This window comes from Benincasa hispida, chromosome 9 (genome assembly GCF_027475165.1).
Source record: "Benincasa hispida cultivar pf3 chromosome 9, pf3_genome.v1.1, whole genome shotgun sequence".
Lineage (NCBI taxonomy): Eukaryota > Viridiplantae > Streptophyta > Magnoliopsida > Cucurbitales > Cucurbitaceae > Benincasa > Benincasa hispida.
The window spans coordinates 14,456,777-14,528,865 of NC_143486.1; the positions used below are offsets into that span (position 1 = coordinate 14,456,777).

General features: G+C 32.7%; 3 protein-coding genes and 1 pseudogene across 6 annotated transcripts; 2 read left to right on the top strand and 2 right to left on the bottom strand.

The window, feature by feature from the left end:
* Positions 1-6,121: 6,121 nt before the first annotated feature.
* LOC150033651 (uncharacterized) lies at positions 6,122-7,136 on the bottom strand (annotated as a pseudogene).
* A 16,868-nt stretch (positions 7,137-24,004) lies between these two features.
* PAO1 (polyamine oxidase 1) lies at positions 24,005-30,876 on the top strand. Its single transcript, XM_039041904.2, has 10 exons — positions 24,005-24,476; positions 24,605-24,854; positions 25,126-25,251; positions 25,381-25,442; positions 25,533-25,687; positions 27,087-27,230; positions 27,982-28,131; positions 29,187-29,441; positions 30,092-30,173; positions 30,285-30,876. Exons 1-10 carry the CDS (start codon positions 24,425-24,427, stop codon positions 30,494-30,496), a joined length of 1,488 nt encoding a protein of 495 aa, XP_038897832.1. The 5' UTR covers positions 24,005-24,424; the 3' UTR covers positions 30,497-30,876.
* Positions 30,877-31,767: 891 nt separating this feature from the next.
* Positions 31,768-37,168, top strand: LOC120085737 (putative glycosyltransferase STELLO2). The gene is made up of 3 exons (XM_090317517.1): positions 31,768-33,866; positions 36,243-36,369; positions 36,457-37,168. Exons 1-3 carry the CDS (start codon positions 32,194-32,196, stop codon positions 36,925-36,927), a joined length of 2,271 nt encoding a protein of 756 aa, XP_090173643.1. The 5' UTR covers positions 31,768-32,193; the 3' UTR covers positions 36,928-37,168.
* On the bottom strand, positions 36,163-49,287 carry CYL1 (alpha-N-acetylglucosaminidase family / NAGLU family). Of its 4 annotated transcripts, none has more exons than XR_016531945.1 (21): positions 48,925-49,287; positions 48,584-48,657; positions 48,046-48,257; positions 47,491-47,612; positions 46,867-46,952; positions 46,166-46,260; positions 45,958-46,039; positions 45,628-45,734; positions 44,792-44,822; positions 43,585-43,702; positions 42,215-42,265; positions 41,413-41,522; positions 41,202-41,304; positions 40,847-40,945; positions 39,941-40,051; positions 39,296-39,456; positions 38,826-39,063; positions 37,691-37,769; positions 37,339-37,603; positions 36,629-36,918; positions 36,163-36,544 (listed from the first exon to the last, which is right to left on the bottom strand). XR_016531945.1 is itself a non-coding variant. In XM_039041907.2 (19 exons), exons 1-19 carry the CDS (start codon positions 49,129-49,131, stop codon positions 37,368-37,370), a joined length of 2,322 nt encoding a protein of 773 aa, XP_038897835.1. In that variant the 5' UTR covers positions 49,132-49,287; the 3' UTR covers positions 37,179-37,367. The 4 variants fall into 4 exon arrangements, 2 of the variants coding, with proteins under 2 accessions (XP_038897835.1, XP_038897833.1); XR_016531944.1 differs by having other exon boundaries at positions 37,691-37,802; XM_039041907.2 differs by lacking the exons at positions 36,163-36,544; positions 36,629-36,918 and having other exon boundaries at positions 37,179-37,603.
* Positions 49,288-72,089: the final 22,802 nt, after the last annotated feature.

Genomic DNA, 72,089 nt, shown 5'->3' on the forward strand with positions numbered 1-72,089 from the left:
ATAATAGACCCTGGATTACCTAATCTGTCATGCCAAATTGTAAATATGTTTGGATTCATGAACTTTAGGTTCATTATTACATATGTTTTAATTACTCGTATATGAGTATAACATAATCCAGAAGATAAAGCAGACAACTCTCCAGTATACGTTTTTCATATGAGACAATAGATATGATATAAAGATAGTCCATATTATTCTTTCTATCAGTCTCAATATGGTAACCATTGCAACGTATATCTTTAAGAGTAAGTAGATTTCTTTTTTTATTGACTAGAGAACAATGCAATGTCAATTTTAAATCTTGTTCCTCTAGACAAAATAATATTTGCTTTTTCAAATCCTTCAATTAGGTTTGCAGAACCTGATATTGTATTGACTTTTGCTTCCAGCATTATCAATTTGAAAAAAATATTTTTTGCTTGTAAGTATTGTATGTGTAGTTGCACTGTCTGCCATACATATATCTTCTTTGCTTATTTTTTAGTAACCGAACATATGAAAATAATACAAGTTTCTTCATTAAAAGAAAATAATTACAATAAGAAAAACAACATTTAGAATATACAAAGGTTAACATCTACTAAGAGAAAAAAAAATATGGAGATGAAAAAAAATAATATTAAGTCTAGATATTTTCAACTATGTCAATCTTTCATTCAGGAGATTAAAAGAAGTCTGCCACATCCAAATTTGTCATATGGGATAGGTCAAATATACCATCATCTTGGTATGCAAAATTTGCTTCCACATTTTTTCCTTTTTTTTCCCTTCAGGGATGCTTGATAGAGATCAACTAAGTGTTTTGACGTACGACAGGTACGTGACCAATGCCCAATCATTCCACATCGGAAGCATTTATTTCAACACTTTTTAAACTCTTATCTTGTGGAGCTTTTCCTTTTTTATCATCATTTTTGTGTGGTTCTTTTGAAATTTGAATGATTAAAATGACCACCACGACAATAATTATTATTTATTCTTCTACATTCTTCTACCATGGTCACGACCTCGACCACGACTATGATTATTATTAAAATTCACAACATTTACTTCAGAGAATGTTGTCGTATCTGTTGGTCGAGATTCATGATTTTTCATTAGTAACTCGTTATTTTGTTTGGTCACGAAAAGACATGAAATTAGTTTAGAATATTGTTTAAAACCTTTTTCTCAATATTACTGCTGTAGGAGCATATTCGAGACATGAAATATAGAAAATGTCTTCTCTAACATATCAACATCAGTAATTTTCTCTCCGCATAACAACAGTTTTGAGTAAATAATGCGGAGTTGTAATCACTTACTGATTTGAAATCTTATAGCCTTAAGTGTATCCACTCATAACGAGCTTTAGAAAGAATAATTGTTTTCTGATGATCACATTTTTATGGCATCCAGTTATATTTTGGCATCAAGTACTAATGACAAATAATTATTATCATTACTATCAAATGCTACAATTCTAATTTTATAATATTTTTCATAGTAACATTGTTACAAAATATTATATTTATATCAAAAATTTAATATATATAAAAAATGTAAAACAACATTTAATTTATTAATTATAACGAAGAGAGAGAAAAATAAACATACTTTTAGGACCTACCCTTAGCGGAAAAAATGATAGGAGCTCGTGTTGATAACGTGTTGTAAACTTTAGGAGCATAACATGAACACGGGTACCAATAAAATACAATATTAAAATTTAATATAATAATAAAATAAAATAAACCTAATATATAAATATATGAAATAAATAAATAACAAAAGTAAATAAAATAAATAAATAACATAATTTTATAGAAATATTAACGAAAAAAATATATTTAAATTAATAAATACATAATAATGTTTTTTTAAAAAAAACAACAACCATTTAACATGTTTATTAGTTATATTATATTAAATTATTAACATTAATATCTTTTGTTATTATTTTAGGTTTCATTAATTTTTTTACGATATAACAAAAATATCAATGTCAAGCCTATAAAATTTGTAAAATATTTATAAAATTATCAATGTCATGATAGAAATTTAATACCATAGTTACACACACCTAAAACTATTTTTAAAAGAACGCTACAACATAGGAGACTTTATATTAGGTAGGTAGTAATATGGATTTGAATCTTTGTCACTAAAGTTATTTGACTCTTTGTTTGAATCTTTGTCACTAAAGTTCTTTGACTCTTTGTTTGAATTTCTGATTATATATATAATTTTGTGTGTCGTGATTAGTATTTTTATGATAACATATATTTTTAGTTCAATAGAAGGGAAAGAATTCGAACTACAAATCTCTTGATCATTAATACATATTATATGTCAGTCGAGTTATGCTCATTTTGACATATTAAATTATAATCTTAATTTGTATAATAATTTAATTCACATGCTAGTTTCTAATGTTTTAAAGATTTTTTTTTTTCAAATTTAAGTTGGCTAAACCTAGAAGCATAATGTGGAGCAATTTACTTTAATTGTAGTAAACGAACTTTACTATGTGACATTCTATTATAATGATGTGAAATCTTTTGTGTTGTTTTTCATTCTTTTTAATAATTGTTTTTTAAATTAAAAAAAATGAGCCATTGACATTTTGGTTAAGGAATATACAATCATTTAACTTATGAGTTATGCTTATTTCTTAAAAATAAATTATCGATTTATTTAATTAATTACTAATATAAATATTGACTCAGATAATTGCTGTAAATATTGTTGGATTGGTATAAGTATTGTGTCTTTTTTTTTTTTTTTTGAAAAGCATTATTGTGAATTTTAAATCAAAGAAGGCAAATATTTAATTATTAAAATTGATGCCAGATTTGTCAAAGGTCATTTAATAACTTAATTAGATAAGAACCTCGAATTTAATATAAGATCTCTGTATTAAGATTTGGTTTAAAGGATATTTTCACATTGGGAGATTTTTTTTTAATTTTAACTATTTAGCAAAACTAAATAAATAAAATAAAATGATTTGCTTTTTCAATTTAATAAATGTATGGTTTGAGAATCGACTTTTTTTCATCCTCCAATAAAAATAATGAATTTATCTATAATTATGATTTGTTCAATATTTTGTGTTGTTTTTCATTCTTTTTAATAATTGTTTTTGAAATTTAAAAAAATGAGCCATTGCCCACTATTACAAAAATTGGATTACGTGATGTTTTTCTAATGTCAAATGAATGGTATACTTGACGCTTGTAAAAACGTTGAGTATTTGACTATTAAGAATAATGTGATAACTTGATTATGAAAAAATATCCAGAGAAATATTTCTTGATATAATTTTCGTATAAAAAAAGATAATACACTTGACGTGTATTGATTTTTGACATTTATTGCGTATCATATGTGATCACTCTTATTTTTTATTTGTCAAATGTATTTTTATCTTGACACGAAATAATGAAAAAGTAATCTAACTCTGTACACATTTCCAAGGTAATCTATGATTTTTTTTTCAAATTAAACATTCGAATAAATAAACAGTTGCACATATTTTAGGTTTACATATCAACCCAATATATCCAACACAACTTAATAATTTCATTCTTCTATTACCTTTTATGTATATGAACGATTCCCAAATTTACAAGACAAATCCACAATAGTATATACTCTATCGACCCACCCCAATATATGATAATTCCAAAATTACAAGACCAATCCATATGTGTTATATATTCCAAAAATCACAAGACTAAAATTATATCCCCACCACACATTTCTTAGAAGTATATAACCTATAATGACTATGAATAAAACATTTACACAAAAAAGTTTTAGGCATTCCCATGTAGCCACATACACAAAATTTATAGGATGCAGATATAGCGACCCAAATATTCAACCCATTCCATGTGTACTTCATCCAATTCAAGTTGTGAGTACGAGCTCCTCGTATCAATTTATAAAACATAAAAAGTCAAATGTATATTATTTACACTATTTACAATGTTATAATATATATAAGTAGTTTAAAGACATATCGCATCTGTGATAATATTCTTCTCTTTAGTCACAATTTCTCACATATATCTCATAACATGATACCCACATTCGACAGTTCCCATTTATAAACGACACTACAATACAAAACCAATAATTAATATATATCATACAAATACACTAAATATACATCATTCTATTAATTTTTTTAATACTCTTATACTTGGCTTTACTGTTTTCTAGAATGTGGTTTTTTTAGTCTTTTGCAAATTCTTTTGAGACTGAAAAATCGTCATTGCCCTACATTTGCCAAAGAATATAGTATAATATTTAAAATGATATAATCTTTACAAAAAAAAAAAAAAAAAAAAAAAAAAAGAAGCAAAGTTGGCTTACATATTTGTTATGTATTTGATATCTTCTCGCGAACTTGTTCTCAATGAGTCAAGATAGTACACCACGTCATCATACGTATTAAGAACAATTAATGAGCAATGATCACTTAATAAAATACACAACTAATTAGTATGGAACATGAAGGTAGCTCATTATATTAATATGTTCTTGGGCTAAAAGCACTTAATATTTTTTACTCCATCATAGATCAAATATGCAAAATTTTCGACCTAATTTTCTCATATTCCATTTGGTATACAAGTACAATGATCCCAACACAATTCCACATTGGAAAAAAATAAGAAAAAAAGAAGTGTGCTTTCAAGTTTGCTGAGTATAAGGAGCAATAACTAATTATACTTACCCGGTGCAATAACTAATTAATCGTGTTTGGAAGCCATTAATCTACTATAAAAGTTCCAAACTCTAATTTCTCGAGTATTTTGGCATGCGGATATAAGAGATGGATCTACAAAAATGTACTACAACCCTTTATTTGAATCAACAATGAACGAGTTTAGGTACCTACAATAATAGATTGAACACATTAACTATGCTAATTAATAAAGTGATAATATATCATAAACAAATAACATTTTATTATGCGATATAAGCCACCATTGATAAAGTCTTCACTTTTTGCATGCTATAAAATTCGATCATATCTTCTCGCAGAACATAACTCTTTGGGTCAAAACTAAAGAGCTCAACGGGTAGTTGGAAGGAAATACTAGTCCCATCAACCATTACCTTTTCAGCGTACCTAAGAATAGACTTCAAGGATATTGATAAACTGGATGGTGCACTAGTAACTTCATTCTTTTTCGGCATCGTCCTTGAAACTTTTTCCTAACACAATTAAGATAGAACATGAGTAAAATGTTCATTCCTAAATAAGATAGAAGAACATGGGACTTACAATTCACATTTAAGATCGGTGGTACACTAATAGCGATCATTTCCTTCTCCTTTCCCGCATTCTCTAAAACTTTCTCTTAAAACTACCAAGTTATAATTTTATAAGTAATTAATAGTAAATTTACTTCATAATACAATTCACCTTCATGATCGGTTGTACACTAATAGTTTCCTTCTCCTTTACCATCTTCGTTGAAACTTTCTCCTAAAACAACCAAGTAATAATTTCATATGTACTTAATAGTAACTATACTTCATAAATAATATTGAACATGCATGCATGGGACTAGTACATAGTTATACTACATATAAATAATATTGAACAACCAAGTTATAATTTCACCTTCTTCCCTTCCCCATGTGTGGTTGATGCACTAATAACTTCCTTCTCCTATGATATAAATATAATGATACAAACAAGTTAAAATTATCATAACTAATAATTGTAACCTTAATGCATAAATTAAATAAGATAGAACATGAGACTAACTGTGACCCCAATATTTGAATTTTGCTTCTTTCGGATTTTATTCTTGGAGCAACTACCATGCTCAAATCTTGGCATGTTTTGAATTTGATCTTCCCATACTTTAATGCGCTTACGAAGTGCTTCATTTTTATCAACAATTTTTTTTTTTTTTTGTCTGTATCCTCTCTTTTCACTGTATGGAAGTAAACAGTATGGGGAATCCTCACAATCAGAGAGCTACCCAAGGCTTGAGTCAAAACATCATTAGGTGAATCATTTTTTTTAGAAAGTGGATCTCCATTCTTTATGATCTCATCCTAAATGGAAATGATATATATTCAATAACACATATAAAATATTATAATCATTTCATGCAAATGTAACATTGGTAATCTTACTATTCGATTCTTGTTGGACATCCCCATTGTCATATTCTCCTTTTTTGTTTGTCCGAGCTTTTTTCCACATATTAGCTTGTCCAAAATCACATTTGCTGGATAAAGATAATTTTTTCTGCATAATAAACATATTGTTAAATATAAGAATATTTGTAAAATAGTTAAATTTAAGAATATTCTTACCACTTCCTCGACAAGATTCACATAACCTCTTCTGGACATCTGATGATTATACTTGTTCTTCTTTCTTTGTGCTGCTTGTTGATTTTTCACTTTCTATATAAATTTAATAGTTCAAAATAAAAATGACAAGAAAGTGACAAATATTGATGTTCTTAATGAAAAGTTTAATACCTCGAACTCCGGAGATAATCTTGATTCGATAAACTCTTGCCAAAGATGTGTTTCAATTATGTGAGAGTACATCAAAGGTGGGTGTAACAAAAGTCAGGATTCATCCTTAAAAGGGATAATATATTGTGTCGTTAACCAAGACTTGAATTGACGAAATGTAACGCCTGTAGTTTTGTGAATAACCTTCTTACTTCTACCGTCAATTATAAAAGCACCCTAAACATTTAAAAAACTTGATTATTACTTTCCAAGTAAAATATTAATATAATACATCAACAAAGGAAAATATACATTACAATATTAAAAAGATTTTCTTTTATGTCAATTGGTACACATTTTCAAGATGTATATGTAATTGGGATATGATGATGCATAACAGATCCAATGAAAGATTTTAACTTATATCTATTGTCTCCAATTGGTACTCCATTATCATTATATTCAACCAACTTTTTCTCCCTTACACTCCTAATTTTTGTTACCTCATGCATAACAGTCAGTCCTCGCGTTCACCTTTTCTTTTTGTTTAGTATTTCATCTTGCTTCAGTTCCATATTTTCATTGACATTATCCAAAATTTCTTTGACATCATCCAAACCAAGTTTCAAGTCCTCATCACTTGCTAGTTCCATGGGGTAAGAATTATCCTGAAAAATAGAATAAAGTTTAGTTAGATGTCAGATACAACAAAATTATAAAAATTAGTAAGTGAAAACCCACCCATACATTTACTTTTTAGGAATCCATGTGCCTTCACAATCAACTCGTACATATGTTGAAATGTTCTCATCAAAATCAATTCTAGATTCAATATTTAACATAGCTTTAGGCATTCCTTGACAATGTAGAGCAGTATCTCCAAGTTCATCATCATTGTATTGATCCTCAAAATCTCTTTGTGGTGGAGTAAGAACAATAGACCATCGACCATCACTTGGATCATCAACATAAAACACTTGTCTTGCTTAGGATGCTAGTATGAAAGAATCATTCTTGTGGCCTATTCTATAGTCAACTAATACAACACCAAGCTCATCAGTTTTAAGGTCACCACTGTTCTCAACCCAATCACATTTAAAAATGGCAATCTTAAAATGTATTATAATTTAGTTCCCAAATCTCTTGTATCACCCCATAAAAGGACATGTCTCCAATTATAGGATTTTTATCTTTTTTTAGCTGGATACTTAGCACTGTTTTTGCAATTAAACTAATCCCATTATTGTGTACACTTTTATTTTTGTCATATGATATTGTGTGATAGTGACATCCATTAATAACATAGCTATTATATTAGTCACAATTGGATGGGGACCATGGGCAATCCACCTCAAGTTATCTAATACCTACAGATCTCCCATTTCAAGTTCATTTCCAACCCGAGAGCCAAAAGGTTACATAATTAAAATATAAGTGACAAAAGATTATATTAAATAATATATTTAATGTTTTACCTTTTCTTGCAACCAAGATATGAAATTCCAATTATGTTCATCTTGAATCCGTTTCTGGTTTTTTGATCTACTTGAGAGTTGTAATTCCAATGTGATCATATGTTTCTTTATGAAGAAACAGAAAAATGTTCAAATATAATTATTTTCAAATTCATGTATTTAAAGAAATAAATGAATCCAAGTCACAATAACTTACTCTATATATGGTTGCACATCAATTATATTCTCCAAGACATATCGATGAGCTTGGAGAATACCACTTGACAATGGTCTACCAATTTCTGAATTGTCTGAATTGTCTCTTATCTTTTGACACCCAAGTGTAATAGGTTCTACTCCACATAAAAAATCCAAACAAAATTCAACTGCTTCTTCTAATATATAACTTTCATCAATACAACCTTCTGGACGATGCCTATTCCTTACAGAGTTTTTAATCACTTTCATGAATCTTTCAAAGGGATACATCCATCACAAATATATAGGCCCACAAAGTTTGACTTCTATAACAATGTGTAATATGAAATGCACCATTTTTGTGAAGAATGAGGGAGAAGATATTTCTCTAATAAACATAATATAATCACAATGTCTTCTTGCAGCTTCTCTAATTGTATAACATCTAGGGGTTTGTTTCATATAGAATTGAAAAAAATACATAGACGAGTTATAGCATATCGAACATGTTTTGATAGTACAGATCTGATGACAATGGAGAGCAATTGTTCTAAGAGCACATGACAATCATGAGATTTTAGACCATTGAGTTTTAAATCTTAAATCTTTCATTGACACAAGATTTCTAACATTGGAAGAATACCCTTCAGGAATCTTCATTTCTAATAATGTATTCAAAACACAACGTTTTTCTTTTCTAGTAAGAGTATAACAAGCAGGGTGGAGGAAGATTTATCCCCATTAATAGGTGTAAGCTCTAGTCAATTTTTTAAATCAGCTAAATCACGCCTATCTTTCAATCCGTTTTTTGATTTCTAGAATATCAAGAAGTGTACCTATGATATTTATGCAAACATTTTTCTCGATATGCATCACATCTAAGCAATGTCTAACATGGAGATGTTTCCAATAAAGGAGTTCGAAAAAAGCAGACATCCTATTCCAATTACCTTTAGTACTTTCTTTTGTGTTTTTTCTTTTGTTCTTTTTTTTTTTATTCCTCTTTGAAAATCAAGATCTTTAGTTTTTTTTTTTCAAATACAACCTCCCCAGAAAAAGATTCTGGAATACTTCCAAGTTCTCTCTAACCATCAAATGATTTCTTTTGATGTCAAAAATGATGATTTTGTGCTAGAAATTTTTTATGGCCAAGGTATGCCATTTTTTCCCCATAGTTCAATCTTAATGAAGTTGTGTTATCTCCACAAATTAAACATGCCTTATAACTTTTGACACTACATCCACTAAGGTTTCCATATGCTAGAAAAACATTGATCGTCCACAATAGAATTGTTCTTAAGTTGAATAGTTCATCTTGATAAGCATCATAACATTCCACACCACTTTCCCATAAAAGTTTTAAATCATCAATTGATGCCTCTAAGTATATCCCAATGACATCCCCTGGTTGTTTTAAACTTGAAATCAATATTGATAACATCATAAACTTTCTTTTCATACACAAACATGGGGGAAGATTATAAATGACCATCATAACTGACAACAACTATACTTAGAGTTCATATCACTATGTGGATTTATTCCATCAGCTGACAATGCTAAACGAAGATTCCTAGGTTTAGAACTAAAGTCTGGCCACATGGTGCCAACTAACTTCCAAGCTGGGGAGTCTGCAAGGTGACATAATTTATCATCCATTTTTCTCGCATTTTCATGCCAGGTCTGGTTTTTAGCACATTCAACACTTCTAAACATCCGTTGAAAACGTGGTATGGGTGGAAAAATACCACATTATTTTGGCAGAGATTTTCTTCTTCTTATTTGTGTCTTTACAATATTTCCACCTTGACTCACCGCATTCAAGATACACAATTTCATTGACATATTCCTTTCGATACAAACAACAATCATTAGGGCACACATGAATCTTTTCATATTTCATTCCTAGTGCATCTAATGTTTTCTTTACTTCATACATTTAGGTAGGGAGGTCATTAGTATAAGGTAAGATATTCTTTAATGCTTTTAGTAGTTTTGAGAAACTAATGTCACTCCATCCATGTCTAACTTTTAAGTTATATACAACTTCACTAATGTAGACAACTTGGTAAACTTTTTTGCATCCTTCATACAATGGCTTCTCAGCATCATTAAGCAACTTCTTGAATCCATTGGGATCTTTTGAATATTGTTCATGAGTAATTTCAACCATTTCTTTTATATTTCCAACATCATTCTCTTCATACCTACACTCAGGGGATTTTCCATGCAAGGATGAACTATGAAGTTCCTCCCCATGCCAAAATCAATTCGTATAATTTTCATCAATGTCATTAAATTATAAATGATCTTTAATATCATTGCTATTATGTCTTTGACAATTTTTACATTTTAAACAAGGACAACGTATAATAGTATTATTTATATTGGAAAATCCAAATTTGATGAAGTTTTCCACATCCAACTCAAACTCTTTAGATAATCTATTCTTTGTCATCCATGATTTATACGTACTTATAATAAGCTAATCTTGGAACTACAAATTTTTTTTTTTTGACAATATTCCAAATTAGGTAACTCATACAACTTATAAAAATTGTATGGAATTGATATTTATAGAGAACTTAAGAACTTGAACTCTAAAAAACTTCAAATCTGTGCTAATGTTGTAATGAATAGATGGTTTACTAAATTCAAAATCTTAAAAATTAAATGGTGTAAAGAGCAACTACAACCACTTTTTTATCATGCTAAAATAGAGACTGATGATTTGAAATGAGATCAAATGCTTTCAAATTCTAAATGTGCCCATTATCAACCAAAAAGTATTCACAATAATAAGAACAAAAAAAAGGAATTGTGTGTTCTTTAACCTAGATTAGAAAATAAAACCTTAATAATTTTGCACAAAATAAGAAAAAAGTATAGTCAATATTAGGAATGAAAGACAACTTTCTTCAAGTACTGTAAAGAAAACTAAATGTTGATTGCAAAAAATCAACCATGGAAGATGATTAGTATCAAATAACAAATTCTGATCCCCCACAAATAAAAGAAATAAAATAAAATAAGAGGCAAAAGGGAACAATATGTTCCAATTAATCAAAGAACGATAATAATTACAAAAATGAATAGACAAACTTGGAGTGAGAACACCAAACAAGGAAGCATCGTAAGTAAAAAGACTTGAACTAGTTTTAAGGCATGGAATACCAAAGAAGTCTAAACAAAAACCATTACCTGAATAAGCATGAACGCCAGAAATACAAGTTTCTTTTCATTCTCTCAAAAGAGAATAGATTATGGGAACATAAAAATGAACTACCAATATGGAAGAGAGATCGAAACAAGGCACATGCAAATAAGTTGTAGATACAACCAAAACAAAATAAGGCACGCATAATGCTAGAGAGAGATCATACCACACGGAGGAGAAAAGCGGAGGTGAGAAGGATGAGAGAAGAAGAAAAGGCAGTGTTGAGCGGTGGAGCGAAGAAGAGCGGTGGAGCGAAAACAAGTGACGACGAGCAAAGACGAGTGGGCTAGGGTTTGAAAAGATCAGATAGAGATGTGTTTACTTGACATGAAAAACGTGTCAAGTAAGAGCTTCTTATACTTGACACAAAAACGTGTCAAGTAAAACCTTATATTATTTGACACAAAAACCGTGTAAGTAATGGTTCATGTAAAAATATCCGAAACATTTCGTCAATTTTTTAACCCTTTTACTTGACATTTTCTTTTTTGAAAGGTCGTTATTTTACTTTGTTTCCAAAGAAATGTCAAATTATTAAGAACTACAAATGTCAAGTAATGTAGATTTTGTAGTAGTGGACATTTTGGTTAAGGAATATATAATAACTTATGAGTTATGCTTATTTTTCTAAAATAGATTATCGATTTATCTAGTAATTACTAATTTAAATATTGACTCATATAAATGCTGTAAATATTGTTGAATTGTTTTAAGTATTGTGACTCTTTTTTTTTTTGAAAAAGCATTATTGTGAATTTTAAATCAAAGAAGATAAATATTTAATTATTAAAATTGATGCCAGATTTGTCAAAGGTCATTTTATAATTAATTAGAAAAGGATCTCGAATTTAATATAAGATCTCTGTACTAAGATTTGGTTTAAAGGATATTTTAACATTAGTTGAGATTTTATTTTTCTTTTAACCATTTAGCACAATAAATAAAATAAAATGATTTGCTTTTTCAATTTAATAAATGTATGGTTGACAACTTATTAATAGATAGCTTGAGAAAATCGACTTATTTTCACCCTCCAATAAAAATAATGAATTTATATATAATTATGATTTGTTCAGGTTTAAAGTCTAATTTCCAATCATATATTTATAATTGATGCATCATAAACAACCAATATTCAATATTTTTTTTAATAAAAAAAAAGGAATTCAGGTTTGTTTTCTTTTGATTTTTTTTTCTTTTAAAATTTTAAATGTAAAAAGATATATTTTCCATTTTTGAAATTTAATTGAAGTTCCTTTAATCTCAAAACTTTAAAATTAGAAAACTTTTATCATTAATTTTTTTTAGTAGAAGCTCAATTTTTATTCATATTGTTAAGCTTCCTTTAGCAGTAATAAGGAAATACTAAATAATTAATTAAATAATATGTTTGAATTAACTTGAGAAAAAATGTTTTTCAAAAAACTCATTTTTATTTGAACACTTTACCGATTAAAATCCACATGAAAAACTGTTTTAAATAGTTGTAAAACACTTTAATTTCTTTTAAAGTGACTTATTTATTAAATTAAACACTTGAAAATATATTCCAAACATATCTTAAATTACAAATCAAATGTCGAATTTGGACGATCATATTTATTTAGTCCTTGAATTTCAAATAATAAAATATTGACATCTAACAATTGTTATTTGAAATATTTGACTAATACATTATTCATACTAATAAATGATGATTTGACCTAGGATTGCAACAAAAAATCAAAAAATCGAATCGAACCAAATCGATCACCAGTTTGGTATGATTTTTTTAGTATAATATTGAATATATTAGTTTGTATTTGGAGAAAACTTACAAGTATAGGTTTAGATAGGTATTGATTGGAAAATTAATAAAAGCCGATCCAAACCAAGGTTATATATATACCCTTAAAAATAAATTTTAAAATTAGGTATCTTTTAATATTTTAATTACTATATGGTACATGTATATTTGTTGTTTAGAAAACAGACTAATTGTTATGGAGCACGTATGTATGTCGTTTAGAAACGTGCCAAGAAAAAAATAAAAATGTTTGCTTTCAATCTATTAAAAAAAAAAATGAATAAACCTGATTTTAATATGAAAATAGCAAGAAGGACCAATTCAATAAAAAAAAGAGTGAAAGTAAAAAAAAACATTAGAAGAAGAAGAAAATGTCATTTTGGTTGAATCCTTAACTAAATTCTAAAAACAAAAATAATTTTTTAAAGTTACTTTATTTTAGTTTTCAAATTTTGTCCTTATTCTTTAAACTATTGGTAGAAAGTAGGGAAAGAAATTTGAAAGGTGGAAGTAATGTTATAAGCTTAATTTTCAAAAACAAAAACAAAAAAACTAAAGTCTCGTTTTGTGACCATTTTGTTTTTGAAAATTAAACTTATATCATCCACTTTCTTACCATGATCTGCAACTACAATAGTTGAATTCCAAAAACAAAACAACTTTTTGAAAGTTTAATTTTTTTAATTCTCAAAATTTGTATTGATTTTTTAAATCATTGGTAAAAAATTGACAACAAACAATAAATTTGGAGGAATATTGTCCATAAGCTTAATTTTCAAAAACAAAAATAAAATATAAAATAATTACTAAATGAGGTCTAAATGTTTATCAAACAGGATCTAAATCTTTTAAAGAATTTTTTTTTTTGTCATTATCAAATTTTTTTACGATAATTTTGACATTGTTTTATATTTAAAATGTAACATAGATGTATTTTGAAAGAAAAATAGAAATTGCATTTATAATTTTAAAGTAAAACATTAAACATATGTTTTTTTTTTTCAAAATCCTCATAATTCTTATTTGAGATTTATATCCCCTAATTTTCTCAACTTCTCTCTCTATATCTCTCCTTGACTAATTTCTCGATTGTTCCTCACCTCGTCAACTTTTTTTTTTTTAATCTTCTATGTTAATTGCATTTATAAAATTAAGTCAAATAAATCTCACGGTCTAGATGGATTATAATTAAATTAAAAAAAGATAAAAGAATATGAACTCATAACAATTAGGTATAAATAAATTAAAAGAACGAAAATTGAGTTACATGATCTAAGAAATCACGAAAAGAAAGAAAATGCACATTTTTTAAAAGGGAGGGATAAAATTTAAAATTAAAAATTACGAAATTAAAACTAAAAGAATCAAATTAACTCTGGTATGATATTCCTTTTAATTTCTAGTCTCTCCTATCATATTCCTTTATTTTCTAAAATAATCTTTTTATATAAAAAGAAAACCTATAATGACAAAATCGTCATCACCAATCGATTAAACTCCATTTTACTTCTAAATTTGTTGAATAATTTCACTTCATTACAAAATGAACAAATGATTAATTAGGCTATGAAACACTTGTCGGATTTCTTTAGCAACTATTTTTCATTCAAATATTCTATTTTTTCCCTTCTAATAGAATAACATCTCAAAGGCAAACTATTCACTTCAAAAGTTTCTCAAAACACAATTTAGGAGTGAAAATATTTTTTTTAAAACAAATAAACAAATAAAGAAAAATGATCGATAACAGTACCTCTTCATTAACTTGGTAAAAAAATTTCTTTTGAAGAACAAAAAATTATAGTCTCCATTATCTTTTGAAAGATTTTACTTGTCAATATTTTGTGGAATCTCAAATTTTGCTATGACAATGAATGCATTGGGCATTAATTTCTTTATTCTTATAGCTACTATCACACACTCATACACTTACAAGAGTTGTGTCTCATCGTCATCAAATCTAAATCGTCATGTCCCTTCAACATCAACAGACACATGAGAACTACTACGTGAGTTGGAGAGTCACCTTATTAAGGGTAAGAAGGAAATTATTAAAATATATAAGAACAAAAAGAGAAAGAGAATATAAAATAGATATTTCCAAATCTTACGTCTTTTCAAATTTTTTCTATGGTCTTTCTCAACTCACACTTTTTAAATTTGATCCAAATTCCCAAATCTTAAGTGATTCCACCTTTATCTAATTTTTAAAATGGATTTACCACTATGTAAATAGATTTTCCAAATAGATCTTAGGTGTGATCACGGAGCATTGTGAAAAATTAAAACTTTTTAAAGTTACTTCTAACAATTTTCCATTTGTAATACTAAAATTTTCATTTCATTAATTTAAACTTCAAACTTACTCAGTTACATCAAGTTTAGCCATAAACTTTCGATTTCATCCATTTAAATCTCAATTTTAAATAATTACATGAATTCACACACCCATTTCATACAATTTATTAAATTTAAAATTTAAGTGGATGAAATAGAAAGTTTGAAATAAAAATTGATCCAATCTATTACAAAATTATTATTTTTCTTAAAAAATTAAATTGAAGGCGATATATATATATATATATATATAAAAGAAAGAAACAAAAGATGAGATGGAAAAAACAGAAGGGATGGTTAGCGGGACAGACTGTTTGGAAGCAGGAACAACAGGGGCAGCGTGGACCTTTGGCTGTTTCTTAGACCCGGCCGCCGGTTACCCAGCTGTCAAAATTACCACCGTCACAGCTGCCCTTTTCCCTTACACGTGTGCTATCAACCTCGACACGTGCGCTGCGGTCCTTTTTTTTTTATTTTCTTCCTCTTTGATCCTGTGGGTCCCACACCCATTCAATGTCTTTCACGTTCTGACGTTGACCGCACCGTTACGTTACATTACAACACCGCCCACAGAACACACAACACAACCCCGTCCACTATTATCAAATTCCCATTATAATTTTTATTCGTTAAATTATTAATATATATATATTTGGAGTCTTTTTTAAATATAAAAAGAATATAATTTTCCAACCTTTTCATTTATTTCAAAAAGAAACTATTCCTATATTCAAAATTTCTTAAATTCCATTCGGTAAACAATCTAAAAACAAAAGATTTCATGAAAATATAGTTATATTTTATGTTATCACATATCTATTTGGTAATAGATTTAGACTTTAGATTTAAGTGATTTTTTAAAAATACATTTGATAGTGTATTTATGAATAGTAGGATTAATTATAATTAAATATAAACTATTACTTATTAATTTATGAAGTTATTTAGGTTGAAAAACTTTATAATTACTATTTTATAATATCATATAATATATAATATATTATGTATATTTTAAATTAATCAAAATATTTGGATTTATTACATAAATACTATATTTTCGTTAATGTTTTTTTTAATCTCTTTTAGTATATTTCTACATTTTAAAATATCAAATTCAAAATCTGTTTATATTGAAAAGACAAAAAAAATGTTTTCATAGAATCCAAAAACAATTTTCGAAAACATAATTAATTACCTAGCATAGTTATTGAATTTTGTAAATCAAAAAATATAAAATAGGATTTTAGTTGTCTACCAAAAAGATCCTTAGAAATCTTTCAAAGTTTTGAACAAAACTTGAGACTTGAAATAATACGTGATAATGACTTTAAATAAAAATTTGTATCACCACAACGTCGTCAAAATTTTAATGGATTTATGTTCTAAAAGCAAGTTTGAAATGTTTATAAAAATTTAGAGGTATTATTGTAAGTTTTGGAAGTGATTTTGAAAACATTTTCTTTCAATGATTTAGCCTAATTTTATACCTCTCAGATCTAATATCCACCCCATCCCATCCCTTTCTATTTATAATTATTTTTTTTTAATGAAAAGAGTACATATTAAGTCTTTTTTATAACTATTTAGTTTTTAGTTTTCGGTTTTTTAAAAATGAAGCCTATAGACACTAGTTCTATTTTCAAATTTCTTTTTTTGTTATCTATTTTTTATCAAAATTTAAAAATTAATAAAAGTAGTTTTAAAACTTGTTTTTGTTTTTAGAATTTGACTAAAAATTTAATTAATGTATTTAAGAAATATACAAATTATTGTAAGAAATATAAAAAATACACGTAATTTTTAAAACAAAAAATAAAAAACGAAATAATTACCCAACAAATTTAAAATTTTACATTTTATGATATTATTTGATGCTGATCTAGAATATGTGGACATAGGTACATGATCCTTTAGTTTTAAAATTTTTTACGTTTTAGATAACAAATTCCAAGTATATCTCAATACTGTAACAATTTGGAAATAGATAGAATTCCAAATATACCCTTAGTTATTAAAAAAAAACTTGCATATGGTAGGGACCACCCTAACTAGTGTGGAGTTTGAACTTATTCTTCCAATATTATTTACATCTCTCTATGTAGTTTGAAAAAAAAAAAAATAGAGTTAAAATATATTCCATTATTGGCAATGAGTGAGAGAAAAAAAAAACACACATACATTTATAACAGAGATTTTCTGCCATTTTCTTTTAAATATTTTAAAGATAAAAGATGAAATCAATTACTCATCCAAATTTGAATCATTAAAATAACATCTTAATTCAGGAATTACTTTATCCCGATTAGTAATCATTTTATTTTTTTATTTTTTTTAAAAAATAAAGTCTATGAACACTTGTTTTGTTTTTTAAATTTGACTAAAAATTCAGTTATTGTACTTAATAAATATACAAATTATTATAAGAAATATGGATGAAATAGGCTAAATTTTTCAAAACAAAAATAAAAATCAAATGGTTACTAAACTGGAGTTTTGTTTTTTAGTTTTTCAAATTTTTTTAAAAATTAAGCATATATGTTTTTTGGTCTATCTTTTAAAAGTATTTTTCAAAATTTTAACCTTCTAAAATTAAGACAAGTACCTTTTATCTTATATATATATATATATTAATTTAGTTACAAACTCAAATATGTTCTTTAAGAAATATTGAAGACAAATCAAAGGAATTGTTGGTCTAATTTGTAAAGGATTAAATTAAAAGTAAATGGTTTTTCCTGAAAATAATTATTTTTTAAGAAAATGGCAAAAGGTAAAGCCCTAAAACCTAAAATTATATTTTAACCTTTTAGAAAGCCTCTGTTTCCCCTCCTTTAATTACTTTATGCCAAAACTTCCTTTTTATAATGCTTAGTGTTATTTAATTATCCCTTAATCATGGGTGCTAATCCTTACACGTCGGATTAACTTTGTTCTCATTAGAAGAAACATTTTAATTTAAGACTTGTTTTAAATTCATTATAGGATGCGACAATTAATTGCTTGTACTTTATTTTCTTCCCAAATTTTTATATAATTTTCATGCCCCCTTGCTTTCTATTAACTATACTCTATATTAATTATATCAAAAGAAAAATGCTATAATATATTTTAATAATCCTTACAAAAGATCGGTTAAAATATATATTTTTACAATGAGAGAGAGATTGTCCACTAAATGAGTTTGAATCGTTGGAGCTTCACTTATACGGAGTGGGTGAATCAAACTTTGGACCTCAAAGTTGATAATATAAATTTTTATGTAGGAGTATACATGGGTTGGATTGAGAGTATTTTTTGGATCGATCCGAAAATTCGGATTTGTTCGATTGACAATCCAAAAGACCCGAACACAATCTCCAACCCAACCCTCGAATTATAACTTATTTTTTTCTTATTAATTTAAAATACGTAAAATGATCTACAATACATAGCTAATATCTAAAATCTTATACCATTCAAATGTTAAAAACTAAATATCTATGATATTTATTACAAAGTTTAAACAAATACAAACATCATAACAATTTTAAAAGAAAATTATTAAAAATTCATAAATTCATTAATCCAAAATAGTCAATCTTTAAACAAAGAAATATATATATATATATATGATTTGGGTTGGATTGGATCGACTTTTACTTAGCAAACCCAAGACCTAACCCAACCTAACAAAAATAGAAAAACTTCAACCCAACCTAACCTAAGAACAAAACTAACACAATTCAACCCTTATAGTTTGAGTTGAGTAGTCTGGGTTGTTCAGGTTGTCGGATTTTTTTTTAACACTCTCACTAGAATTATGCCAGTTGAGTTATGCTCATTCTAGCTAAGATGCTAATTATTAAGTAAATTACATAGATGGAATCAAACCTAAGCTAAAATGGCTAAAGTGAGCTTAAGTTGATGGTAATAGGCATGACATTCCTCCTTAAATGTTAGAGGTTTGATCTCTCATCTCTGTCGTTGTTGTACTAAAAAAAAAAAAGTTAAAATGAGACGATATGCGAGGTTGAGAAATTGAATTTCTAACCTCGAAGTCAATAATATAAATTTTATATCAATTGAGCTATACTTGTTTACTTAAATAATAGTATTAGTAATTTAACAACCAAGTTAATTTGTTTTGAAGAACAACCAAATCCTACAAAAAGGTTGTTTTAAAAATTTTGTTCTCATCCTTAAAATTTACCAAATGTTTTAACAACTTAAAAGAAGAAAAATACTATTAAACATAAATTATTTTCAAAAAAACAAAGAGTACAAACAAAACCATTATTGAGCATAAAGCATAAGAAACAAATTCTACATGCATTTATCATGCATATCATGCAACTCTAACAACTATTTAAGAAATATATTTGTTTAATAATTCAATGAATATCAAAAGGAAAAAAAAATAATTGATATATTTCAACTTGTTTGGCATATAGGAAAGGAAGAATGCAGGGTACAACAGTACAAGTACAACCATCATTTTTCTTCATTGATTGAATTTATAAAAAAAAATTACTTCTCTTAAACCACACACCATTATCCAAGTGTTTATAAATTATAGGTTATTTGGCTCGTCCAAATTCCAATAGTGCCCTTCAAACACAAATAATTGGAATAATAGCCTAAACAAGTAGTAACAATCAACAAACATCATCCACTAATTTTTTGTTTCATATTAAAAACTTTTTTTTAGTAGAATAAGAATCGAACTATAGACCTCGTGGTTGTTAACACATTCCGTGCCAGTTGAATTATGCTCGTTTTGACATCCATTTTTATGTTATTTTATTTTAAGTCAAAAACCACTTTTAGTCTCTGAACTTTTAATAAAAATAACCATTTATTCTATAATTTTTAGTTTGTAACAATTTAGTCCTTGTATTTTCAATTTTGTAACAATCTAGCCCCTGAACTTTAGTACGTAACAATTTAGCCATTGTAACTTTAAAATTTGTAACGATTTAATTCCTATCATAAAAATCAATGTTGAGATTTAATGAAATTCTTTTCGGATAAATAAGCATATAAATAAATTAGAGACTCGATATTTTTATATAAAACAAAGCCTGCATCATAAAATAATAAAGTTTGACATATGATTTTGATGAATTTTTTTACGTTAAAGACTAAATTGTTATAAATTTAAAAGTAAAAGGATCAAATTGTTATACACTAAAGTTTATAAATTAAATTGTTACAACATTGAAAATATAAAGATTAAATTGTTACACACCAAAATTCAGGAACTAAATTGTTACTTTCATAAAAGTTTTAACTAACCTTTATTATATTTATCTTTTCATTTCTCTAGAACAACTCTAACTACAATATTTATTCATTAATTTATATATATATAAATATATATTTTGCGTACATAATGATTTCAACGTTATTTTATTTTTTAGTTGTCAAAGCTTTTAAGGTCAAAAATGAAAAAGGAAAAAAATGTAACAAAGCTTTCAGCCATAATATGTTTTTATCAAAATTCAATTGTCAATGTTATTATAAGTATGATGAGACTATTATGTTTATCATTTTCTTTCAAACATCTCATTTCTTTTTTAATATTAAAAAAATGTAGGAATTCTTGAACCACATGAATTTAAGCGACATTTATCATAAAAACAAACCGTTTATTTTTATAATATTTACTATTATGTAGGCAAGTTGGGTTACAATTAATTGACTATCCTTGAAAATTTTCATGAAAATAAATGAACTCAAATGAAAAAAAAAAAAAACTATACATTTGAGAAGTGATAAAAATCATTCTAGCCTTTTTTTTTTATTTTATTTACAAATATCAATTTATTTATACCCCTAAATTTATGAGATTGTATCACTTTAAACCCTAAATTAATAGTTGTATTTGTTGGGGTTGATGTCTTAAATCCCGTGGGTACTGTAGTTTGTAATTGTAATATACAGACGGTTTATTTAATAAAATCTGATGAATTTTATTTGACATTTAGTAGCATCAACCTACAAAACTAATAAACTAACATCCGAGATTATCTTCTGTAGCTTAAACGTGTATGTAGAGACATATAAGTAAATTATGTTTAAGTGATAATCTAAATAGTTTGTAGTAGATGGATAAGACTGAGTACCTTATCCTGGTGATCTAATCCTGATCATTCACGTAGAAACATACGAGGGTTTGTATAAGATCTAATCCTGGTGATCTAATCCTGATCATCAACCTACACTTACTTTGTAGATGTTACAATTATTGTAAAGTGCTACAACTGATCTAATCCTGATCATTCACGTAGAAACATACGAGGGTTTGTATAAGATCAAACCATTGAATGAATAGTCTCATTATATAACGCCATTAATAATATAAACTTATATTTCATTAGAATGACCATAGGTGACATGACTTGAATACTGAGTGAGTTGTAAACTCCTGCCTATGAATGCGATCCTTTGATCTGTATAGGTGAGAGTGACCAAATCGCCGACTTAATAAGCCTATCATTTTGAGGATTCGTCTTATTGGGTAACACTACAGAAAATGGAATTCACTCATTCCTTAATGTCGGGGTAAGTAGATAAATTGCTCCCTTAAGGGCTCATTTCGGGACTTGTACAATGTGGCGTCACATCTTCTCTTGGCTCGAGAGAGGTTTGGTCATAGTTGGGCTATCACTTGTTGTTCATTAAAGGGATTAGTGGTACTTAAGAAGTTAGATGTAACTATAGGGGCAAAACGGTGTTTTTGACTCAGCTGTACATACGAGTAATTTGTGAAGGGTCATCATATCGTTGATTGGTTATATCCAATGGACACAAAAATATATATGTAGTGCGAAGACTGCAGTTGTCGGTCTTTAGTGGAGTGACTGACAGTTAATGGATGTTGAGCAATTTAATTAAACGAGTTTAATTAATTATTCAAGTATTATTGGAGCTTCAATCTACAGTTTCACAACGGGGATTGTTGATAATTAATTTTGGATTAATTTGAAGTGTTTGAATTAATTGAGTGAATTAATTATACGTGATATAATTAATATAATGTATTTGATACATTGTAATAGAAAGCTTATCATGAGAGGAATTAATTTTTTGGATATGATTCAAATACTAATTGTATGTATGAGATGATTAATGGAATTAAAACTATAAGTTATATTGTATTTTATACAATATAAAAACTATAGGTTATGTGTTATATTCGATATAACATATACTTTAATATGTACTATATGATAAGGTGGTTTTCATATATATATATATATATATATATATATATATTATTTGATTTAATTATGGAGGGATTCTCTCTTCCAAGAAACAATTTAGGAAATTTTTTTCTCAAAATCCTTGTTCTCTCTCTTCCAAAATCATAGCAGAGCCCACGCACTCATGCTAATTTTCAACCCCTATAGAGAATACAGAGAAAAATCTTATATGTGGTAGTGACCATTTTGACTTTTTGTTCGTGAACGTTTGTTGAGAGGAGATCGTGAAGAATTATTGGCTTGGATAGGTGTGACTAAACCCCAATTTCTTCTATAATATTGTTATTTTGCATGACGTAAATTTGATTAAAAATGCATAATTTTATTCTCTATAATTCTTGTATTTTGTGAAATTTGAAATTGGGAACGATCCTTACTTCTGTATTGGACCTCGCAGTCACTCTTAATTAATTTAAACTCTGAATTTTGAGTGTAATATCAATTTAAACCCCAAACTAATAATTGTATCAAATCAAATTCTGAATTTTCATAATTATATCAATTTAAACCTTAAACTTTTATAACTATATCAATTTAATTCCTAACTTTTCATAAGTGTATCGAAATAAAACATAATGAAGAGTTTAAATTGACAAACTTGTTAAACTTCAAGGTTTAAATTGATACAATTATTAATTTAAAGTTTAAATTGATATAACTCCCACAAGATTTAAATTGATACAATTATAAAAGCGGGAGTTTAACTTGATACAATTATTAATTTATGGTTGATATTAATATATTTATGAAAGTTTAAGATTTAATTGATACAACTCTCACAAGATTTAAATTGATACAGTATAAAAGTTCAGAGTCTAAATTAATACCATACCTTATCATTCTTTTTCTAGATCAACATTATTTTTATTTCTTATTTCTTTTGTATGTGGCGTTAAATAAATCAATGGATCCTCTTAAAGAAAAAAAAAAAAAAAATCGATTGAAGTAATTGAAATGACTTAAATACCCTTACCCTTTCTAATTCCGCGTAAGATGTCAATTCGTGGTGTAGTGGGATAAAAGAAAATGACCGTCAGCCCTCAACAAAAGTTTATATAATTATTATTTTGTAATATTATATTACTTTATTAAAAAAAAAAAAAATTGAATTTATAACATCGCTTTGTTTCCAAACGTTTTTCTTTATTTTTAAATATAATTTTGAATTTATAAACAGTTTTAAAAAATAGAATTCAATTTGAACACATATTTATTGAAGTATCAAATCTAAAAATATAGACTTGAAAATATAAAACAAAATCTAACTCCAATACACCCTTAAATTATCAACTCTTGGATAATAATTATTTGAGAAAATACTCTAAAAAATGAAAATACATATTTTTATAAATAAAATGTTTCTGAAAGCTTACTTAAATTTAGTGCAATAGTTATTGGAACTATTAATTTAGTTGGACAAATTTCGAATGAATATATTAGAGGTAATTTTTGTTTTTATTTTTATTTGGTAAGTAGAAGAATGAAGTTGAAAAATTGAAACTTTCATCTCTCTCTTCCAATTATTTCTCTCTCTTAATTTTAGAAATGGAGTACAAGATTGGGAATAATCTTCCACCCAAAGAGGGGAGTCCAGAAAAAACTATATAAACCGACTCCCGCTATTTCTTCAACATTTCTCCTTACCATAATCCAATAGCTTCCATTTTCCTTCTCTCTTCCTTTCAATTTCTCCCTTTCTTCCTTAATGGATTCCCCTTCTCATTCCTCCGTCATCGTCATCGGCGCCGGTGTTTCCGGTGAGTCCGTCTTGTTCTATTTCCCTTTTTAATGCTTTAGCTTCGTCCATTATTACTCATGCTTTCTGTTTCTGTTTCTCTCTTTATTCTTCTTTTTCTTCTGATTTGGTCCATTTTTTGATCGGAAGGCTTGTCGGCGGCGAAGGTGTTGGTGGACAATGGAATAGACGACGTGGTGATTTTGGAGGCTTCCGACCGTATTGGCGGAAGAGTTTGTAAGGAGAATTTTGGAGGTGTATCGGTGGAACTTGGAGCCGGATGGATTGTTGGAGTCGGTGGTAAAGAGCCGAATCCGGTTTGGGAACTTGCTCTCAAATCTAGTCTCCGTACTTGTTTCTCTGATTACAGCAATGCTCGCTATAATATCTACGATCGGAGGTTTGAATTCCTGATCCTGATTGATTTTATTTCGTGTTTTTCCCTATTCTCTGTGTTTCGGATGATTTCTTTTATTCCTCCGCCATTTTTGCTCTGATTTTTTCTTTTTCGTTTTAGAGACATTGTTTTTAGTGGGATTGAACAATGTATTCATGATTTGAGATTGAATTTGAACCTTCATCTGTCTATTTTGCCTTCGTTTTTGTGTTTCGCTTTTCTTTTCTGGGTCAATTTGAAGTGAGTCTAGGTTTTTGAATCAATGAGTTTGCAGTGGGAAAATTTTTCCGAGTGGAGTTGCGGCCGACTCGTACAAGAAAGCGGTGGACTCGGCGATTCAGAAGCTGAGGAACCAAGGGGCGGATGCTGATGATGTCTCCATTGTATCGGAGCCGCCTTGGTAACTTTTTTCAAAAAGTCTAATGTTGGTTTGATGAGCATCTCAAAAAGAAGAAGAATTATGGCATTAAGTTAATTAACATTTTCAAAGCATATTCTTATGTTATCTCTTCTTTCTTTTTGTTTAAAGTACGCCAAAGACGCCCATGGAACTCGCCATCGACTTTATACTCCACGATTTTGAGATGGCAGGTCATTTTATGCTGTCCCATTCTTGTTCTTTTTCTTATTCTAATATTCTGTATGTGAATATTGAATTGGAAACTGGGTGTTTTTGTGTAGAGGTTGAGCCTATATCGACGTACTTGGATTTTGGAGAGAGGGAATTTCTGGTTGCAGATGAAAGAGGGTATGAGTATTTGCTATACAAAATGGCTGAGGATTTTCTATTTACCTCAGAGGGAAAAATCTTGGACAGTCGTCTCAAACTCAACAAGGTGAGAAAAAAGGGGGAAATTTGTTTTGCTTTTAAAATATTGACTTTTAGCTAATTATATGTTTTTAAATGAAAATTTTGTCTGTTCTGGTTTTGATTACCCAATCATATGATGAAACAAAAGGACGGATATGGGCTTTGATAAAAATACAGTAAAAGAAACAGAAAAAGTATAGGATAGAAATCCCCGGGTATCTCTTTTGTTTGCATGTGCTATTCTTATTTGTCGTTGAGATTGATGATTGACCCACTTTTGGGAGTTTGCAGATAATGACGTTTCTGAAAGCAATTTCCATTCATATTATATTATTACTATTGTCATTTGCCAGTTTATATTAGAAGCTGTGTGTTAGCCTAGGTGGTAGTCAACTTGTTAATTTCGCTTTTGCTTTAACTCTTTTAGCGGCTGAAGAAACTTTATGATTTGCATTGGATACCTGGCTAATGAGAAAAATCGGTCTTCGGATTTGTGAGGTTTTACGATATATTTATTTTGGCTGCCAAAATATTTATTTAAGATATTGGTTGAAATTAGTGGCATCCGTCTGTGTCATATGATCGCGATATCGCTTTCATAGCTTGTTGCCAGATGATTTCCTGTGGACATCTTTTGGAGCCCAACGCTGAATAGGCCTACTACAGATGATTTCAATAGTAGCTCAAGTTGTTCTAATTTTGGGTTTCTTTACAATGAAATTGACACTAAAAAGCTTTGCGCTCCCCCTTTTTCTCTTTTTTTCTTTTCTAATTGTTCTTTCACTGTGAAGTAATCTTTGAAACTGGGGAATCAATCCGTTGAATGCTTCTGTTAATTGCGGTTTTTGAATTTTTGATTTACCCCTACACCCAACAATGAGCAGTAAGTTGTGATAGCGTTTCCCCTACTTGAATAGCAAAACTTTGACTTGCCAGCAATGTCCTTTGCTTGTATCATATTTGACAGAATTGTAATGACAATATGCAACGTTTTGAAAGCCTTTTTACCATTATTAAATTAGTAGGGTCACTGGATACCAATTTGCATTTGGCTGCACAGTGGTTTTTATGACCATAAACAATAACCCATGGGGTGAGATGTCAAATCAACTCAAATAAAAACATGAAAGTGGGGAGTCTTGTCAATATCTCCATTTAATGGGCTGTTGTTTTGGTTCCCTTTATTGCCCAACGAATCTGATGCGAATTGCAGTAAATGAGGGAAGCTTCCCCTGTATCATCGTCCTGCTTCACTAGTAATCACTGTGATCTTTAGATAGAAGCCATAAATGGGGCAAAGATTCCCCATAATCTTGCCCAAATAAAAAATTGATTCGGGTTCTGGGTGGGAGTTGACTGCTGTGTCCAATTCTTATCTGTTTCTGTTCTTCTCCATGACGACTTTTATCCATCATTTTATGCAGGTTGTTCGGGAAATACAACACTCGAGAACCGGGGTTACTGTAACAACGGAGGATGGATGCATCTATGAAGCCAACTATGTGGTTTTGTCTGTTAGCATTGGTGTACTCCAAAGCGACCTCATTTCTTTTACTCCACCTTTACCCGTACGTTTTCTTCTTTTATTTATTCCATGTTGTTTGTTACTACACTACTAATCTCTCTCTCGGTGTCTATATTTCTGACTTTTGCCCCCACCAAGACCAAGAATGCTCCCTACAATTTATGACGACGTGTCGTTTCTGTTGCCTCTTGATTTGTGAACCTCTATTGAGAGACCTAAGATGGGTGGGAAGAATCTTGACCTTTCAATATTCATAACACAATAAATATCTCTCGGGCTCTGTCCGTCCTGTGAGGTGGTGGGATTTTTCGCTCTGACTTGACTTCTCTTCATATATATCTTTAAAAGCCCTGGTCCATTATTTAATTTTTCACCTAGTGGATCAGAATTTATGATGGCAAGGCCTCCTACTGACTCATGACGTAAGAATCGGATTCCCAATGTGTCTATGTGCGACTCCCATGCATCATCCCCCAGTTTTGCATTTTGTGACTCATATCCTGTGTGTGTGTGTGTCTAATCTACACGCGATCGGTTTTTTATTTACCTTTTTACCTCTTTTTCTTTAGAATACTATACGAATATGCCATTAAACCTACGAGTCTTCATCATCCTTTAACATTTCTTGTTTACTTTCCCACTCGTGTTTCTATTTACTGAACCATTGATTGTTGGTTGGTGTAGTATTTCCCCACTGCCTTCTGTTTCTGTGTGCTGATATTTCTTGTAATGTTTTATTTCTATACGTTTAGTATTATTAACTAAACGGGATGGTTTAAAATATAATGAAACAGAGGTGGAAAACAGAGGCCATAGAGAAATGTGACGTGATGGTGTATACAAAGATTTTCCTCAAGTTTCCATATAAGTTCTGGCCGTGCGGACCCGGAAAAGAATTCTTTATTTACGCCCATGAAAGAAGGGGCTATTACACGTTTTGGCAGGTCCGTTAACATACATATATTTTTTGTTAAAATTTTTTCGTTGTTGTTGCCAGCTAACACTCATCTCATCGTCACCACTTATCCAAAAATATTAAGTGAATAAACAAAGCTTCTTAGCTAGAAGAATTGCATGCTTGCCAATATAAGCCCACAGTGATAGCCAGCCAGGTCTTAGGTTGAACTAGTAGTAGCCGTTTGACCTATGTGCTATGCATCCATATTTTTTTAACATGTTTGGCTTTTTATATTAGTTTACTCTTATCATTATTAACTTATTATACGGTTGGAAGTACTTTCATAATGAGTCGTGCATCAGGTGCACATGGGTCACATGCAACCTATCAACTCTCACATTTATTTAATTCTTGATCCTTGGATTGCATATCATCCTGTATATTTGCTTTGTAGTACTGTATTGGTTCTCAGAATACGGATGTCATCGCATTGGTCTCTTTAGTTGGATTGATTTAGTTTATGAGTTGTCAAGTATCTACTTTTAGTATGTGAATTCAAAATTTTTAAATCTACTCGTTAAAATACAACATAGGCTGATATAAATTATAGCTTTTATATCTTAGGGTATGTTTGGGAGTTATTTTGAGATGGTCAAAATAACTTTTTCTCTTACCAAAATCAATTAAAACGATGGTGTTTAGCCTGAACTAAAATTGATTTTAGAAAAATCTAAAATCATTTCAAATTGATTTTGGAGGAATTAGTTGATAGGTGGTTTTTGTTAAGTGATTGATTGAGAATAATTCCCAAAATGTTTATCTAATTCAGTTTTTTGTTGAAATATTGTTGGTTAGTTATTTGTGAAATCCAATTTTTTAAAATTTTAAATACTGGAACAAAAGATAACCTGTCTGTCATTAAATGGTTAATAAAACAAACAATTATATATATTTGGAATTTTCTTATAAACATTCACCTTACATATCTCCACGACTTCAACTGACAATGTTATGGCATTTGATACTCGATCTTCCTTCTATGACTTGCTATGGATTAATAATCATACTATTGTCAAACTGACTATATTATGATAACATCAGAACATGGAGAATGCCTATCCTGGGTCCAATATCCTGGTGGTGACAATTACGAATGGAGAATCAAAACGAATCGAAGCTCAATCTGATGAAGAGACATTGAAAGAATCCATGGAAGTGCTTAGGGATATGTTTGGACACAACATCCCGGATGCTATTGACATACTTGTTCCTCGCTGGTGGAGTAACAGGTTTCAACGTGGTAGCTACAGTAACTACCCCATCATCTCCGATTGCCAAGTTGTTCAAAACATTAAGGTTCACTGCCTATTTATCTATCTGCAAATTTTGACTCATAACTGACTGCATGATTGGTCGATCTGTAAACACTTAGAAAGTAGACAACTCTTTGTAGAAGCCTGCGAATATGATAAATTCCACAACTGTATTGTCTCAACCCTGTATAACTAACAAATTCTGTTAGGGGCTTGTTTGGCCCAAAGAATAGGAGTTGGGGGAGTAGCTTGTTTGGCCCAATGAGTTTTTAAATCCACTGTGGCCCCCAACTTAACGGAATATTAATTCTATGACTTATTAACTTCTTATATTGTGGGCTATATGACTAAATAGTTTTAAACTTAAGAACTCTCTAGACTAAAGAATTTTACTCTGTCCCAAACGCCCTCTAAAAGAGCATATAGGGCTGAGTTGGAATATGTGACATGATAAAACACAGACAAGCTAATGTAGTGTGTCCAGCAGTTGTTTTGTTTGATTTTTCTTTGGTTGTTAATTAAATTACTTCCTTAGTGGGCTCAAATCCTCCAGGGTTAACCTCTCGTATCAGCTAGATTTGAATCATAGTGTGGAAACACTTGTTGAGGAATTTTTAGCATTTTAGATTTGTTTGATGATAGACTAGATATTTCATTTGAACTAATGTACTTTTGCTGGTGTGTCATTTCCAGGAACCCATCGGACGCATCTACTTCACTGGGGAACACACAAGCGAAAGATTTAATGGCTATGTACATGGTGGATATCTTGCAGGTTTTTGAAACACCTTCTAACTAATTTAATTTTGTTAATTAGAAACTTTATTCCATGCTTCTAATATATGTTTGTCTGATGAGAATCTCTTTTATTGACCAATGTAAACAGGCATAGACACAAGCAATGCGTTGTTGGAAGAAATGAGGAAAGATAAGGAGAGAAAAAGTGATGGCCAATCATTCTTGTTAGAACCCTTATTAGCTCTAACAGGATCATTGACATTGACACAAACAGAGGCCGTCTCAGGCCTTCACAAATGTGATCTTCCAACACAATTGTACCTTAACGGCAAGCTCGGTATCCAGGAAGCGATTTTATGACTACATGGACGACATGCTGAGGAACATAGATCTCATTTGTACGATGAAGAAAACACAGTGGGTGACACAGATGATGAGAAGATGAATTTGAATTCGAAGTCGATTTGAGACTCGATACCATCCATGAAGAAGAACGCATGAAATGAAAGCAGGAGATAGGTGAAGAAAATAAAGTTATGTGATGATGATCTTCATAGAAATCAAGGTGTGCGCCCACTTGTCTGATAGTTGAAGGGGTTTACTATTAATATGGGGCTTTAGTTCTAGAAATTATTTTGTTGATGAAAAGGTTCTAGAGGAATTGGTGGGGGGGAAATATATTGGATTTTCTAATTGTATTGTTACTGATCTCTTAATACAAGAAAGAAGTTGATCTCTCACTTTTTAGTAGCGTTCACCATTGCTTCATCTTCGTTCATTATTTGACTAATTTAAAATCTCTGTTTGTGAGCTCCATAATAGGTTTGAAGTTCAATAATATTAATTTGGACTCAGCAATTGGATATTTTAAAATATTGACATAACATATTTGATTAGATTAACATTGGTACGATGAGACAATGAAATAGTATGATAGTGTAGAGTTAGTAGACCAACCGAATAAAATATACGGGCCAGATTGGATCAGTTAGGTCTCTCAATGGACTATGCATGCACAAGTGGTGTCTCCTAAATCAAAATTTTATTCAACTTGTCAAATCTTCTAATATGTCACTTTATACCATTACTTATTACACAAGATGCAATTAAAGTTTTAAAGTACAACTTTCAAGATGCGTTACAATGACAATTTCAATGCTGAATTGCTTCGAAGACTGAAAACTATTCTCACAAACCAATACGGGTAATTGTTCCAAATTAAGTACGTTTAAATTTGAATGATTGAGCCATTGAAAAGAAGGTACGCTTTATTGGTATGCCTAATTTTTAGTTCTTTTATGTCTTTCTTAACCATGGTTTCATATTTCTAGGATCTCTCTTATTTGTATGTGATCTCAGTTTATTCATATTCTAAGATCAAATCAAATATATGGCGTAAATAACATAAGTCCAAGTCATAAGAGCAATTTTCTTAAATTTGACGAACTAAATGTCGTAGAATTGGATAGTTGTCTTTTTTTTTTTTTTTTTTTTTTTTTTTTTAAGGAAAAAGTAGAACTATGCTCGTGTTGTTGGAGTAGATAGTCATCTTGACTCATGAGAAGGATCTAGTTGGCTTTTAGAAGTGTGTTTATATATATATATCATTATGAATTTAATAGTAACAAGTTGAAGAAGTTGTGAAGTGTTTGGAGGAAAGGAAAGGAAAGGAAAGGAAAGGAAATGAAAGGAAAGGAGATTATCAGTCAAAAAGGGATACGAGAGTTTCTCTCTCTGTCGGTGGGGGCGGCTGTCCAAATCCTCACTAACTTTTTCAATTATTTCCATTTGCCCCTCAACATCCTAAAAACTAATTTCTTTTATTAAGAAAAAAGAAAAAAAAAAAAAAAAAAGGACCATCAATGACCCGAATTTGTCTGTATGATCAGTTGGCCACTGTCGGCTGAAGGTCTGAGATGAAAGAAAGAAACACAGAGAGATTTCTCTCTATGTTTCTGTTTCCTTCCCCATTTGAGCTTTCTATGATTATCCAAAACTCTCTCTGAGTTCAAAAATCACTCCACAGAGCTCAGAACCTGAGTACTTTAGTACTTACCATGTTGGTCCAAGATCGTCAAAACCCAAAACCCCACCAAATCCCACTCGCCAATCCCTTCCCTGAATCCAAACCCTTCGATTTCTCCAACTGGGTCTCTCTCAATCTCTTCAAACTCGCCACCCTTTTCTTCCTCACCCTCACAATCGCTTCCTTCTTCTTCCTCAGAGGAGCTCGCGATTCTGCTGCATTTCTCTGCTTCAACTCTCGCCCCAAGCCCTCTGATCTCACCCATTTGCCCAAAATCAACTTCGATTCGATTCATCCCCTTGTCGACAAGTCCTCGAGTTATGCTTCTTTTAGTTCTGATCGGTGGATTGTTGTTTCTGTTTCGAGTTATCCTTCCGATTCGCTTCGAAAGCTTGTGAAAACCAGAGGATGGCAGGTACTAGCTGTGGGAAATTCTAGAACTCCATCGGATTGGAGTCTTAAGGGAGTTATATTTTTGTCGCTAGAGCAGCAATCTAGCTTAGGGTTTAGAGTTGTCGATTTTCTTCCTTATGATTCTTATGCTAGAAAGACTGTTGGATATCTTTTCGCTATCCAACATGGCGCGAAAATGATATTCGATGCAGACGATCGGGGTGAAGTGATCGATGGGGATCTCGGGAAGCATTTTGATTTGAAACTCTCCAATGTAGATACATTGCAGGAGAGAATCTTGCAGTTTGATTTCGAGAACCCGAATAAAACTGTTGTGAATCCGTATATTCATTTCGGACAGCGATCGGTTTGGCCTCGAGGGCTGCCATTGGAGAATGTAGGAGATGTTGTGTATGAAGAACATTACAGCCAAGTATTTGGAGGAATGCAGTTCATTCAACAAGGCATTTGCAATGGTTTACCAGATGTGGATTCGGTGTTTTACTTCACTCGAAAAACTGGTTCGCAGGCATTCAACATAAGATTCGACGAGCACGCACCAAAAGTCGCCTTACCTCAGGGCGTGATGGTACCATTGAATTCTTTCAATACTTTGTTTCATTACTCAGCATTATGGGCTCTGATGCTTCCTGTTTCAGTTAGTACAATGGCTTGTGATATCTTGAGAGGTTATTGGGCACAAAGACTTTTATGGGAAATAGGAGGTTTAGTAGTGGTTTATCCACCAACAATGTATAGATATGATGACATTGAAGGATATCCATTTTCAGAAGAGAAAGATCTGCATGTGAATGTGGGGAGATTGGTGAAGTTCTTGAGTTCATGGAGATCAAACAAGGCCACATTCTTTGAGAAGGTTATGGAATTGAGTAATACAATGGGAGAGGAAGGGTTTTGGAAGGAGAATGATGTGAAACTGAGTGGGGCTTGGCTTCAAGATTTGGTATCTGTTGGGTATATTGAACCAAGAATGAAGGTATTTGAAATGAGGAAACAAAGGAAGAAAAGGATTGGTGATGGGAGGAGTTTTGTTCCTCATAAATTGCCTGGTTTTCATCTTGGGGTGGAGGAATCTGAGACTGTGAACTTTGAAATAGGGAAGTTGATTAGATGGAGGAAGAAGTTTGGTAATGTGGTGATGGTTTTGTTTGTTGAAAATGGAGATGTGGAGAGAATTGCCATGAAATGGAGATTGCTTTATGGAAGGATCTTCAAAACAGTGGTGGTAGTGGCAGAGCATGGCAGGGAAGATTTGGGAGTGGAGGAAGCTTCTTTGGAGTTCATATACAAGTAAGTAATTCCCCATCCTAGATGAAAATTAATTTAATGCATCTTATACTTCACTTTTTTTTTTTACACATTAGACCCAAGTAGATATAACATAGTGCGAAAAAAAAAAAAATTACAAATATGATTAAATTTAAATAGTCTATCAGTATAGACCATATTATTGGTAGGAGTCTATCAGTGATAAACTGTATAACTAGTATAGAAATCTATCGTTGATAGACTTGAGTATATTTGCAATTTTTTTAAAATGATATTATACACTCAGTAATTATTTTTAAAATTGCTATCAATTGCAATTATTTATTTATTTTTTCCTGCCATGTGGATCTTTCTTCGGTTTCCTAAAATATTTATTTTTATTTTTTATAGTGATTAGAGTGGATTCAGGGGATTGGATATATTTGTATTTTGAGTTGAGTTGCATAGGTTTTTCAACAATTTAGTGTGGGGATTGAACCTCCAATCTCTTGGATTAGAGCATATCACTGTCCTAAGCTCATCTTGGCGGGACTTGCCTAGTATTTTTTTAGAGGGAAAATTTTTATTTTATCATTTTAGTTGATTGGTGAGTTAGTCAATCTTTAATTTAATTTAATTGATTAACATTATTTATTATTATTTTTTTAATGAAAACAATCACTTTCAATAGAAAATACATGAGTATATACAAAATCAATCTTTAATTAACTTAACGTTGGAATTACAATAACTAGTCGAATTAATGTTTTGGTTTTTTTTTCTTTTCAAAATTCGGCTTAAAAACTACTAACAAAAAATTAAATTAAAGCACTTGATAGCAAAGAGCAAATTGCAAAATGTCGAACCGTGCAAACTTTTTTTTTTTTTTTTTGTTTTTTTTTCCTTTTTTAAACATCGACTTTATTATCATGGTTTTTAAAGTCCTTAAAAGCAATAATTTAGTCCTTGAATTACAGTTGGTAACAATTTGATCCTTACATTTTCGTAATAGTTCAGAATTTAATCTTTGTAATAAAAAATGGTAACAATTTAATCATTTTAATCTTTTTTAAAAAATTATAACAGCTTATTATTGATCATAAAAAAAATCCTTTAAAATTAAATGTTGATTGTATTATGTAAGTCTAATCTTTAAATTCAATAAACATATTTGTTCTTGGTTAAGTTTATCAATCTCTATATGCAAGTTTTTATATGCAAATTTTTAAATTAGATCTTAGTATTTTTTTTTTCACAATGTATATTTTTTCACACGATACAAATATTGGAAAATATTTAAAAACTAAAGTTTGAATAATAAATTATTACCCTAAGACCGTCCTTTAACCTCATTTTAAATTCTTATCTTTTTTTTTTTTTAAAAAAATTATTTTTAATTTTCAGAATTGTTTCAAAAAAGAAAAAAAAATAATTTTCAGAATTCCGATTGAAAAAAATAATTAAAAAAATATATTAAATAAATGTTCAACAGAACATATCCACAATTACAAAGTTGGCGATTTAACTAAACTAGTAGCTTAGAAGATATCAATTTCATTATTTATTGAAGTTTTAAATTCAATCTACAATTTACTGAAATCGAAAATTTACAGTTTCCCTGAGAAAATATTTATTTATTTATTTTTTCCAGTTGTTGAAGAAGAAATTCACTTCTTTCTTATTTTTCTTATTTTAGGATAAGGTTGCGTTTTTAAAAAGGAATTTCATCCTATTTATATAATTTCTTATCTTGCTGTCTTTGTAAACTTTAGTGGTAATATGATTTAATGTTTTTTTTTTTTAATTTTTATTTTTATGAAGATATATAGCTCTATATGTTAAACATTACAATGTTTGTAAAAAAGGGAATTGATCAGGTGCATGTAAGCTGTCCAAATACTTAAAGATTTTTTTTTTTTGAAAAATGATTATTATTATTATTTTTTAAAGTTTGAGTGCATGAAAAATTAATATTTGGGTGATTTCCCCCTCCAAATTTCTTTGTAGTCCTAGTACAAGAGCCTTCATTCGTAATTTAGATGTAGATTAAAATATCTTATTTAGTCAAAATAGAAATGTGAAGTACCACTTTCAGAATAAAACTATATATGGTTTAGTTATACAGATAACAAAATATTATTAAAAAGAATTACACTAACATATTCTAAAATTGGTGTAAATACATTAAAAAGGAAATAGTGATATGACGTTTATACCACCAAATGGATTCAAATAATCAAGGGAAAATGGGGCACTGGTTTACTACTTTACCTAAAATATGTCATGTATGCTATTTTTTTACTCAGCTTTAGTTTGATAACAGAATAAAAAGAAATCATTTTTAATAAAAATGGACTGAATATTTATATAGAAAAGGTCATGAATGATAAATTCAACAAAATAATTCTCTTTCTATAGGTACCTGTCCATGGTATTTGAAAGATTTCCTAATGCAGAAGGTTTCTTGTTCCTCCAAGATAATACCATTCTCAACTATTGGAATTTACTGCAAGCAGATAAAGATAAACTTTGGATCACTTACAAGGTAATGCAGCTCTCAGTTGTATGATTGTATCTCTCTTACTTTGTAGATCAGTTGAAGAAATGTATAAAATATTTCTTTTTCTCACAGGTCCCTCAATCTTGGACCATTGTCAGTGATGATTCTGTCTGGTTTGCTAAACAAGCAGACTGGGTGAAGAAGGTTGTGAGCACAATGCCTGTTCATTTTCAAGTCAACTATAAGGAAAATAACCCAACCGAGCAAGCTCTCGCGATTTGCAACAGTGAAGTGTTTTACGTACCTCAGCAGTTTGTGGGAGACTTCAAGGATCTTGTAGCTCTTGTTGGCAACTACAAGATTGATTACAGAGTAGCTGTGGCAATGTTTTTCATGGCGATGGATTCGCCATTAAATTTCGACGACGTTTTCAGCAGAATGGTATATAAGAAGACACCAGCAGAACTGTTGAGTAATGTTACAAACTTGTATGCTGCTGAAGTTCCTGCTGTTCATCCATGGAGGGCTTCCAATGAAGTGGAATTTGCTAAGCTTATGAGACTTATGGCTGCAGGTGACCCGCTACTGAAAGAGCTGGTATAAGAGTTGAAAATAATCGAAATCTGAAAGTATAAATGTATGTGTAATTTGGAGCCATATCTTTTCCTCAATTTTTCTTTTTTTGGGTTAAATTATTATTATTTTTTTTTCACATTCAAATTTTTGTAGAGGAAGTTCAAAGGAAATACCAAAGTGAACTGTATATTGTTTTGCTTTCAATTTGCAGAACATAGATGCTCAAATGATGAATAATACTTGAGAGCTAAAAAGATTCAAAAGTTAAGAGAATCATCTTTGACACAAACTAATGATATTATGACAAATTATTGGAAACAGAGACAGAACATTAGAGCCCATAAGTGGTCTCATTGCAAAACAGAAACAACTGGCAGGGATCATGAATAATCTTTGACATTGGAAAAATGAAAAAACTAAGAATTGAAATGGTCATACCATGTTTGTTTTGGTATAGAGAAATTGTTTCAACCAAAGTACTTTTCATACAAGGCTTTAGAAATAGCAACTGCATTTCCTTCAGCTTTAACTGGGTAAAGCTCTGAAGCAGCTTGCCATTTGTTTGAAAACAGTATCCATTCCCTTCTCCAGTCTTCCAAATGGAAGCTTTCATTTTTTCTCAAGCTTTTTGATAGGTAATAAAAATAGGTCAAAGCTCTTGGGAGATAGTAACCTTCCAGTAGCCCACTCCAGTACTTATTTGCTGATAAGGAGCATAAAAATATGTTAATTTGAAAGAGGGGAAAGGAAGAATAATATATAATAGTAGCATTGAAGTGCGTAATATTACCATAATCATGAAGTTTGCTCTGATTGATTTCTGTGTTATCATACCACATAGTCACTTGTGTTCTTGCATTCCATTCATACTGAACCAAGGAGAAAATTTGGAGCTTGCTTTTCTTAACCAATTTATAAAGTGGAAAACAATAAATACTAATGCAAGAAGGAAAAGAACTTGCCTTTAATAAAATAGTAATCCAACAATAGAATTTCTTACCATGGCAAAAAAATTTCCAACGGTTAAACAAAGTTGACAAAAAAAGAAGAAAAAAAAAGCTGTAGTATATATATGTATATATATACAAAACAGTAACATTTCATAGATAGGATTAAATTACCAAAAAAAAAAAAAAAAAAAATCCAATTGGCCGTGAGGGTTGATAAACTCAAGGGCTGACTGTGGTACAAAGTATTTTAATTTAGGGTATAATAATTTGTATTTGGGTGCAGACTATTCTAGTATGAGTTGCAAATGAGGAGAGAGGATGATCATGGTTACAAAATAGTAAATAATAAGAGTTTTCAAATAGTTATACTGTAGCTAAGTGAGTTACGATAATTGGGAGCTTCACTCCACTAAGGCAAGTTGGGAGCTAAACACTTCCTAAACGTGTTCTTAGAAAAGAAATTCTGAAGCTTTTATCTAGTACCTAGTCTCTTTCTACCTTCCTTGCTAAGGTTTGTCTGCATGTCTTCACTGATTTCTCCACAACAGTTTTTCTCTCACTAGTCCCTCTACTCATACTCTCGTTAACAACCTTTATGTATGCTCTTTATCTCACTAATTTCTTTCTATTATGTAGGCCATTTGATAACTATTTTGTTTTTGTTTTCTATTTTTGAATCTTTCGCTTATAAATATCACTTCCAAATGCTTGTTTCTTTGTTTTCTTTTCTACCTTTTAAAAATGTTTTCAAAATATAGGCCAAATTTTAAAAGAGAAAAAAAAAAGTTTATTTTTACTTTTAGAATTTGCTAAGAATTCACGTATTTGTAAATATAATAGAAACATACTATAGAAATTGAAGGTAAGTGGGCATAATTTTTTAAAACAAAATGGTTAGCAAAACGGAAAGGTTAATGGGAAAAGAGTAGCTGTATGCTGTAAGTATCATGCCATTAGAAAGGGACAATTCCTAACCTGCTTCATCTCAGATGCATTTGTGGCCAACTTCTTTGCACTTTCAAGCCATGTTCCAAGCAGAAAGTTTGAATTAGAAGCTAGTAGTCTGTCAATATCTCTAATTAATTGAATAAACCTCTTGCTGTGAAGATTTTGGGCCTTCACATTCTTGCGCTGAAAAGCAGTTACAGCCTTCAAATATTCTTCATTTGCCAGCTTCCCTAGCACTTGCCGTGTTAAGTCAACCAAGTCATATCTGTTCAATTACAATTAACAATAAACTAAATTGATCATATCTTCAGAATGAGGCTCGATTACGACACACTAAGGTTGAATTTTTAGCTTCTCTATGAACATGTTGATTTGAAACTTATCCGGAACATCTGAAGTGGTTGACAAGAAGACTTGGATTGTAAGTAAGACATATCAACTCCTCATCCTTAAGACTTAATTATATGGTATATGCATATGACAATGTGCCATTTTACCTATATGTAGCGCCGTGGATGAGATTATCGTCTGCATTAAGAAGTAGCTGTAAGGCATTGGTAACCTCCTGAGTGGAATACCATAGATGTGGCTTTCTCAAATCAGAACTTGAAGATGGATCCCAATCAGGAAGTTTGACAATGAAATCAGTGTTATGGTCCTGGAAAAAAAAAAATTTAAAGGAATGGATCAGTAAAATCGGGCAAGATGGAGTCACCTAGCCATAAAGCAGAACAAGGTAGAAGAACACAATAGTTTTTTAAAAAACCTCCATATTGCAGCTGGGCATGTCTCACTTATATTATATCTTCAAGTAATAATCATCAAATGCAACGCATCCAGTAAATAAAAAAAGAGATGGGTGCTTCCATCCTGTGTTAACCAATTTGATTTTCTTGAAGTAGAAATAAGGGCAGTCTCAAAAGTTACACAATTTTGATAGAGCTTTTTGGGCAAAGCTACCAGTTTTCATAATTACAAAATAGCAGAGTCTACTCAATGAATTTGGGATGACTTTGGAAAAAACATTAATCAAGTAATTTTGCTAAAAGTACTTTTAAAGTGTTTTTAAAATGTTCAAAGTTATTTTTATAATTATAGAAAATAATATTCTTGTCTGAACATTATGTCTCAACTTTACGTACCGCAATACCATCAGTGCAGTTGTAAATTGTATGATAAAGGATCGTCCAAGCTGCATCAACATAATGATCTGCTTTGCCGTAACGACAACGGGAATAGGTCTTCAACCACTCCTACAAGATATTACAATATTTCATTATGGTCCTCCCATCATTGCCATCAGAGTTATTTCATAGATGTTTATATAAATCCATCATATGCAAGAATACTCCATTGGGACAACAGTAGATATTACAACGAGGAGAATAGAAATTGTGACAGAGGGAATTATTTAAAAAATAAACAGTTCGAAAAGGAATGTGTAACAGTGTAAGAACATGGACTCATTATAGTCAATGTTTAGAACTGCTTAATTTCAAAACCCAGTTATGGATGAATAATATGAGAGGAAGATAAAAAATTAAACTTTTTCCATGATATGACAAAATTTGAATGAATCCTCAACATTAAAATTATAGAAAAACTTCTTTTGGAAACCAAGATATTGTGGTTCTTCATATTTTTGTTTCCTGGTGGTTAAAACTTGGCTCTGAACCATGTCAGTTTCTATGATTCCTTCAAATTCTCTCGAATTGAGAGAATCATGCTAGGATTAACAAACTACTAAAAAAGTCAACATCTTATATATTATCACTGAATCATGCAGAATTGCAACACATATGTACATACAAAAACATAAAATTGATCAAAAGAACAATTTGTTTGATTCCAGAAAATATATATCAGTTATAGTTTATAAACAAACACGCAATAATTCATGTATAGAGTTTCTTATAATTATCAGCATTATAGACTGACTGATGGGCACTAGCTTAGGTTGCACTTACATGCACAATCATTGCATAATACTGTGAATCGCTAAACATCCAGGTCGCCTCAACTATTACGAGGCATTGAGATCAAATTACCTGGACTACAACTTTTTTGCTCCGAAATGCCATTTCAGACATCAATTCATAAACGACTGGATTATGCTCTATTCCTTCCATACACATGCCAACACCAACCTACCATAGTGAAGGAAACACCATGTGTAAGAGGATAAAATATCAAGATTCCCAATCTTTACGCCTTAAAATAGAATAATGGGATGCCGAATGAAATCAAGAAAAATAGAACTATGGTCAACAAGATATACAGATAACAAAAACAGTTTCTGTTATCTTAGAAATATCACCTAGCTGCATGCTTTAGGAGTTTATGTGCTACAGGCATCACACACATATGACCTCAGTAAATTATACAATACAAAACTAAACGTACCATTGTTGAATTTTCACTTGCAAGAGCATCAACTGGACCTGAAGAGATTGCATCCAATATACCATACATTTCAATATTTCCACCGAAGTTATGCAACATACACCTGAAGTCAAACTAAGTTTTTAATAACCTTGTGAAATAAAAGTACAGAAATGACATTATTGGGACGTCCTGTGGCTTCCTTGAAAATGGTAATAAATGGGTTACTGACCATACATAGGGCGTGCCATAAAATTGAGATGATGTTCTCCAAATTGGCCTGACGTCCGCAAAAAGATCAAGAACAATCATTTTCCCAAATGGGACAGAGTGAAGTAGTGCCTGCAGTCCCCATAAAATCGTAGCTAATAAATGGTATTGTGAGACAACCAAAAGGCCAGAAGAAGAGTAATTTTGACAGTTTGGCTATGGATTTCGTAACTCAATCATAATTTTTTTTTTTTTAAAAAAAATCATTTTGGTGCACTAAGAAACCTGTAATAGACCATAGATAAGTGGGTTTTTTTTTTTTTTTTTTTGGCTTAGACCAGCTTTGATTTGACATCAACCACCCGTATCAACCCATGTTGCAAGCAGATGGGCTCTGATTTCTATTGTTTGATTCAGCCTACTTTTAGAGCATCTCTAAGTTGGTTCTGTGGCCACTATTTTCTTCCAATTCATGGATATCAAGACATCCTTCATTTCCATCGGAAAACAATGACACCTCAATAGTGTTCTGAAGTCTAGATCCATTCTCAAGAACGGTATACTCTTGGGACAATTTGAGAAGTACCAATGTATATTCTCAAGCAAGAACTCTCTCTTTTTATGTAGCCAAAATATTTCCCAACCTCCCCTCCCCTAATTTACACTCACTGGTACTTAACAATTCCCTCTCACAAACTCCAACTATCCCACAAAACTAAAAGCCTGTACAACTTTAAACAAGAGATGAGGGAACTGGGCGAGACTATTTAGATCAAGTACATCCTTTACCAGTAACTCAGTAAGTGGTTTGTGTGCGTACGTACTTTCATTTGATCAGGCTTCCAAAATGTAGAGTCTGAATAGAAGAGCCATCCCTGCACACAGATGGAACAATCAATTTTAATACAAATATAAAAGATGAAAATTCATGAAACTAAAATTTTGCAAGTCTGATTTGCACAAACAACCCAAAGCTTTGAATATTATAATAACTCAGCCTAAAAATTAACGGTCCAAGTCTAGTTCTTCTGTTTTTACCTTTCTGTTGTTAAGAATCAAGCATACTAACTAAATATTTATATTCCTACGTTTTTCACTCCATAAAATAACTTTTCAAGTTTAAGTTAAATTTCAAAAGAAAAAAGAAGAAAATAAAATATTATAAGACAGAAAATTTGGGAGGCTATCAGTCGCTCTTTCTTTTGATCACTTTGGTGTGAAAGGAATTGGAGAATCTTCAACAATGCATGTAGTTCTTTCGAGAGTTTCCTTGAACAAACTCTTTTTAATGCTTTAAATTGGTGTAAATGTTCACACCCTTTTACTGATTATTCTACTCTTTTGAATGATTGAGAAATCCTTTTGTAATCCACCAGTGGTAGACCTATCGTTTCATTTATCGATGAAATCTTGGATTTTCTATCTTAGAAAAACATAATAATGATAAATAAAATAACACAGAACGTTTTACTATATAAGCAAAATTTTTGAAAACATGCAAACAAAAATAAAACTATCGTCAAATTAGTCCACAGGAATATTGTCTCACATTTTATCAGCATTCACTTATAGAAAATGTTAAAAAGGGAAATTACAAATATTGTGACTTTTAAGACGACTTTGCCATACCAAAAAAAAAAAACCTAAAACTTCCTTAGATACTGAATTTCTTGAAGTTTTTCTTTTAAATGAATAGTCGGACTACATACAACATATGTCATTAACCATAGTGTAGGACTTACTTTTTAAACACAACTTTATAAATCTGAAAAATAGAAAACATGGAACACCCAAATACCACATTCTCTTTCACCATTTCCTAGAACATTTAATTACATCAACGCTCTTTTATAGTTGTCTTGTTATACAACATTTATCAGTATTTGTTAACATTGTGGTTTATCGGCTGTCATTTTTCACTTCAATAACTCAAATATGTGAAACTTCTGTAGCTTTTCTATTCTAAAGTTAAAGTGCTTTTCTATTCTAAAGTTAAAGTGTTCTCAACCCTATAAATCTATAAGACCTAAATTCTTGCTTACACAATTTCAAACAGACCCTCAATTCCTATTTGTCGCCCAGAAAACCATTCCAAATTTTACCAGCGTCTTGAATCAATTAATTCAGGATACAAAAGGTTCTGTTGAAAAATGATACATTGAGAAATATGATGTTCATTACTTGAGGAACATACTTGCATGAGCCACACAGCATCCTTATCAGCTTTCACCATAGCTTTATAGACAGAAGCTCCAAGTGATGAAATATATGAGGTGTCATTTGTAGGTGGAGTGTTTTCATTGAATGTATCGCTGCAATGAACAGGATACATAACATTCAGTTCTCTACGGCAGCAAGATAGGATAAATAAGGGAAATGAAGGAGCTTCTACCACAATCTAGTTATTGCAATAATCAATGGATCTTGGAAAATAAACAAGATGGATCTTATTTGGTTAAATGCCTATCACAAGATTTTCTCCTCTTAAATTATAGTAATTTATTTTAACATGTTCCAAAACAACAAGCCTAACGGTCCTCATTTGGAAATAAGGAATGCTACTAGTTCTTCACAGGAATGAATAGTTTTACAAAAGGAACTCCTTCGAAGGCTTGATGACTGGCTCCTTGAAGATCCCAATGGTTGGAATTTGAGGGAAAAGCTAGGATTTTAGGTAGCTGACTAGTTGTGCCACTAGAGCGCTGGCATGGCATTTATGGACCAAATGAAATGACAGATCTTTTTCAAGACAAGTCTCTTCAGTTTGACTCCTTTTGTAATCTTGTACAAAATACAGCTTCTTGGTTGACCTCTTTACATTCCAATTCTTTTGTAACTACAACATCTTGATGTATACCGGTGATTGGAAAGCTCCTGTCACGTATCTAGTTTTTCGGGAGGGGGTTTCCTCTACCCCAACCTATATCGGTTCTTCGTTTATTATCCCTCCCCACACCCAAAAAAAAAAAAAAAAAAAAAAAGAAAGAAGAAGAAAAAAGTCTAAAAAGGGAACTCTGAATACAAATACAAATCAATTGTTGCCAGCCCTCGTGTGATTCTGTCTAAGATTCAAATTTCCCCTTAGCTGCAAATTGCAATTTCATATGCTTCTAAAGTTTACCAATGGATTGGTGGACTAACTTATAAAGGGAATCCCGATCCCTTTAAACTGTGTTCGAGAATGAATATTTTTTCAACAAGACAAAAACTAAGCATTGAGAAATGTTTAATACTTTAATGCTAGCTATGAAAACCAAACAAAAAGTGAAGTTTCAACACAAAACTCCATATAATATACAGTGACTTAATTCAAAGGGAAAGTGCTTATCCACCAAAAGGAGAAAATGTACATAAAGGAAAAACGTGATCAAGATATTATTCAATGCTACATTAGTTGTTACCAGTTGTAAATGTCTGTTACGTCCCCATACTCTGCAGAAAATACATAAAATGTGAAAAACAAAAGTATTAGTACATGCATACCTTGAAGATATTATGACATGTTTTGAGAAAAATCCAAATTTCCAATATCTTGAAAACAACATACGAATATGAAATATTTTTAACAGACGTAAAGCTAACATTGACAGGTTAGCTATGTCAGTTGATAAGCACTTACGCATCATTCGATCAAACAAAAGAATAATAGCTGTACTTGCAAATGCATCCTTTTATACAACACAGATAGGGGCTCCCAATATAAAATTGGATGATAAGGAGTTATTTGAAAACTAGTATCAAAATACCTTTTGTCAGATTATAATTTACAGCGACTTTTTGTATATTTTATTTTCTTACATATGTAATTGCCTCTTAATCAGTAATTTTTTCCTTGTATGATATTTTCCTCCCCAGTCTGTTTTCCTTTTTATCGCTTAAAAAACCACAAATTTTCAAATAGTAACTTCAACGTGCACAATAATGTTAACTTTTACTATTCATCCAATAACAATTTTCCAACAATTCCAAGAACAAAAAGAAAAGTGTTTTTTAAAATAGTCTCTTACTTTCTAATTGGAACTAAAAAAATACACACTAATTGTTATCTTGACATAGTGACAAGTGTGCATAATAAGATACCAATGTCAAAGAGTGTGCAACTGCATGATATGAACAAGAGAAATTATGCATATCCACAAAGGACTACTACTTTTTTCGGCCAATAAGCTATATTTACATCAGAGCAGAGATGACAACGATTTGTCTTTTAATTCAAAGCCAACAGATGGAAGTGCACCTTTTATTTGTTGTCTGATAAAAGCCTCTCCAATTTCGACAAATAGTGGATCAGAAGGATTAAGAAGGTATGTGCAGCATGTACTAGGATCAGCATCAATTGAGTTCCTAACAGGGGAAAAACAAAATGGAAAACTTCAATTCGTGGAAATTATATTTAGTAATGGGATGTCTTCCTAGGTTCAAAATTGTTTAAAGGAAAACTGGAAATTAATCATGTTATTATATTAAGGGGGAAAAGAGAACTTATAATCCCCTTATATTTTAACAAAAACACATAAGAATTACAAGTTAAAACAAATCTCATAGGTTGGGACATAAAAGGGGATACCAGTTTCCTAATCTAGTTATGTCGGCCGAGGGAAATATCTCTGCCAAACCTGCTGGGACATTTCCTGAGAATGATGGCAGAACTGAAACCAGAAAGGAAAAAGAAGTCTCAGTTAAATAAAAAGGTCTACAAACAAAATGTGATGATAAATTATCTTCACTTCCATAACCAATAAATTGTTTTTATCTAATAACTTGGAGTAGCAAACCTGGAGTCATCCCCAACTCCTGCATTCGGGATAGTATCTGTTTCTGTAAAGATAATTGTTGATCCAACCAATTTTTCGATAAAGGCCCACCCCACCTTTGGTAAGATAAATGTCAGTATATATGAATGAAAGAAACAAAAGATGAGACCATCAATAAAAGCCTGATTATCTTCGGTAGACATCTTAGAATGCACAGTATAAGTTGGAAGTGTTTCTGTAATTGATTTACACTTAAGTCCTAAGAAAAATGACCAGGTTAGCCCGAGCTGAAAGATCACCACACAAAAGCTTTCCAATTGATCATATAAAAATAATTAAGGAATACTGTAAGTTAAAAAAACTATTTGTAATTGAGGACCACAGAGAAGACACAAAATGAACAAAATCTTCATGCTCATCTGTAACACCTCGATTGCCTCCAAAAATCCAACCTCCCATCTTTTTATCTTCCACAAGCTGGCAGCTTTTCTCGTTATCAAGAGCCCAATAATGGCAATACTTAATAAAGCACAACACCAATATATGGATGTGAATTCTACGAGTGCTTCTATATTTGCATGTAGCATACATGCATAAATTATAGATCATATGTCAAGGCTGAATACATAGGCACAGGGTAAAGTGACATGTTTTAGATGATACTGTTTTGGAAAATTTATGTTTTGAGGCAAAAATATTCTAGAACAATTAATGTCACTCACCCATGTAGATTTCCCATGCGAGCCCAGGCAAGGAAAGCAGGCCCACCAAAGAAATTGTCCAATTCTTTGACGGTAAGGTTGAAATCCTACAAGTAAAAAGAAACAAGTAGCCTCACTCAGGTGAAACTGAAAATATGATAATAGTATAATACTAACAGGCAGTGATCCTAGGAACTCCATTTAGAAAGAGATACAGAAAAACTGAAAAGTTATGCATGAAGGCAAACTGTTAGTGAGAAATAGTGTCCTTGAACATATATATTTCTTTCTACTACAAATATTATGAATGACTTCTAACAGTCGAAAAGAAAACATAACCGAAAATGGGGAGACTTATGACAAATGCCTATGCAAAATGGAAGGAGAGTAGTATTAAAAAAAAAAAAAAAAAAAATCTTAAATCCATTTGAACCGGATCGTTGAATAAGGGGATACATAGCAAAACAATTCAACTCTACAGTGTGTATGGTATCCATGTCCAAAAGTTCATCCTATTTGGAATCTTTCTATTCTCCAATCCCAACCTGGTTGAAATCTCAATCCTAGAATAATTTGAATGTTGAGGAGTTGCTGAAGTGGATTTGGACTCGCCTAAAATAAAATAATACATTGGTAATTGCTCACCCTGAAAACATTTCTCCAAATTGATTCTTGCCCAGTGAATGCCAAAGGTAGGTTAATTCCATGGAGGGCCATCCAGTCTATCTCTTTCTCCCATCTTTCCCAATCCCACCAAACATAGGAATCTGAAAAGTGGATTAACGTATCGCTTACACTACTTAAAAAGAAAAAGTTGTGATACCTAAGTGATCTCTATATGGATAAGCAATTGGGATATTTAGTTAGCATAAATGAATATACTTATCATTTAAAGAGAAGAAAGACCAAGAAGATTAAAAAATTGTGATGAGCATGATATTGATTTCACCGATTGATACCCAGAAGGTCTTTGCTTCAGTTTTCTTTCCCTTCTTATATACATCATGTTCTTGATGGGTGTGGGGGAGAACATATATGGTATTCATCTTCCTCTACTTTCCTCCTCGGATTCACCAAATGAACTTTATTTTGCATAACTTCTATATATTATTTTACAAAAAAATCCTTTTGCATTCTAGAAATTGATATTCACTTGAGATAGAGGTTGAATGAAATCGCAAATAAGAAATCAGCACTTACAGCTTGAAGTAACAACATTTTGGTAATAGTTCCATGGCACAGGCCGCTTAACCACCACTCCGTCACCCTTTAACAGCGGCAGAGATCCTGGTTTAGGAATGGAAGCTAGCTGAACTCCACCAGTCTTGTCCCAGGAAACATGAGCACCACACCAATACTTTAAGTACCAGTAAAGGCCAGATGTAATTTCAACCGCCGTGGTGCCTTTAATACTTGAGAAGATTGCCACAAAAAGTAAAATCAATAAAATCTTATACCAACATATCCCTCTCTCGGTTTATTTATTTATTGGGGAGGAGTTGAGTGGTGATTGGAGGAGATAACATTTATCCCTTCAATGTATTCTGCTTTATATCATTTCTTAAGCCTATGGAAAATTTCACCCAAAGACAATATAGTACTCTGAACAATTAAAGCATTTTGACCATTTTTTGGTGGAAAGGCCAAAAATAAACTCGTTATTTTCCTCGTATAAATACAAAAGATGTAAGTAATCAATGACAGAGAGCAATCTTTATCAAATACAGAGGCAACTTACAATATCTCGGCACCATTGCGACTTGAGGACTTGAAATTACTTATCAAGAAGCAGCTTCCACCACCACAAACATCCTATTGATAAATACAGAATCAGAAACACGATCAAGTTCATGTTCATTGTTCTGAGATATTTGGAGAATCCATGAAAATTAGAACGAATTACTTGAAGATGCATTGCATAATCAGGGCATAAAGATTGAAACATTTCACAGTCTCACAAAACTAAGCCACTTAAATTTCTCTAAAAATGCAATTGAGATATAAGAACTGACAGAACAGAAATTGAACTGCAACCAGAATCGAAATTCCATCGAAAGAAAACGGGGTGATTCTCGGTACCCTAGAAACAATCTGAAACTCGAAGCTATCTACATGAGTTGGAAGCAATCGTCGGAGAAGGGCCTGTGCTGCAGCTTCCTGAATCGAAGGAGGTAGAGTTTTGGAATCCAAACGATGGATTATTGCTTGAATTGCTTCTTGTTCGGATAGAGCGAGTGGAAGTACGACGAGAATCAAAACAAGAATCAAGGAAATGAAATTCGACATTCTTCGACGGTGTTGTTACTTGTTAGACAGTGGGTGTCAACCATGGAAGCCTCAGCTCAGCTCAGCCCAGTGCTTACTGTTGAAGGAAAGCTCGATATTTTGGTCAACCGAGACCATATTGACTCGCACGCAAATTAATATTTCTAAAGAAATTATGGAATTTCAAATATATATATATATATATATATACGAAGTATTCATAACTTTCAAAAGTCTAAAAAAAAATATTTTTTAAAATGAGAATTTATTTCAAATGGTAAAACTGTTAAAATATTTATAAAATGTAGCAAAATTTTAGAATTTATTGATAGTTCTAAAATTTTACTATATTTTGTAAATATTTTAGTTTATTTTTCTATATTTTAAAATAATCTTTTTAAAATTTAAAGGAGGAGTTTAAAATACTGATTACTTTTTTCTTAATAAAAATGGTTAATGTTTTGTTTAAAAAATACTTTTGAACTTAAATTTTTTTAAAAAAATATCCTTAAACGTAAATAAAGGTTAAAAAATATCACACCTGTTAATATATAAACCAAAACTATTAATATCTCAAAACTTTCAAAAGATTATTAGTACCCTTATCTTAAAAGGAAAGTTAAAAAATGTTGTAACTATTTATCTGTACCTCATCACTCCATCTTCCATTTTCTCTCACTGTTTATCTCTACACCCTATTATCTCCCTCTAATTGTTTGTTTACACCCTGTTGGGGTTGATGCCCTAAATCTCGTGGTTACTGTAGTTTATAATTGTAATGTACATATAATTTTATTTGTTTAATAAAATATGAGATGTTTTATTTATCTTTTAGTAGCATTAACCCACAAAACCAATAAACTAACATGTAAGGTTATCTCTTGTAACTTAAACATGTATGTAGAGACATATAAGTGGATGGTGTTTAAATGATAACCTAAATGGTCTGTAGTAAATGGATAAGGCATCCTGGTGACAATACAAATACGACCTGCTTTATAAATGTGTTACAATTGTTGTAAAGTGCTACAAATGATCTGATCTTAATCATTCATGTAGAGACATGTGAGGGGAGTTGTTCTATACAAAGGGATTTCTATAAGATCGGGCCACGAAATGAATAGTCTCATTATATAACATCGTTAATAATGGAGACATGACCTGAATCCTGAGTGAGTTGTGAACTCCTGCTTATGAAGGCAATAATTTGATTTGTATGGATGAGAGTGTCCAAATCGCCGACTCAATAAGCCTACCATTTTGGGGATTCGTCTGATTGCGGAGCTGGAAACACAGCTACACAAGATGGAATTCACTCTTTCCCTAATGTCGGAGTAAGTAGATAAATTACTCCCCTAAAGACTGATTCTGGGGCTTGAATAATGTGGCGTCACATGCTCTCTTGGTCCAAGAAGGATTTGGTCATAGTTGGACTATGATTTATTGTTCATTAGAGGGATCAATGATACTTAAGAAGTTAGATGTAACTACATGGGCAAAACGGTAATTTTAGCCCAACTGTACTTATGAGCAATTTGTGAAGGGTTATTTGACTGATTATATCCAATGGACACAGAAATATATCTGTAGTGTGAAGAGAGCAGTTGTCAGTCTTTAGTGGAGTGATTGACTGTTAATGGATGTTGAATAATTTAATTAAAGGAGTTTAATTAATTATTCAAATACCATTGAAGTTTCAATCTACAGGTTTATAAAGCCCCCTCTATAACTCAACAGAGATTATTGAGAATCAATTTTGGATTAATTTGAATTGTTCAAATTAATTGAGAAAATTAATTATATGTGATATAATCAACTTAACTTAATTATATATGATATAATTAATATAATGTATTTGATACATTATAATATAAAATTAATTTTGAGAGAAATTAAATATTTGAATATGATTCAAATATTAACTGTATGGATTAGTTTCATATAATTAAATTTAGTATAAAGTTGTTATATTAAATACCACAAATGATTGAGAAAAAACAAACTATAGGTTATGTTGTATTTGATACAATATAAAAACTATAGGTTATGTGCTATATATCATATAACATTTATATATAAATTTAAATTAATTTTAATTTAATTATAATTTTCAAAATTAAAGGGAGGGAAATAACTTCCCTCCCCTTAATTCTCTTTCAGTTTATCATGTGGTGAGTGGCCAGTTTTACGAGAGATTCATCTTCTTCAAAAAATTACAGTGCATGTTGACGTTCTCTCTGTCATTCCTAGAAACCTCTCCTACTCTCAGTCTCTCTCCATCTTTCCCAAAAGAAATCTCAGAGCCCACACACCCTTGAGGATTCTCAACTCCCAAAGAGAATATAAAAGGCTCTCTTGTGAAGGTGTCCCTTGGTTTTTACTGTTTGTTTCTGGGAGTTCGTGGTTCGAATTGTTTGTGATTGGAATGAAGGATTTCGTAAAGTTTTTCGGTTCTTCAAGGGTAAGTCTTCTCTAATCCTTCTTCCTCCTCTAATCCTTCAATTGCATGATGTAAAATTTCTGTAATTTGCATAATTGTGTTATGTAAATTTTTTTTTATGTGTAAATCTAAAAATTGGGACGATCCCGCTTCTGCAGTGGACCTCACTGTTCCTTCACACCCCATTACCTTCTATCTTCCATCTACTCTCACTCTCCTGCAATCTATGACCTAACATTTCTCTATTTTCTCTATTTTTTCTCTCTTCTTAATATCTGTCTTGTTAACTATTTGACCTTTGTTTATCTCATTAAAAAACAAAGAAAAAAAAAAGAATTACCCCTTAAGTTAAGGTATATAGATTATAAAAAAGAGAGAGTGAGAATATGGAAAGCACCAAGGGAACCCTTGATCTTATATATTTTAATAAGGTTGTAGTTAGTAGTTGAGTATATGTTAATAGTTAAATACGTTCTTTTTGTATTTGGTTATTTATCGATTTTGTAAGTTTTAAGGGGAGATTTTGATTTTTAATTTTGTGATATTTTGTGGAATCTTATGCTTTAACTTGAAGTTTTGATTTATATTTTGTTAGAAGTTCTGTGTGAGAATTGAAAAACTGGGAGAAAAATAAAAGTATTTATAGGAAAAAAAAATTGATACCTATATAAGTTTAAGGGTATTTTGAAACTTTTGAAAGTTCAAAAATATTTTTGACACAAAGTACAAAGTGTAGGGGTATTTTATATAATTTAACCTTATTTAAAATTAGTTATCTAAAAGTTAATATCAAATACTTGAGTGAGCATTAGTAAAAATTTGAAATTAAGAGCATAAATATGCCAAAAGTATTCAAATCAATTTTATTCCCCTTTTCACCTTTCTTCTTCTTCCAACAAAATTAGTTTCAGAGGTCGAACCTTTAAAGAACTTCTTAGAGGACGAGGCAACATTTGCCTCTCCTCTTCTGTTCCTTGACTTTCATTAAAGACTGGAAAGTCTATAGCTCTTAGAGCAAGGTGGTCAGATCATAGTTAATCCTGTTCATAACAGCATTGCTACGGAACTATAGAAAACTTTCAGGTAAAGTTTTCAGGATGAAACTAATCTGACTGGTCTCATCAATGATAAACTCATTCATCTCTGCCATGTTAAAGTGAACCATCATGTTGAGAACGTGTTATTGAACAGATGCCCCTTCTTGCATACGGGTATTAAAGATGTATTTAAGAGCGTCATGCCTGAGCTGAGCGGACGATTGTCCAAACATTCCTCACAGGGCTCCATGATCTCACGAGCAGTGAGCATGAGCTCATGCTTCTTGGCCAAGACTTTAGAAATACTTGCTAAGATATATGCTCGGGCTTTTTATTTGCCCGTACCCAATGTTCGTATGCCTCCCAAACGTTTTGAGCAAAATTTTGAGCTGGTACTGGAGGACATTCCTCCAACATGACAAATCTTAGATCATCAATAATTAGAACTGTATTAATCGTGTTTTCCAGGTGATGTAATTATTGCTTGTTAACTTATCAGTGACAAGCATGTTTAATGTATCAGAAGTCATATTGAAATGAAGCCATTAGTTTATTTTGCTAACTATGGAGATTGACCCATAAGGTTGGCCATGAAGTCATTAGTTAATTTAATTAAGTATGGAGATCAACCTATAGGGTCGGCCATGGAACTATTAGTTAATTTAGCTAAGTGTGGAGACAACTCATAAGGTCAACCATAAAATCATAAGTTTATTTGATTAAGTTTGGAGACCAACATATGGGGTTGACCATGAAGACATATGTTTATTTCGTTAAGTAAGAAAACTAACTCATAAGGTTGACCATAAAGTCTATAAGTTTATTTAGCTTAGTATGAGACTGTCCTAATAGGTTAGCCATGATACAAGAGTTCATTGGATGACCACAACAAAGTTAAGGAACCTTAGCTAAATAGACCAGAACTCCTAATCCAAGAATAAGTTGAAGGTATGCTTACAAGACTTCGATTAGGAGTGGAGGGAAACTGTTGTGGTATAAAAAATGGTTAAATGTTTTACTCTACAAGGATGGCCAAATATAATAGGTCATTATAAGAGATGAGATTATTTGTAATGGCCAAAATAAGTTAGTAACAACTATAATAGCTAAATTTAAAGGGGTCGAATCTCTAATAGAAGCATTTGATCGCTTTTGTTTTGGAAGGATGAAAGATATAGAAAAATTAAGAAATAAAAAATAGACATCATCATGCTGTGAATTGGTGGGAGTGCTCTTCTGAAAGGGTTAGGGGACTGAGAGGGAAAAAGAATTTCTCATGAGAGGACCTTTCTTCTATATAATTAATTGAGAAGGAGAGAGTGTAGATCATTCCATATTCTTCAGCCTACCTCTGTGAAATAATAAATCCCCAGCATTTCATGAGAGAGGGGAAAAACCTCCAAACCTTCAAACCACCCACTTTCCCTCTCCCCTTCATTAAGGAGAGTGATTTTAATTAATTAATAATCAATTTATTATTTTATTTAATTAATATAAGATTAATATTCAATTAAATATCTCATATTTAATTAAATAAATATTAGAATCATATTCAAATATATATTTCTCTCATATATTAACTTTTAACCTATAGTTTTAATATGAATGAGATTCATATTAATTTATTATTTGAATCACATTCAAACATATTTATTCTCCCATATTATATAGTTTATATTTCAAATTATTCTTTCAAAACCTTGGTCCTTGTTGATCCGTTTTGAGCTAGTAACAGGATCTAATGGACCTACAAATTAAAAGCTCAAATGATCTGAGATTAATTAATTAAACTCTTCAATTAATTAACCAACATTCATTAACTATGGGACCAATCATTATATACCCGTAGTTGAACTCTTACGCATTCTGGGACAAGTTGTGTCCATAGATATAATTGTTACATGTACGTCAATCCTTCATGATTGTTTGTAATTATAACTGGAGCAAATGTCTACTTTACCCTTGTAATTACCTCTGTATCCTTTAAGTATCACAGATTTTCTAATGAACAATTTGTTTATAGTTCAACCATAAACCAAGTTCCTCTGGGCCAATGAGAGAGTGAGACCCATTTTTTAAGTCTTAGAGTCAGCACTTAAGGGAACTACTCATCTATTATTACCCTATACAGGAAGGAGTAAATTTTATATTGTGAACTTATGTTCCCAACTCCCTATTCAATCAAATATCCAAAATGGTAGGCTTATTGAGTCGGCATCTCGAGCCACTCTCACCCATGAAAATTAAAAGATGAGTCTTCAAGGGTAGGAGTTCATAACTCACTCAGGATTAAAGTCGAGTTACTTGTGATCATCATGTGAAATATTAATCTCTTCAATTAATGGATTTTCAAAGAGAGATTAATTATTTTGCGGCCCATTCTTATACAAAATCTTTGTATAGGATAGTTCCACCCCATGTCTTCACATGAACGATTTGGATTATATCGTATGTAACACTTACAAAGTGTGTCGTATTCATAGTGTTACTGTTGGAGTTAATGTCCTAAATCTCATATGTCTTGTAGTTTGTAAATACAAATCACATAACTAATAAAATAAGAGATATTTTATTGACGTTTAGACTGAATTAATCAATCCAATAAACTAAGATCCAAGGTTATTTTATGAAACTTAAACATGTATGTGGAGACATATGAGTGGATCATATTTAAGTGATAACGTAAATGGTATGTAGTAGATGGATAAGGCTGGGTACCTTATCCTGGTGACACTACGAATATGACCCGCTTTATAGATGTTACAATTGTTGTAAAGTGCTACAAATGATCCTGATCGTTCATGTGGAGATATGCGAGCAGGGATATTCTATACAAAGAGTTTGCATAATATCAGACCATGAAATTGAAGGAAATCAAACACAAGGATTTCCATGAGCAGTAGAAGGGATCGTTCCAAATTCTATTCGAACTAAACACAAATAAATACAGTCTAAAAATGGAAACTAACAGGTCATGCAAATACATAAATTATAACATGCTAAACGATGATACAAGGGATAGAGGATGCATACCTTTGAAGAAACATTCTTCAAGAATCCCTCGATCAATCTATAAGCGTCCAAGAATAGCACATTCGAACACACGAACAATGAACACAACCTCCATGAACTCAGTCAAGTCTAACTCGATCCACGAACTAAGTGACAACTACCACAATGGTTACCTTGGTATTCTCGGTATGAGAATCCAGGAGTCGTGGGCTCTGTTTGATCTTGGCTTGAGAAAGAGACTAGAGGCCTGCAATTGAGCAAGTGTGATATAGGAAGCTAGTCTATCGTATAGATGATGTGCTTGATCGTTTAGTAAATGGTAGCCTATCGTATAGACTTAGCCACCTGATTGTGTAGTAACGATCAACTGAGTGACTATCGTATAGTCAAAGCTGCACGATCGTTTAGTCTCTGTCAACGCTATCGCTTAGTGAAATTCTTTCACTTGATAGCTTATCCGTGAGTACTTTCCGAATGAAGTAACTTTTTAAATTTAGGAAAACAATTTTCCTTTTATCTCATGGTTACCATAAAACTACCAATAACCTCCCAATCAATTGGTTATTAGAGAAAAAGAATTAATTATCATATAATTAATATATTATAAATAAATATGATAACCAACTTATCATATTACATTTATAACCTATAGTTTTAATATTTCATCTCATGAAACATATAAACTATAGTTCTTTTTCTATTTTATGGTACTTAATGTCAATCATATTTACATTAATTCCTCCACTTGATGTATCTCATACATCATACCAATTATATCATATATAATTGAATTTCCTCTTGTTAATTTGAACACTTCAAATCAACCCCAAAATTTGATTCTCAACTTGAATCCATTGAGCTACCAAGGGGACATTATGAACCTGTAGCTTGAAGCTCTAATAGTACATGAATAACTGACCAAACTCTTTAGTCACGAGATCCACCATCCTTTAATTATCGGGCACTCCATTAAAGACCGATAGCTGCACTCTTCTCACTACAGATATATTTCTGTGTCCACATCAATCAATCAACAGTGCGATAACCCTTCACAGATCGCTCGTAAGTATAGTTGGGCCAATTTACCATTTTTCCCTGTAGTTACATCTAAATTTTTAAGTACCATTGATTCTTTTAATGAACAATAAGTCATAGTCCTACTATGACTGGGTCATCTCTTCCAAAGAGAGGATGTGGCCATTATATTAAAAACCCGGAATTAGCCCTTAAGGGAGCAATCTATCTACTTATCCCTGCTTCGGGGAAGGAGTGAATTCCATCTTGTGTAACTGAGTTCCCATCTTCCCAATCAGATAAATCCCCAAAAAGGTAGGCTTGTTGAGTTGACAATCTGGCCACTCTCACCCATACTAATCAACGGACCGCCCTCATAGGCAGGAGTTCCCAAAATACTCAGGATTAAGGTCATGTCACCTATGGTCGTTTTAGTGAGATGTAAGTCTTAATTATCAACGTCATTATATAAAGAGACGAATCATCTCGTGGTCTGGTCTTATGCAAACTCTTTGTATAGGACACCCCCGCTCGCATGTCTCTACATGAATGGTCAGGATCAGACCATCTATAGTAGTTCACAACACTTGTAAACCTCTACAATGTGGGTCGTATCTGTAGTATCATTAGGATAAGGTATCCCTCCTTTATCCTTATACTACAGACCATTTAGGTTATTACTTAAGGCATGATTCACTTGTATATCTCATATACATGCTTAAGTTCATATACAATAACCATGGATCTTCGTTTATTGGATATGAGTAAATGTAAATAAAACAACTCTTATTTTATTGATAACAATGTGTACAAAGTTTACAAACTACGAGACTATGGTCAAGAAACTAATAGTGACATCTTTTGCTATTACACGTCAAGTGGTCAACGTGAAGAAAGTGGTCACATGGAATAGTTTGTAAACTCAATATCTAATAAGTTTCTCGCTCTCGTGGAGTCTGGAACAGCAACCTCTCGCTGCCGCTTAGAATGCCAACCTAATTGTCTAGTGGATCATCTAGTCAATCACGAACAACCTTCTTCATGAACAAGCAGCCTCACGGACACCACCACTCAGTAACCTTGGTATTCTCGGAGTGAGAGTCCAAGAGGTGTGGGCTTTGTTAGATTTGGTAGTGGGAATGAGGAAGCTACGACCGAACTCAATGACCAAGTAAGTGAGAGAGTATTATATCTATCATATAGACTTTGTGCTTGATCGTTTAGAAAAGTTTCAGCAGGTACAAGATTGTTTAGGTAATCAGGTGTGATCGTTTACACGATCGTTTAGTGAAACTTGCTTAGGTAATTGAAGTGGAAGATTTTTTCTCAAAGATTCTTCTTCTCTACAAAGGTGCCGATAGGTAAGTTTCATCAGTAGAGGTTCATACGGATTATTTATGAGAATTTCGTAGAGATATCGACTACTTCTTTTAAGGTAGTGTGTGAGAGAAAGCCCGGGTGCTGTCGGCGGAAGACTGGCCTACAAACTGGATTTTTATTTTTCCTTTTTTATGAACAAGAAACACCTTTCTTCATTTTGAATTCTCTAGATGAACAAGACTATTATTAAGTTTAGGGCACATCAATCTCAATATCTATCCATGTCGGCCTTACTCATGGAAGTAGATCTTGCTGTGAAAACCTCAACTTCTGAACGAGGATTCATGCCAAATCAAAATAGTAAATTCAACCAACAAGGCTTCCAACGTTCACAACGGAAAGCTAAAAATTCCCAAGGCACTTAGGGCATACAACCACAATAGAAGAGCCAAACATTCACATATCCTAATTGCAGAAATTGTGAAAAACACCATCAGGGGCAATGTCTTCAGAACTTAGGAGTGTGTTTCAATTGTGGCTAGACGGGTCACTATGCAAAGGCTTCCCAAAGCTCGTCACCTAAGTATCAACTGCCCAGACCACCCAGTCTACCAGTAACAAGGTTACCCAGAAGCAGAAAGGATGAGTGTTTGCTATTACACGTCAAGAGGCGGAGAATCAAGATGCACTTGTATGTCACCACATACATGCTTGAGTCACATACAGATAACAAGGGATTTTATGTTTATTGGTTTGTGGTAAAGCAAATAAAATAATTAACCGAGCAAAATACAAGATGTGAAGTAAATATCATATATTAACAACACAAGTGTTCGTATATACTGTTTACAAACTATAGAACACGAGACTTTAGGGCATCAACCCCAACAATCTCCCACTTGTCCTAAAGCGAAGTGGGGTGTACAATAAACTTAGTACAAAACAATAAATTAGGGCATAAAAGCGGGTAGGAGTGAATTCCCTCTTGCACCCTATGTCCCTAGCTATCTATCCAGTCTCACCCCTGAAATGGCAGTCATATTGAGCCGGCGCTGTTACAAAGAAAACTTATTAATTTATGAACAAGACGCATAATTTAATTTTGTTAATACAATAAATAAAACACTTTTCATCACTAATACATACCATATGTTAAGTTCCATTTGACTATCTTTTTTAACAACATTGTTTTTTGGGCAAAATACATTTTTGGTCCCTAAGGCTTCAAGTAGGTATCTATTTGGTCCTTAAAGGTTTTATATAAATATTTTTAGTCCTTAAATTTGAATAATGGTTCTAAATAGTCCCTAGATCCATTTGAACTGTTAGTTGACTTAACAGTTCGCTGATTGGACTAATAAATGATGATGTGTACTTGTCTACTTGTCAAATTTTATTCTAAAATTAGATTTTATTAGGTTAAAATGTTAGATGGTTTAAAAAGATAAGAAAATAGAAAAAGAAGAAATAAATCTTTTAGTTTCTTGTACTTTTACGTTGAAGACTAGCAGATGCGATATGGAGAATCTGAACCGACAAAATTCTTTGAATTATAATCTATAATAGTCTTGTTCACAAAGTTTACAAACTACGAGACTCTGGCCGAAATGTATGTGTACAAAGTTTACAAACTGGATTACTAATTTAAGAATTATTCGATCTATAATTTATGTTGTGAAACTTTTGGGGTTTATTTCCTAATAATTGTGATTATATATTATGTTTTTCTTGACTATCATTTCACTTTGGTTGGGTAAGTCCGAGTTATACCCACCATAAAAGGAGCACAATTTGAGAACAATTCGGGAAGCTCTGCTTCCTTATGAAGTATGATTTGAATTAAAAACTTATCCTCTTCCTTTTCCTTTTGGTTACTCTACACACAATTCTAATGAACTTATGATGACCTTCTTTCATCCTTTTTCACCTCAAACAGTGTAGGCAAGCTAAAATTTCATATACCAGAAAGTTCATGGCAGATATTTGCTTTCAATATGATGAAAAAGCTGTCATAAGAGAGAAGTTTAATTTTGGGCAATTCCCAATAATGTTGAAGGTTTGTGCTCCATGCTTTGGTTTCATTTGTTTATGTCATCTCTATAATTATTATTACTAAATGATGCTATCTTGACCTTTTGTGTCAAAGTTCGTCCACATAGGTACAAAACTCCTCTTCAGGCTTCATAAGTATCTTTTGAAATGTGGGATGTAATTGAGAAAAAAAACTATTTAATAAGTTTTTAATTCAATTACAAATTTGGTCCTTATAGATTGAAAAAAGTTAGAATTTAGACCGTATAATTTATAATTAAAATTTAGTTCATAAATTTCATAAAATTTTAATAAATAATCCTTATAGTGTGTGTTAAATTGTAAAGATACTCATGTGTTAGGATATTCATATGTTAGGTTGAGATTTGTTAGAATGTTTGTTAGGAGATCTTTAGGATCTGTTAGCTATTTTTAGTACTTGCATATTGATAACTTGTAGAAATACAAGTTATTTATACTGCTTTATTTAGATATTGCGGCCAAAAGAAAGAAAAGTTGCGTCAATTGTATGGAAATTAGCTAAAAAATGTGAGAATTAAAAATTGTCGGCAATATACCTACTGACACCATTGCGATGGTAGAAAAGAATATTTCAAGTCTGTTTTGCAGGAAATCAAATCACCGTATGCATTCATGGTTTAAGATAGAAGAATAACGCATCTACGTCGCATTGCGCCCATCATTCAGGAATGAATAGACGATCAACGTAATGACGGCGCATGTGACAATCGATCAAGAGCTAAGCGATTACCCCAACCTCAACCGCATGCGGGCAAATGATCGAAGATGCAAAAGAGCAACGCAATTGCGGAGGATCTTGGCAAGTGTACAGCTGACCGTTGTGCATTTCTGATGGGATTGATTGCGTAACAGAAGGAATATTCATTCCACCATTTTCGGGATTGCCATAACAATAAAGTGGGGACCATATGCAAAGAGTCAAAGCTTCGTCTATAAATAGCTCTAGCCATTGCACTGAAAAGATATGCTTGAATACAGAGAAAAATGTATATACTGGTCTGAGAGAGAGACTAGTCTGAAAAGCCTGATCGAAGAAGATCCGGAAAGATTTAAGAGACAAGGCCGAGAGGTGAGTCTTAGGAAAAATCCTTTCAATCCCTGCCATTGAAGCTCTGTACCAAGGTCACTTCTACCAGACGAGCAAGCCTGAGAGGGAAGTGCTTCTCTTCATCCATTCCATATGCCGGCAAGTAAATCCACCGTCCAGATCTGTGTCAAGACGTTAGCACATTGTTGTATTTGTTTCTATATCTTTATAATCAATTGTATTCATCTTCTTAGTCTATCATTCGCACCATGTATCAGACGCTAAATATTAGTATTGAATGTCATGATCATTTTCATCTCCATCTTTCTGTCTATTTCCGTTCCTCCATTAATCGCTTTCTCCATGATGTTTCCTTAATCCCTTGGTAATTAGCATGAATCTAACAAGTACATTAATCTGTGTTAAGAAAATAAACATGTTTAGCTAAAGCATGCTTGGCAGCATCTTCACCGGTGACAGGAGTGAAGAAGCTATTCCGCATAGTGACAGTAGGTTGGAAGAATGCGTTATCTAAAGCGAGAAGTACTTCCAGAGATGGAAGCAACCTTGCGTTCATCACATTCGTCCCTGTTTCACTACAGAGATGTAGGAACACGGCCGATCATCGAGAGGTGTACGCCAAGAGAAAGCGGAACCGTAGTTATACCTTTAACGCAATTAATAACTTGCGATGTTTATGCTAGTTATCTTTTCTCTTTCTAATTCACCCATAAAGATTTGCCATCGCATACCACGATCATTTGTATAAACTTCACAGTCAGTCTCGAACTCAACATCATGTATATCATGTATCTTGTATCTTGCCTGTCTTTATCTAAGGAAATTCCATTTTTATGTCATCAAGTTTATGGCACTGTTCCGGTGGCATGAGCTTGTATGATGATAAAGACACTATAAAATTTCCTTTACAAGTTTATGGCGCCATTCCGGTGGCATGAGCTTGTATGATGATAAAGACAAGAAAAGATAAATTTTATGTTTATAAGTTTATGGCGCCGTTGCCGGGGACATGGACTTGTTCATTCATTCACATTCATAGTTGTCCACATGCTTAAAGATAAAATTTGCCTTACAAGTTTATGGCGCCGTTGCCGAGGACATGAGCTTGTATGATGATAAAAACTAAAGACATTAATAAAATTTGCATGTCATATATCTATTTATACTTGTACTCTACTCTTTTGAAACATAGAATACATACAGAAATTATTCATTCAAGTCTTGTTTTCAACGTGGTATCAGTGCCCTGCTAGTTTTTTTTCCCTTCTCTTCGGCCATTGTTTTCGTCAACCCTGTAGTAGACAACAACAACTCTTCTTCTGTTAAGCAACCAACCAGATTGAACATAAACCATCGTCTAGATCTTCTTCTGTTTTGTTCCCTTTTTTTTCATACCATTTCGTTTTTCATCTACACTCAACCATATTGAACATGTTGTCCATTGAAGAGATCATACCTCTGTCGTCCACCCCGATCTTTTTGATCTTCGTTCGTTTCATTCAGATCTCCATCCAGTTCGGTCCATGCATCGTCCCAGATCTCCGCTCGTTCCTACATCTCCGTTCATTCCAACAGTTTTTTTTTGTCCTTATTGCTGAGTCATGAAGACAAGCCAGGCGGTGAGCCGAGTCGATATGGGGAAACCGAGTTGAGTCGCGTCGAGCCAAGTACGTTGAGTCATACCGAGCCGAGCCCTGCTGGTTTTTTTTCCTTGTTGTTTCTATCTATTTCTGTCTGTCTGACTGTTACTGTTGGATTTTCCTTGTTATAATGGGAAAAAATGACATCTTTTGTCCTATCAGAATAATCCTTGATGACACCAACTACATTAACTAGGCCTATCAAATGAAGAGCTTCCTGATTGGTCATAAACTATGGTGAGTTGTGGCAGGTGATGTCGCTAAACCCGTCAAAGGAGCTACTGAAGAAAATAGTAAGTTTGTGGACAGACTAGAAGACTTGGACAACAAGAATCATCAAATAAGACCGTGAATTTCTTTGTAATAGTAATTCCACGTCATCTCTATATAACATGTCCTAATGCCTCAGGAGACTTATGTACAATACATGAAAAAACAGTACAATATACAATAAACTAGGGCATACTCTATACTCCAATATCATCTCCCACTTACCCTAGACAAGATGTCGCATGTCCCGTAGACCTAGACTCTTCAGATGACTCTCGAACACTTTAACCGTGAGGGCCTTTATAAACGGATCAGCAACATTGTGTGATGACATGCAGAAATTCATGTCATCTTAGGCCTTTTAATTAGAATTATGAAGGTTGTTAGGCAGAATATGCGCCAATCGTGTTAGGAATTCATGTGAAAAAGAGTTTGTGTCAATCAACATGTCGAATATCAGCTAACCCATTATTTTGCGTTAATTATGTGCTCAATGGTTTTTTTTTGTAGCTAACGCAGGAAATGAACGCAAATGCGGAAACTGGACCATCACATAGATGACCGCATGTGGAGAAACACTCCATCACAAGGCAAATGCATCGATCAACGCATGGATGTTGTGGTAATCAATCGTATGCATTCATCGCATGAGAGTTGTGCTCGTCAAGCGATTGCGGTCATCATGTAGAGTTGCGGTGTTAAGCGAATGCGGCCATTGAATGATTGCGGCAACGCGACAATGCATTCTAATGGGATCAACGCAAGGTAGGTGGAATGAACGCATCAATGCATCTACCTCGAGAAAATCCAAAGCTGATGCTGACATTTCACCTACTGCGCCATTGGTGGCAGAGGTTCAGAAAGGACTAATGCGCTGAATGTCAGACTCAGAGTAGTCTAATTAATGCTGTCGGCGATCCAAACTCTATAAATAGAAGCTGATGAGAAAAATTCAAAATCATTCGGGGTAGGATCCTTATGAACCGGGTACTTTCCCTGTGATCCAGACAAATTGCGTGAGAAGATGGCTAAGAGTTCTTCACCTCCTTCATCCATTCCGAGTGATGACCGGAGTCCTCAACCGGAGCTAGACCTTGAGAGAGTCAGCTCTTCCGCCCATCCATGGCACCACTGGAAGCCTTGACGCACATCCACTGGAAGCAATGTTTTGCTTCCAGCCGGTCATTTCTTTTTCCTTTCTTTTCCTAAATTTTATTGTATGACATTTTGAATTAAGGAATTAATACAATTTGTTTTCAATGCATTTCTCTATTCCTTCGACTCCATCTCCATCTTCTTGCTTAGAATCTTTACTTTCATTGCAGCACCTAGTGGGAGTGCTTGGGTATTTCATACTTAGTCATATGGATTAGGAGTATGAAACATGTAGCAACCCACCGAGAGGTGTGCATTGCGCGAGTATGTGAGTAATCTTATTTGCTTAGTGTGAAGTTGCTACAATTCTTGTCTATAGGCTAACGCATTGCTTGTCTATGAGTGAAGTCAGCAACAATCAACTGCCCGAAAGGGTAAGTGGTTGGACGCATTAAGCAAGGTATGCATTGTTCACTAGGGATAGTAATAATCTTAGGTCAGCAAAGTTTATGTGATTGTCTTGTATTATGTATGCTTCATTTTCCATTAGCGATACTCGGAAGGGTAGTCTAAGGACAGGATTTAGGCTTGGGAAGGTCAGGTCAGAATCTAGACTCGGGAGGGTCAGATTAGAAAAGATAATACAAGAGATAGGCACTTAGGAATGAGCACTATTTGTTATTAACGCATCGCATGCATCTTAGAGATAAGATACAGTTGAATGCGACCACCTTGCTTTCATGCATTTTGCATCATCGCATAGGACAAAAGTAGAGACTTAGGAATAAGCTCTATGGACACTTTTGCATTCAACACATGCGTCCTAGAATTAGGAGCACCGCATTTTCATTGGAAAATGACTTGTCGTGTATGGTTGTAACATGATTGCATAGTCTGACGTTGACTAAGGTTGTCCTTGCGGTCACTCTTAAGGGTTGCAATGAAAACATCTCTGCATTTTATCTATTTTCCCATTCATTTATTTCATGTCAAGGTTTGTCGCATCTCTACCTTTCATGCATATTCTCATTGCATGGTCTGTTAGATAGGAGTAGGAGTAGGATTAACGTAGCAACATCCCCTCCATTCTTTTATTCAACCGTCGCATGCACATCATCGCAAACACATAGCTACAAGTCCCTGTGTTCGACCTTGGATTACTCGAGAAACTTGCTTCATGTTATACTTGGCGTGAACGCAAGAAAACTTGTGTCAGGATGCATGGTCATCGCATACATTGTTGGCGCATTTTCATTCCAACGCATGACCATTGACTCATGACTATCAACACATATCTTAGGAACATGCATCGTATAACGCATCCACGAGATTTTGGTTGTTGAGTAAAATTGACCTCTAATCTTTCGTGCATCAAGTTTTTGGCACCGTTGTCGGGGACTTGACAGCTAAATGTTTGTTAATTTTTGTGTCTCTATGAGCAAACTTTTTATCTTAGGTGTATTGAAGCTTGTGCGACTAGATTGCAAACAACATTGAAGTGTAGGCAATGCACTGAAAGCCAATGTTGACCCCAAGGTAGGAGGGCAATCAGTCGCAAAAGAGCCGAAGACAGTTCTAAGGTCATGGTGGCCAACATGTGCCCAACAATTGCCGGAAGTTCCAATGGTCAAGGCAACTTGACCCAAGCAGTTGAGAGCCATCTCCTGCATGGAAGACTCCTTGTGGTGACAACAATCTTACTTTTCCAGGGACATCTTCCACTCTTATCTTTACTTTTCTTTCTTAGTATAGGTTATTTTTATTTTCATTGTTATTTTGGATATATGGCTGCTTTCTTGGATGTGGTAGGTTTGCTCTTGTAGGTGCAACAATAAGTCTCCTCGATTCGTAGATCAACTGAAGAATTCCTTTCACCCTTCAACGCATGGCTTCAATCGCATGGATTCCAACGCATGAGCGCATGCATTGTTCTGCCTAAGGTCTTTTCTTGTTATCTTGCATGCCTTATCCTTTTGAAATTCTCTTTTTCCCGATTGCGCTGTTTTGCGATGTTTCTATGATGGTAAGTATAATTCACCGCATCTTCTAACTAATCAATGCAAGGCATTCTTTACTTTTATTAGCTTCTTCAAATTTTGAAAGTCTTAAGTTTTATTTTGCGCAAACCCTTGTTCAAACATTTATTATCGCATTCTTGTAATTTTGTTTTTAGCTTTGCGGTGAGAACGCTACCAACCTCTAAGTTTGAGGGTGGCAACGGTCTCGGAAAATTGCATTCATTATATTGCGATCATTTGGAAAAAAAAAAAAGTTGAAGTGAGATTTTGGGAATAATAACTCTACGGTCAATGCAATGGGGAAATCCATGTTGATAAGAGTTAAGCTGTGAAAGGCACTTGCTCGAAGTTGGATGTCCGCATGACACATATGGGGGCAAGCCAAAACGAAGGCAAGTCGCCAAGATCAGCGCATAAGGGCAACTTCTTTGTTCGGCGCAAGCCAAAACAAACAAGACAAGAGTTGAGTTGAATATGGAATGCAACCGAAGTTGGATGCCCGCATGACACACGTGGGGGTAAGCCAAAATGAAAGGCGTAACCAGGTTCAATGCCGCATTTGAATAAGTCATCGTAAAGTTTTGAATTATTTTAACGAACGCATTCTCAAAAGCTAAACACAAAGTTGCGGTGAATGAATAAAAGTTTTTAAGCAAAGGCTTGCCGGATTTAACTTAGAAAAGATCTTTTTGAAGAAGCAGCCAAGTAGAGGAGAGCATTGCGGTGATGGTCAAAAGTATGTGTAAATTATATTCTGAGAAGCTGGTCATCGCAAAGGAAAACATGAAGGCGAGTTAGAATTTCTTGAGTATAACGCATGCTTGAGGACAAGCACGATTTTAAGTTTGGGGGTGTGATGACATGCAGAAATGCATGTCATCTTAGGCCTTTTACTTAGAATTATGAAGGTTATTAGGCAGAATATGCGTCAATTGTGTTAGGAATTCACGTGAAAAAGAGTTTGCATTGATCAACATGTCGAATCTCAGCTAACCCGTTATTTTGCGTTAATTATGGGTTCAATATTCTATTTTTGTAGCTAACGTAGGAAATAAATGCAAACGCGGAAACCAAACCATCACATAGACGACCGCATGTGGAGAAACACTCCATCACAAGGTAAACGCATCGATCAACGCATGGATGTTGTGGTAATTAGCCGTATGCGTCCATCGTATGGGAGTTGTGCTCGTCAAGCGATTGCGGTCATCATGTAGAGTTGCGGTGTTAAGCGAATGCGGCTATTGAATGATTGCGGCTACACGACAACGCATTCTAATGGGATCAACGCAAGGTAGGTGGAATGAACGCATCAATGTATCTACCTCGAGAAAATCCAAAGCTGATGCTGACATTTCACCTACCGCGCCGTTGGTGGTAGAGGTTCAGAAAGGACTAATGCGCCGAACGTCAGACTCAGAGTAGTCCAATTAATGCTGTCGGCGATCCAAACTCTATAAATAGAAGCTGATGAACAAAATTCAAAATCATCCGGGGACGGATCCTAGTGAACTGGGGACTTTCCCCGTGATCCAGACAAACTGCGTGAGAAGATGGCTGAGAGTTCTTTACCTCCTTCATCCATTCTGAGTGATGACTGGAGCCCTCAACCGGAGCTAGACCTCGAGAGAGTCAGCTCCTCCGCCCATCCATGGCACCACTGGAAGCCTTGACGCACATCCGCTGGAAGCAAAGTTTTGCTTCTAGCCGGTCATTTCTTTTCCCTTTCTTTTCCTAAATTTTATTGTATGACATTTTGAATTAAGGAATTAATACAATTTGTTTTCAATGCATTTCTCTATTCTTTCGACTCCATCTCCATCTTCTTGCTTAGCATCTTTACTTTCATTGCAACACCTAGTGGGAGTGCTTGGGTATTGCATACTTAGTCATGTGGATTAGGAGTATGAAGCATGTAGCAACCCACCGAGAGGTGTGCGTGGCGCGAGTATGTGAGTAATCTTATTTGCTTAGTGTGAAGTTGCTACAATTCTTGTCTATAGGCTAACGCATTTCTTGTCTATGAGTGAAGTCAGCAACAATCAACTATCTGAGAGGGTAAGTGGTTGGACGCATTAAGCAAGGTATGCATTGTTCACTAGGGATAGTAACAATCTTAGGTAGCAAAGTTTATGCGATTGTCTTGTATTATATATGCTTCATTCGTCCATTAGGGATACTCGAAAGGGTAGTCTAAGGACAGAATCTAGGCTTGGGAAGGTCAGGTTAGAATCTAGGCTCGGGAGGGTCAGATTAGAACACATAATACAAGAGATAGGCACTTAGGAATGAGCACTATTTGTTATTAACGCATCGCATGCACCCTAGAGATAGGATACGATTGTATGCGGTCACCTTGCTTTCATGCATTTTGCATCATCGCATAGGACAAAAGTAGATACTTAGGAATAAGCTCTATGGACACTTTTGCATTTAACACATGTGTCCTAGAATTAGGAGCACCATATTTTCATTAGAAAATGACTTGCCGTGTATAGTTGTAACATGATCGCATAGTCTGACGCTGACTAAGGTTGCCCTTGCAGTCACTCTTAAGGGTTACAATGAAAACATTTCCGCATTTTATCTATTTTCCCATTCATTTATTTCATGTCAAGGTTTGTTGCATCTCTACCTTTCATGCATATTCTCATTGCGTTGTCTGTTAGATAGGAGTAGGAGTAGGATTAATGTAGCAACATCCCCTCCATTCTTTTATTCAACCGCCGCATGCACATCACCATAAACACATAGCTACAAGTCCCTGAGTTCGACCTCAGATTACTCGAGAAACTTGCGTTCATGTTATACTTGACGTGAACACAAGAAAACTTGTGGCAGGACGCATGGTCATCGCATACATTGTTGGTGCATTTTCATTCCAATGCATGACCATCGACGCATGACTATCCACGCATATCTTAGGAACATGCATCGTATAACGCGTCCACGGGATTTTGGTTGTCGAGTAAAATTGACCTCCAATCTTCCATGCATCAAGTTTTTGGTTCGTGACTATCACATCACCATGATGCACAATATCCCTTATCAAATTATATTTTCGTTCGATATGCTTGCCTCTACGATGACTCCGAGGTTTCTTTGAATTTGCCACAACGTCACTTTTATCACAATAAAGAGTGATTGGCAATGACATATTTGGAATAACTTCCAAATCGGCAAGGAACTTCCTAAGCCAAACAGCCTCTTTAGCAACTCATAAGTAGCTACGTATTTGGCTTCCATAGTGGAGTCCGTGATGCATCCTTGCTTGATGCTTTGCCAAACTACAACCCCTCTATTCAGAGTGAACACTGATTCTGATGTTAATTTTTGAGAATCTCTACTAGTCTGAAAGTTAGAGTCTGTATATCCTACAAGGATCACATCCTTATCTCGATACACGAGCATATAGTCTCTCATTCTCCAAAGATACTTGAGAATCGTTTTGACCGCCGTTCAGTGATCTAATCCTGGATTGGACTGATAATGACTGAAAATCCCTACTGCATAGCAAATGTCAGGTCTAATACATAACATTGCATACATTAAGCTTCCAACAGCCGAAGCATAGGGAATCCGTCTCATCTCCTCAACCTCTTGAGGTGTCTTAGGACAGTGTTCCCTAGACAAAGTAATTTCATGTCTGAAGGGTAATAAACCCCTCTTGGAATTCTGCATCCTGTACCTGATCAACATTTGATCAATATACAATGCCCGAGACAAGGCTAACCTCTTGTTCTTACTATCCCTAGATCCCTAGAACATACTACGCCTCTTCCAAATCTTTCATTTGGAATTGGGCGGCTAGCCACTTTTTAATGTCAATCAGAAAATTTACATCATTCCCAATGAGTAGGATATCATTCACATACAATACTAGGAAAGCTACTGAGCTATTGATGATTTTCTTATAAACATAAGGCTTATCAACATTCTGATCAAAGCTAAATGATTTGATCACACTATCAAATTTAATGTTCCATGATCTAGATGCTTGTTTCAGCCTATAAATGGACCTATTAAGCTTGCAAACTCTTTGCTCTTGATCTGGAACTATGAACCCCTCTGGTTGAGCCATGTAAATGGTCTCCTCAAGATTAGAATTCAAAAAGACAGTCTTGATGTCCATTTGCCATATCTCATAATCATAAAATGTGGCTATGAACAGGAGTATCTGATAGACTTCAACATGACAATAGGTGAGAAAGTTTGCTCATAGTCCGCTCTCTCGACCTGGGTATAACCCTTTTCCACGAGTCTAACCTTAAAGGTCTGCACCTTTCCATCTACACCTGCTTGTAGATCCACTTACACCCTATAGATTTTACCTCATCAGGCTGATCCACAAGTTTCCAGACATTATTGAAGTACATAGACTCCATTTCCTGGTTCATGGCTTTAAATCACTCATATTTGTCAACATCCTCTATTTCTTGCATATAAGACAATGGATCCTCGACCCCATCATCAGATGTGATGTTTTTGGCTTCAGTCAAACCCATGTAGTGTTCCGGTGGGTTCATAACCCTTCCACTACATCGGGGTAATCTCAACTCTTGAGATAGTTGACTAGATGTACCGACATCAATAACTCTTGTTGATATATTAGTCTGTTCAGCAACTCTTGTTGAACCCTCAGTAGTCTCACTAGAAATCTCATGTAAAATAAGTTTGCTCTGTAGTTTATGATCCCTGATGTGGTCTTCTTCCCGGAAGATGGCATTTGTCGACACAAGCACTTTATTCTCACTCGGATCATAGAAGTATCCACCCCTCGTTTTCCTAGGGTAGCCTACAAAGAGGCAAACTTTTGAACACGGTTCCAACTTCTTTGGGTTAGCCATAAGCACGTGGGCCAAATATCTCCAAATTCTGAAGTGGTGTAAACTACCTTTACGACCTTTCCATAGCTTAGAAGGTATTTCAGAAACACTTTTCGAGGGAACGTTGTTCAAAATGTAACATGCAGTCTCAACTGCAAATCCCCAAAATGAGTCTGGAAGATAAGCATAACTCATCATAGAACGAACTATGTCCAACAAGGTTCTGTTTCTCCTTTTTGATACACCATTTTGCTGAGGTGTACCTGGGGCCGAGAGTTGGGACGTGATTCCATGTTCTATCATATAGTTTTGGAATTAAAGGTCCATATACTCTCCACCACGATCAAATCGTAGTGTTTTTATCTTTTTACCTAACAAGTTTTCAACTTCAGCCTTGTACTCCTTGAACTTGTCAAGAGCTTCAGACTTACGTTGTATTAGGTATAGATACTTGTATCTTGAATAATCATCTATGAAACAGATGAAATATTCATACCCACTTCGAGCTCTAACATTCATCGGATCACAGAGGTCTAAATGTATAAGCTCTAAGTTTTCCTTGGCTCTATAACATTTTCCAGTAAAAGGTCGTTTGGTCATCTTGCCTTCAAGGCATGATTCACATACCAACAAGGAGTTTTCTTCTAAACTCTTGAGAAGTCCATATTTCACCAACTTCTCAATCCTATTGAGGTTGATGTGACCTAACTTTAGATGCCAAAGATGGGCATTTTCTTTAGGAGACGCCTTTGGTCTTTTTGCAGTTGTCGTCGTATTGAACATTTCAGTATTAAGCAAGGCTTTTATGACTAACGGTCTTAGTACATATAAGTTTTTTTCAATTGAACCAAAACCAATCTCCATACCATTCTTGAAAATAAACACTTTACTCTCAGAAAAGAAGACGATATAACCTTGTTCAATGAGACAAGAAACCGAGATTAAGTTTCTCTTGATATGAGGAACTACAAAAACATTATCCAGTAACATATAATTTTTCTTGTCCAAAAATAACTTTAGCCTACCTATGGTGACGAAAACTTAGCCGTCAAAGACTTGATGACTAAAATTAAGTGAACGCAATATGCGATGCGTTGATTATCATGCATCGATGGTCATGCTTTAGACTTACGATATGCGTTAACAAATGTATGCGATGACCATGCATTCCCGTCACAAGTTTTCT

Excerpts from the sequence above, each read along its gene's own strand:
- PAO1 (XM_039041904.2), top strand. The coding sequence starts at position 24,425 with ATGGATTCCCCTTCTCATTCCTCCGTCATCGTCATCGGCGCCGGTGTT. Across the intron at positions 24,477-24,604 it reads CATCGGCGCCGGTGTTTCCG|GCTTGTCGGCGGCGAAGGTG; the intron begins GTGAGTCCGTCT and ends TTTGATCGGAAG. Across the intron at positions 25,252-25,380 it reads ATTGTATCGGAGCCGCCTTG|TACGCCAAAGACGCCCATGG; the intron begins GTAACTTTTTTC and ends TTTTGTTTAAAG.
- LOC120085737 (XM_090317517.1), top strand. The coding sequence starts at position 32,194 with ATGTTGGTCCAAGATCGTCAAAACCCAAAACCCCACCAAATCCCACTC. Across the intron at positions 33,867-36,242 it reads TCTTTGGAGTTCATATACAA|GTACCTGTCCATGGTATTTG; the intron begins GTAAGTAATTCC and ends CTCTTTCTATAG. Across the intron at positions 36,370-36,456 it reads AACTTTGGATCACTTACAAG|GTCCCTCAATCTTGGACCAT; the intron begins GTAATGCAGCTC and ends TTTTTCTCACAG.
- CYL1 (XM_039041905.2), bottom strand. The coding sequence starts at position 49,131 with ATGTCGAATTTCATTTCCTTGATTCTTGTTTTGATTCTCGTCGTACTT. Across the intron at positions 46,040-46,165 it reads GGAGTTGGGGATGACTCCAG|TTCTGCCATCATTCTCAGGA; the intron begins GTTTGCTACTCC and ends TTCTGGTTTCAG. Across the intron at positions 39,457-39,940 it reads ACTGCACTGATGGTATTGCG|GACCATAACACTGATTTCAT; the intron begins GTACGTAAAGTT and ends TTTTTTTTCCAG.